Below are 72,089 nucleotides of genomic sequence, written 5' to 3' on the forward strand. Positions count from 1 at the left end.
CCACCATGACATGGAGGTCATCATGTCTTCCGACAGCGACCACAACCCCCTCTCCCTAACCTTGTCTTCCCCGTGGCAGATGAAGAACCAGGTCAAGCCTTCCCACATCTGGAAATCATCCCATAACATTGTACCAACGAACTGTGGCAGACGATTGAAGTGGGCCAAAGTTAAAGAAGACGAGGCTAGACTGATGCAAGCTGGGACCATCTTGTCTGTGGTGGCATCCCGGCTTGACACTTTATGCCCACCGAACACTAAAGTGCTACCATTATTTATAGAGACCGTAGTATCCTTGAGTGATCTGTTTGTTATTCCTCAACCCAAGGGCAGGTCTGTAGCTATTGGTGCCAACAAAGCTAGAGCTAAATGGTATTCCGCCAAATGTAGAGCTGCTAGGGGGGATCTCATCACTGCAGTAAAGAATAGGGATCCAGTCATTATCAAATCCGCAAGGAAATTCTATAAAAAGACGGTGACTGAGGCCAAGGAGAATTATGAATATCATTTTTGGTGTGAGTTAACTGAGGCAAGTAAAAGGAAGGAGTCAAAGGGGTTTTGGGATCTTTTAAGAGCAAGGGACAAGCCCATTGACCAGCAGATAACCTGCAACATTCCCGGTGACGTTTGGTTTGCTCACTTCTCCAAACTATACTCTGAGACTCAGGGGATATCCCTTGCATGCCCGGGCCCAGGCCTCTTGATTAGCCCAACAGTCTTCCCCCCTGTCATCGTCGACCCCTTCACTAACCAGGAAGTTGAAAGGGCAATCGGTGGTATTGTTTCTAACAAGGCACCGGGCCCCGATGGAATCCCAGGCGACCTATTGAAGTCCCATCCAGCAGTATGGAGCAGATTAATTGCTTCACTGCTAAACGAGGTCTTGATGGGAGGCTCCTTTCCTGACTCTTGGAGGGGCGCTGAAGTTGTGCCAATATTTAAGAAAGGCAGCAGGGACGATCCAGCCAACTACCGTCCCATCAGTTTGCTGGATTCAACCCAAAAGGTGGCATGCAAGGTGGTTCTGGGTAGGATTCTGCAGTGGGTTGACGAGGGAAAAATTCTGTCTGATTTTCAGGCAGGATTTAGATCAGGGACAGGCACCATCGAGCAGACATTCCGTCTCCTAATGATATATTGGAAGGTGGTGGTACTGGGAGGGGGCAGTTTGTACCTAGTCTTTATAGACTTGCGTACTGCCTTCGACCTGGTCCCACGGGCACTACTTTGGAATGTCCTCGATGGACTAGGTCTACCACCCTACTTGCTGCTTTTGCTTAGAAAATTCCATGAAGACAATTTCGCCCAGATCAGATGGGGTGTCCAGGGAGAAAAAACATCTCGTATCCCAGTAGACAGGGGCGTCCGCCAGGGGTGTGTGCTTGCCCCCACTCTGTTTTCTCTTTATGTAAACGGAGTGGTGGAGCATCTCTTGGAACATCCAGCAGATGCACCCACCCTGGCGGGCAGAAAAGTTCCAACTCTCCTGTTTGCGGACCCTCCTGATATCCAAAACACCTGCGGGCATTCAGAAATTGCTCGCAAGCTTTAAATCTTTTTGTGACTCCAGGGGATTGGCAATAAATATAGGCAAGACTAAATTCCTTGTCCTTAACCCTCCTAAGAAATCCGTTACCCCTCCTGCCTTAGACTCTATCCCCCTTGAAAGAGTCAAGGAATTTGATTACCTCGGAATACGGCTCTGTGATACCATGAGCTGGAAGGCACACCACCAAAAGGAATTCCTGACTCACAAAAGGGCCACAGGAGCCTTGCTTAAGGAACAGCGAGCCTCATCCTTAAAACCAATCGGGGCATTGATAGATATCTACAGAGCGAGGGTTGTGAGTGCCGCCCTGTATGGGGCTGAACTGTGGGGCTTACAGAAAGTTGATACCCTCGCCCACCTTGAAAATAATTTTCACAAGGATTTGATGAGGTTGCCCCATAGTACTCCTACAATCCCACTACTGTTAGATACAGGCACTCGCCCAATCTGTGAGCAAGCTAATTTACGACCTTTGCTTCTCTGGTCCCGGATCTGGAACGTCCCCGAATTGTGCAGCTACGCTGACGCCTTAAAAGAACTTCTGTCGCTTCCAGGTTGCAGTAAGATACCCTGGTTTAGGGAAGTCAAACGCCTGCTTTATGAGCTGGATTTGGGTGACGCCTGGGTCAACAAAACCGCACCCCCTAAGCAGTTCCTGAAGAAGGTGTATTGGCTTTGGGTAGACAATAAGAGAATACACAATTCCAACCACTGCAAATCTGTTGCCAAGTTCTTGTTAGTCAAGGAGTTCCCCTATAGGGAACCCTATCTGGACCTGATTCATAATTCTGGAGACAGATCCCTGTATTTTAAATTTAGGGTGGGTGTGCTCCCCCTAGGCTCGTTTACCTCTACCTGGAAACCTCCACTTCAAACACTTCCACATTGCCCGTTCTGTGCTTCAAGGGTTGAGTCCATCGCCCACCTACTGTTTGAGTGTAAGGCCTATGCAGCACCTAGATCGAAATGGCTAAAACCATTGTGTAGGAGTCTAGGAACAAGATCACACTCAGAAGCCCTACGCATACTATGCTCAGATGCCCGCCCATTTTTTGCATGTTGTATGGCAAAATTTTTAGGTTGGGCCTGGCGTATAAGAACCTCAAGGAAGCTGCTACTCCAGTAAAGTGCCCCTTGATGAACTATATTCCGTATGGGTGTTCAAATGTTAATGTTATCCTTATTTGCACATCTCGCTCTTATTGCTCTTATTGCTTTTATTATCAAACCTGAAGGTATTTTATATTATGTAAATTGTATTGTTTTACTTGATGCTTTGTATTGCTTTTATGATATGTAATGTATCGAAATAAAGCTTACTTACTTATTACATTTTGAATGCGTGCTTCCAGAGGAAGATGTATAAAGGGAGCATGTCCAAAATACGATGAAGGCCTCTGTCCTTCTTCGGCACCAGAAATTAGCGGGAATAGCAACCACGGCAAACTTCTGGGTGGAGGCAACTTCTTAATAGCCTCTTTCACTAAAAGGGCTTGCACCTCCTGCAGTAAGATGATCAGATGGCACAGAAATATTAAGGTGTACCCCTTCCAGACAATTTATATTACAGGATCCACATGTCTGATATTATGACCTTTATATCACAATCAAGAGGATGGAGAGAATTATTTTTACATGATCCAGCATATACTCTCTCCAGTTCAACTTTCGTTTACAAACAAAATAGGGTGCTCTTCCGCTATGTGACCACAGAATTAGGTTAGTTCATGGTCCACTCAAACTTCATACATACCGGGGTCCCTATTCCAAGTATACAATTGCCCTCACCCACTTAAGTGGCATGCTTCATCATTGGGTTTGCTCTTTGTTGGATGGGTGCTGCAGTACCCAGCGGGCTCCCAAGTAAGTAGGACTCTTTGATGGAGATCTTTTCAAAGTCCTGGCCCAGTGGCGCAGGGTAATGCTGAATGATTTGATGATTATAGTAGGTAAATAGAGTATGGGAGTGAATTAAAATTGGCTATAGGTACTCCCTCTAGATTTTTATTCGGGGTGGGTACTCATGTCAGGATTAAAAATAAAATGAACCAAGACAGGCGATAATGAGATCTTGGTTGTGTTCCGAAGGATTAACATGTTTCATGTCCATAAGTGCCAAAAGGTCTAGGCAGTTCGTCAGGACCAAAATAGACCCTAATCTGTGTAATCTGCTGGGCACTTTGCTGAAGCTGGATTGGCTGGTGGTATGGGGTGCCTCTGCTGAAACGGTGACAGGAATGGCAGGGTCGATGAGGCAGGCCAGGGACATGCCACGGCCCTGCTATGTTTGGCCCGGCTCTCTTGGAAATATCTCTGGGACTCAGAAGAGGTTTGATCCAGATGGAGGGCTTCAGGTTGTACATTCATTTTAATGTCTAATGGGGGGGTGGAGGTCAAGACCTTCAGCTGTTCTTTGCATGACAACTGCAAAGGACGCACTTTTCTCAGTATGATGGCCGGAGGATGAGAAAAGGCCAGAACCAGGAGAGTTGTCAAGGCTACTGGCTTCCTGAGGGGGTCATCAAACCAATTTTGCTCGCGGTACCCTTGGCCAATTTCATGACCTACATTATAGTCATTATCTGTATCTGTTTTAAATAAGGAATGCAGGGTGTGGGATCTGTTTTGTTGAGATTGAAGTTGAACAGTAAGCGGGTCAGGTTGTGGTTCGATAGAAAGCAAGCGCGGCCTCAGTCGAGGTCGTTGTGCCGTGGATTCAGAGTCAGAGAGATAATAGGCACCTCTTCCTCCAGTGTTGATGGAGTTGGTGTCAATACTCTGGGAACTGGTGTCAGGGAGGCCCTATCGTGAGTTCAGACCGTTCAATTGGTGCCGAGGGCAAACCCACTGGGAGTAGCCAAGATACAGGGCCTCTCGGTTCGTTTGGGAATGCGGGAGCACTAGAGGGAATCAGCAGGCATTGGATGAGCCGGAGCATGGCTTCAAGAAAGTCTTGGATGTGCTTCAGTGTCACAGACGGTCCCGATAACTCTGGTTGCAGGGGCGTAACACAGGCCCCTGCAGCCCCTGCATTGCGGGGGGTGGGGGGCAGCGCTCCAGGGCCTCCCTCATTCAGCAAGCAGCAAGCCTTTTCACCCTGATGGTGCGCACGCGGGCCCTGGCAATTAAAAGTGCGCGTGCAGTGACTGTGAGGTGAGGCATCCTAGGACCCAGCCACAGACTAAGAAGGACCATCCGGTGCAGATGCCATGGCGCCCTTTGTAAAAAAAAAAATGTCTAGGTGACAATCGGCCCCTGATTATAACGGATGCTCTAAACTGTGGACAATACTCTGGCCTCACCATAAACTGGGGCACATTCTACCTATCCACAAACACAAAATGCCAACCCAGCGGTTCAAGAATACCAGCTGCTGTGGAGTGACCCTCAGTCTAATGTCTGGGGATTCATATAAACTACAAGAACATGGACAGACCCATTACAGAAACGGCAAATCGCACATAGAGCCCTGGACTAAACTCCCTCCTAAACTCCCTCTCAGTAACAGGCAGAATTGGATTAGTGAAAATGGTGATCCTACAAATGTCTTTACCTGTTTGTAAATATGCACATATTTCCCACATGACGGTGTGTTAATGCCTTGCAATCGACTGGTGCGCGTTCGGAAGAACCCCAGAGTGAAAGAAACACTCAGACCAGACTATTCTGAGGGGAGCCCTGGAGGTTCCTGATTTTGAATTTTCTTATTACAGCCATCATGCCCAGTTCTCCCACGTTTGGTGCCATTCCGACAAATGAAACCCCACATTGTGGTTGAAAAAGACATGGGCACTGACCCCCCTTCGCAGGGCCTAACACATACATACAGGCATCTTGCCTAACACCATGGATCCAGTTGTGTGGCAAAACGAAGTAAAATGAGACAGGGCAAGGTCGTATATACTCACCGCATACACCAGTCACAGATACCCCAGCCTTCACCGGCAGTGGTGCCCAAGGCAAGCAGGCAGCTACACAGACTCCAGAACACAACAAGCCTTTGCAATGCAATAGGTCTTATATTTACGCGAGTTTAAGCTATTATCAATGTGTTTTATTTATGTTTCAAAAACCAAAACATAAATAAAAAGCACTTTCATTTACAATGACAATAGCTCAAACTCACATAAATGCGAGACCTTTTGCAATGCAGATGCTTGTTGTGAAATAACAATTTGCCCTCCCCTCCTTGTCCAGTTGATCCACTCCCTCACTTTACCAACCAGAGGCCAACGGGAATACGTTTTAGGCCATGAAGTGCAATAGGAGGAAGTGTTAGGGGTTGTCCACAATTGCATTTTTACAAAACCGTGGAACAGTGTGCCCACCAATGCCAGGAAAACTTCTGTGCGACAGTGTGCCTTGTCTGATGCAACTGACCATTCCGTACAGTGTCTAATGGCTCCCGAGACGTGCACAATGAACCCTTGACAACCGATGATTGGCAGCACTAAAAAGTCAACTCTTAGTTGCGAATGCCACCCGATATGTTTCTGACACTTCTGCTTGTGTCTTGCTTTATGGGTGATATCTCTTAGGAAGAGGCTGCGGGGACAATGTGGGGTCTGCAAGAGGCGTGTTTTCTTCCACGTGCCAGTTACAATGGGCATGTGTTGCACATGTATTTTCTCGCCGAATTGCTGCCATTTGCAGAGTTGGCCACCGTGCCAGAAATACAAGCTCCAGGGCCATATTTGCATATCTCTATGTGGAGAGTTAATCTGCTTGAGTTCTCAAGCCTGATAGCAATGGTGGCTCGTGATACTTCGGGAACACGTATGAATGTGCACAACGTTAATACTTCCTGACTAATTGATGTAATTAAGATAGGGCTCTTTTGCTAAATACCGCACCATCAGTGGGGATGTATTTATTAAAAAACGTGCACTTGGGAGGGAGAGAGGAAGGCAAGCACTACCGACTACCATTTTGTGTGTGTAAAAGGCCGCTTTATTGAAACAGGTGCACATCACATTATTTCCCAAAACTGGCAAACAGCCTTACAAAACTATAACCTCTCTAAACATCGAGTTACCTGACCCCCCTTTTTGTTTTTCTCCCTCCACCCCTACGATCCCACATGATAATATCCCTCCACCCGCAACATAACAATATATATAACAGCATTACATCCTATGAATATCCAAATTTCTCCCCTACCTATTAACTCCAAGCCCTCACAATAGCAACATTCCTGTCTGTCCTCTTGCAACTGTAACCAAACTACCCTCTAATGTAACCCCCAACTATTTACCCCTTTCCCCGCTCGCGGTCCCCAAGTCCCCAAACTTAACGCCAAAATACCGAACTCCAGCCAAACTTGGCCAACATCCCAACCAAACTCCGCCACCCAGGGAAAGGTGGAGAGCAGGTGAATACACGCCTCCCCCTTTCCCTGCCCCCCCAAAACCCCCACTCCGACCCGCGCCACGCATCAGCACAAAAACATTACAACCAGCTCTAATCCCGGCGCACACCTAACAGGCGAGCCAACACCTCCCGTAGCTCCAACAGGTACAAGTCCATCCCCATCCTCAAGAGGTGCACCCCGTCACCCCAGAACATTTTCATTGCGTCATAATGGATATCTCTGTGCCAAATCCTCGCAAACCCCAAATGTCGACAGAAACGTACCATTTCGACGTTGATCTTTTTCCGTGCCTTGTCCACCGCCTGCGGCCGGCTCGCCCCGCGCCAAACCCTCCGCGAAACCAGCTCCGTCCACACCACCGAACACCCGGCCCACCTTCTCCGCAATTCTGCCAGATCCTGCCGCATCGCCCTCATCAAAACCAGACCAGTCTCCCGAACCATGTCGTTCTCCCCCAAGTGGAGAACCAAAACATCTGGGCACCGCCCCCCTTCCACCATGCCGTTCAACGTGGACATCAGTTCTTTCCAACGCATGCCCCCCCTCCCCAGCCACACCACCTGAAACAGTGCCGGGTTAAAGCCTAAGTTCTCCCCGAAATAGCTATCCTGGGCCTGTAACTTCGCCCTCTTCACAAAAGAATGGCCCACAATCCAAATCAACATCCCCTGTGCCGCAGGGCCCGCCACCGAACCTGAAAGAAAAAAAATATGTAAGTCACATTGTCCCCCCCAAAATCCAGTGCGCATTTACGCTAACTCAGAGCTACTCACATACCGCCTGTAGCAAGCCGAGGACCACCTCCCCAAGCGCATGATGGCCCCTCTCCTGCACCCTCGCCTATGCGCTTCCGTCGCCGCTCCAATTCTGAACAATGGAGTGCCATACTGTCCGCCATCGACCCCCAGCCTGTCCAGAGCCTTCCTCAACACCCCCAGCTACTGCGACCCCGTCGCCCGAGTGCCATCCGCATGCTGAAAGACCAACCTGTCCCCCAGCCGAAAGCCGTTCCAGGTCCACCCCCAGTGCACCGGACACGCCAATCCACACCCCTCCTGCAACGTCACCCAGGCGCCCACCCCACGCTGGCCCGTTTTCGACCGCCTCAGACAAATGCGCACGTCCCGGTGCCCCAAACGCACCTCTGCCCAACCCAGTCCCTGGCCCCTTCCACCCCCTACCAGCTCCGACACCCAAAAAGCTCCCGCAAACATCCACACCATCAGGGTCGCAAACAAGCACTTCTCCCGTTTGTCCAAACACACCCAATGTAACACCTCCAGCACTCTCCCCTACAGGTCCTCCGACAACGGCCGCCGCAACGCCCCTGCCCACCCGCATTCCCGGGACCAACCTTCCAACATCCTTGACCCGAGCTCTCCCACGGATGGTGCGTAGCCCCAGTACAGCTTCCCCATGAATGCTATTCCTGCCAACTTTGCCCACTATGGTCACCCTCCTGAGGCCCTTATCTATCAATGAGAGCATAAATCGAACTACATCTTCACGCCTCGCAGCTCCTGGCGGCCTCCAGCGTGCCCCGGACGCCAGAAACTCCCCCCAAGCCGCCACATACAGTGCCCTGGTCGAGTCCGCCAATGATCTTAGAACCAGCTGTAACATCCGGTGTTGCCCACTTGCCACAGCTGCGCCGGCATGGGCGTCGGGTCCTGTTCCGCGTCCTCGGCCAACCCACAGAATCTCCCCCACTGCGAACGAGGCAATGAATGAATGAATGAATGAAGCCTGATTTATATAGCGCTACTTAGCCCAACGGGCGTCAAGGTGCCTAACCAAAAGGAGTATAAGCTCCGAAAGCATGCTTACTGATAGGCCTTAGTGAAACACCATGTTTTTAGGGCTTTTTTGAAGAGGGCCATAGAGGGTTGGGATTTAATCTCAAGAGGCAGGGCATTCCACAGTTTAGGGGCCACAGATGAAAAAGCCCTTCCGCCACATCTGACCTTGTTTGTCCGAGGGACGGAAAGAAGGTTCTTACTAGCAGAACGAAGGCATCTGCTGTGAGAGTAGAGATTCAAGAGAGAGCTTATGGCATCAGAGCAACCAGCGGATAGAGCACTGAATACCAGGCATAGTATTTTAAAGGCGATCCTTGACTGGATCGGGAGCCAGTGGAGACTCTTCCTAGCAAGAGTGGCAGAAGCGGTGTTGGGGACGTCCAATACAAATCTAGCAGCCGCGTTCTGGACGGTCTGCAGGCGTTGGATAAAGCCTTTATTGATGTCAGCATATAATGCGTTACAATAATCAAGCCGAGATGCCACTAGGGCGACCACTGTCTGCTTGCGAGCTTGAGGGGAGAGATAGTGAGAGATCTTCCTGAGCACCCTAATAACTCCCCAACAGGTGGACAGAGTCCTATTGACCTGTTGAGTCATATCCAATGACGTGTCAATGATCACGCCGAGATTCCGGGCGGAGTTTGATGGCACAGGGCAGGCACCCAGAGAAGGAGGCCACCAGTCATTAGACCATATGCCTTGGTCTTTACCGAAGATCAAGACCTCGGTTTTCTCTCCGTTCAGCTTCGGGGCGTTGGAGATCATCCATTCGGAGACTGCTTGCATGCAGTTCCTGAAGCTGAGCGCGGAGGTACTCACCGGATGGGAGAGGGACACCATGATCTGGGTGTCATCGGCGTATGACACCACCTCCATCCCCTGTGATCTTACCAACCTGGCAAGTGGGGCCACGTAAATGTTAAAGAGGGTCGGACTCAAGGCCGACCCCTGTGAAACCCCACACTGCACAGGTTTAGCAGGGGAGAGGAACTCTCCCATCTTGACCCTCTGCTCTCTCTGATCTAGGAAAGAGGACAGGAGACTCAGTGCTGGCCTTCTACCCCCATCTCCCTCAGACGAGCTGTTAAAGTCGAGGGAGACAGGGTATCAAAGGCTGCGGTCAGATCTAGTAAGACCAAGAGGGTGGTCTGGCCTCGATCAACCTTTGAACAAATATTATCTAACACTACAGTGAGCGCCGACTTGGTGCTGTGGTATTTTCGGAAGCCATGCTGGGACTGGTCCAGGAACCCAGAGGCATCAAGGAAAGCAGTCAAGTGCTGATTGAGATGTGTTTCTAGCATTTTAGCGGGGGCAGGCAATAAGGAAATCGGTCGGAAGTTTTTAAGGGTCTCTGGATCTAGAGTAGGTTTTTTAAGTAATGGCTTAACTATGGCCTTTTCCCAAGGTGCTGGGAATAGGCCCTGAGTTAGCACCTGGTTCATCACCTCCAAGAGGGGGGGCAACAGAGTTTCCCTACAATCCTTCAGGACTTTCAGAGGGCAGGGGTCCAGAGGTGAACCTGATTTCGTCCTATTTAAAAGAGGAGTCTAATTGGTCGAGGTGAGTAGCGGGAAGTTGGTCAGGGTCTTGGCAGGGTCTTTAATCCAGCACTCTAAAACAGGTTGAGTCAGGGAAGGGTGGGGACAGATTAAGTCTTTCTGTGCTTCCAAGGAGAGAGAGATGTCAGCGATATTGGTATGGAAGAACTGTGCGATCTTGTCGCACAGATCTTGGGAACCTATAATAGGGTCAGGAATTTGAAGGGAGCACAGAGAGTCAACAATCTTAAATAGTTCCCTAGAAGAAGTAAAGGACACCGTGAGCCTGGAGAAATAGTCCTGCTTCTCTTTAACAACCCTAGACTTGTATTCTCCAAGCAGAGACTTATGAATTTGTCTATTAATGGGGTTCCAAGTTTACCGCCATTTCCTCTCTTCTCTCCTACATCTCTGCCTCAGAAGTCTGAGCGGCTCCTTAAACCAAGGAGCGGAGGGTTTCCGCCTTGCTGAATAGCGCAGGGAGGCAGGAGCCAGAAGATCTCCAGCTTTCAAAATAGAGATGGCGAGCTCCTGTGCAGCATCACTGGCATCCTTCAGAGGGGAGATAGGGGTCTGTACAATGAGGGGGGCAAGAGATTCATTAGTAATACTCTTATAATTCCGTTTAGAGATCATGTTACTGGAACTCTGATGAGATAGAGCGGAGGAAGGGATTTAAGTTCCAAAGGAACTGCCAGATGGTCTGACCAAACTAGGGGGATAGGAGGGCCCACAGAGAGTCGGGGGTCATTGGAGAACTCCCCATCAAGGATATGGCCGGCCAGGTGGGCATCCGCAATGTCATTGTCGACTCCCGGGACGTGCACAGCGCGAAAAGCAATGTCATGACGCAAGCAGCCAAGCACAAACACACACAACAGCTTCAACACTTGCTCGTCCCTGGCCGACTGACGGTTCACTACCTGTACCACAGCCATATTGTCCACATGAAACGTCACCCGCCGGTGTGCGAGCACCTCTCCCCACAACCAAATTGCCACCACCAGCGGGAAAAGCTCCAGAAAAGCGATGCTCCGTACCACTCCTCGCCACTCTACGGGCCAACTCTCCGCACACCATTTTCCGTTCCAGTACAAACCGAAACCGTCGCTGCCCGCCGCATCCGAGAAGATCTGTACTTCCCAAACCATGTCCACGTCCCGCTGTAAGGGCACACCGTTGAACTGGTTCAAGAAAAACCGCCACATCCGCAAATCCTCCCACACACCCGCCGACAAACGCACGCGGTGGTGTGGCGGCCTATTGCCCGCCAGCACCCTACCCAACCGCCTAAAGAATGTCCTCCCCACGCGCACCACTCTGCATGCAAAATTCAAGTGCCCAACAGCACCTGAATGTCCAGTACTGCCACCTTGTTCTTGGCCACCATCACTTCCAGCAACCCCAACATATGCCTCTTTTTGTCCTCTGGCAACCGTGCCTCCATCCGCACTGAGTCGAGCTCAATGCCCAAAAATGACAGCGCCGTGCCTGGTCCCACTGTCTTTTCCGGCGCCAAAGGCACCCCTAGGTCCTCCATGAGCTCCTGAAACCTGTCCAGCGCCACCTAGCAGTCCATGGAGTCTGGGGCCCGACCAAGAAAAAGTCATCCAGGTAGTGAGTCACTCCCTGGTGACCCGTGCGTTCCGTAAAAAACCATTGGAGGAACGTGCTAAAACACTCAAAAAGGGCACAAGACATTGAGCAGCCCATCGGCAGCGCCTTGTCCACATACCAGCGGCCGCAAAACTGGATCCGCAGTAGGCACCAGTCGTCTGGGTGAACCGGCAACAGCCGGAAAGCCGATTTGATATCGCACTTAGCCATTTTCGCGCCGGGGCCTGCCTGCACCACCAAATCCATCGCCGCCTCCACCGAGGAGTGCGACACCGTGGCCTCCTCTTCAGCAATGTAGTCGTTCACCGACCCCACCTCCGGCCACTACAAATGTTGTATGAGGCGAAACTGCCCTACCTCTTTCTTGGGCACCACCCCGATGGGGGACACTATCAAGTGTTCCAACGGCCACTCCGAAAACAGACCTGCCATGCGGCCCTCCTGCACTTCCCTGTCCAACTTGCCTTGCACCACCTCCGGGTGTTTCCTTGCTGAAGGCAGATTGTCCGCCCAACGCCTCATAACCTAATCGAAACCCCACCCGGAAACCGTCTCGCAAGCACTCAGCGGCCCCCCCGTCCGGGTAGGTACTCAGGGCCGCCGTCAGTTGTTCCAACTTAACCGGAGTACGAGCCCTGGGTCCCAGAGCCCCTACCCCCTCGCCTGCCGCCCGTCTGTGGGGCGGTTCCCGGACGCGCGTCTCCTCCTGGCGCCTGGGCTACCCCACGTGTGGGGCCCCAGCAACGCACCACTGGGTGTCCGTACCGGCCACAACCCGAGCATTTGTGCTTAAAGCGGCAATGCTCCCTGGCACACGCCCCCCGGTTAAAGTCCCAGCAGGCGCCTGCCGCTCCGGGTTGGCTCTTGACCCCTGCCCCCACCTCCCCACGGGTGGGGAGCCCATGAAAGGGCTGGTACACTATTGGCAAACCGCTGGCGGTGAAGATAGCCTTCCCCAACCCCGCCAGCCCCATCGTGTGCTGCCAGAGGTCGCAGTCCAGCTCACCCCACTTTGCCTCTGGATCCCACGCCATCCGAGCCCGAAACTCCTCGTTGTACTGAGCCCACGCAAACTCCCCCCCCCGTGATCTGCTACTTCTGTACAACGTCCATGTATTTAAACATGGACACCGACCGCTCCGGGAACTTCTCGCAATAGACACTCACGAAAATCAGAAACGCCGCCGTCCAATTCTCAATGGTCAAGGGAACCCTTGGTCGCTTCTGCAGCTCATATTCCTCCTCCTTTGACCCTTCGTTCGACCTGACCTCACGGTGCAGCAATTTCAACAGCTCCACATATTCCCCTTTCCAAATCCTTTCCTTAGTGGACGCCATTAAGTGTGCCCCCAGCGGCTTCGTGACCCCATATAAGGGAGCCGCTTTATCTTCAGCTCCTTAGTCTCTACCTTTTCTCCGCTGCCAACTGCCCCTGAGTCTCCCGCCGCACTTCCCGACGTCCCTGGCGTTTCCCCGGCCGCCGGCCCCGCCGCCCCCGGCGTAGTGTTCCCCGCCGGGGCCAACAACAGTTCCTCGGAACCCACCCCTTTATCTGTCACATACTTGCCTTTGCACAACCGGTCTCCTCCCTCCAAACCCCCCAACCCCCACCCCCACTGACACCGTGCGCGCTGCACTGCTTTTACCTGGCACCAACACCTCCCCGTGTCGCTCCACACCTCTCCGCTCCATCGCTGACCCGTCCCTGGTTTGTGTCCAGCCGCTGTCGCACCCAGGCCCCGTGACACCTGTAAAAAAGAGCTCAAACCCTTAACGGACCCCCGTCCGTCCTCGCCCTCCCGTAACTCTCCTTCCTCCAAACTCTCATCATCACCCTCACGTAACTCTACCCCACCCCATCTATACACTTGGCGAGCCAGCGGAGGCGCTGACTGCACCCTATTAACAACCCGCTCTCCTCCGCCACCACCAGACCACACAAAACAGTCCTCCTCCATGCTGCTCTCTGTCCGCCGCTGGACCCCAAGCCGTGGGGGCCCTGTGGGGTGATGGGCCAGCGAGCCCGCCAGGGGCCTTCGTGTGCCAGCCATGTCGAGTTCCCTCGCAGTCTCCGGGCCTGTTGCAAGAAACACGGCCCTCCCTTCACCTTGGCGCCGATCCGCCGCACCAAGCCTGACAAAGTCTGCAACCCCGCGCTGACCATCCCTCTGCAATAAAAATGGAACTGCTGATGTGCTGGGTCCCTGCCACTGCACGGCCCCCCCAACGTCCTGCTGCCTGTCTCGCCACCCCCGGGCCTCACCCTCCACCTCCTCGTCGCTCCATGCCAGTCCCCCCACCCCGGCCCCCCCTGCCTTCGGGGATACCCCCCACCCCCTCCCCTGCACCCCGCTCCTCCGCCTGCCCAACCCAGGGTGCCCCTGTCCTGCCCCCTGCCGCCCCCTGGCCCTCCTGCAACCCCTCCTCCCAGGACTCGAACACATCCAAGCCCTCCCAGTCCTGCTCTCCCTCCCCCGCTTCTATCAGTAGTGGGGAAACCCAACCGCTCCCACTCAGCTCCTCCCTCCACCCCCCTGTCCCCCCTCTCCCCTACCTGCTGCCTGCCTGCCCCCCCCTGCCTCACACCCACAGGTCCCACCCTTCTGGTCTCCGTCCTTGCCCCCTGCCTACCCCTGCCACCCACTGTTCTTCCCCCGTGTCTGGCTGGTGAAGGGCTCCCCCTCCTCCCCCCCCCCGATGGGGTTCCCCTACCTGCCCCCTGTCGGGAGGGCCTGCTCTCTTCTGGGCCTTCTTCCCTCCTCGCCCTGTGCCTGCCAAGCCCGTCGGAACGCCCTCCCTCCCTTTACCCCACCCCCCCTGCCTTCTTCCCCTGTCTAGCCCCTCTCCCGGGTCCGATTCTGACTGGATCTCCCCGCCGCCAGCCGACGTGCTGGGGAGATCCGCGTGCAGTCCTATCTGCTTGCTCGGGGGTTTCTTCCCTCTTGGCCCGTCCCCCTGGCCCGCCCCTCCCGTCCCGGCACTCCCGCAGCGGCGCGCCCTTAGCCGCACGCTTTACACACGTTGGCTGCCCCGCCCCCCCCCTGACACCACGCGTGCCGCGCTCCTGACATCGGCGCGGCCCCCAGCACCCACCTATAATTTAGGGGACTTTCGCGGCGGCGAGCAAGCAAGGATCGCCGCCGCCACTCCCGCCGCGAAGCGCCTCAGCGGGCACGCCGACGGCGCCGTGCCCACCAGGAGGTCCATCCGCCCTGCCTCGCCCAGCAGGCGGATGGCCTCCAGCACTCTGAAATCACCGTTGTCAGCCATGCTCGCTTCCTGCAATCCCGCACCGCAAGTCAGTGACGAAAAAGCCGCCCTAATCGAACCGCCACAGACACAGTAAAAAAAAACTCGCTCCGCTCCCAGCCACCAGGTTCAGATGCCTAAAATGGTGGCTGGGTCACGTGAGGAGCCCTATGTATCCTTGGGCTGTGAAACATTGGGCTTGGGCTGCTTTTGGGCTATAAACGAAAGCAGCCCAAACGGCAAAATGGCCGCGCCCATGCTCCGCTGCCTCCCCCTCCCAAAACTGCCCGGGGGGCAGACCTCGCGGCTCGCCTGCCCCCCAAACCCCTCTTCATATACCATACCACATAAATATTTAACAGCATATCGGGGGATAAAAGGCTGCCAAATAGTTTGTCATCATACAACATGCTCTTTTCCATGTAAAATTCATTCATATTGAAATATTTTAAAACAAAAAAATGAATGGTCTATTTTTTAGCACGGATTGACTGTTATATGTTCATCTCACATAGTCTACTATACTTTTGAACTGCAGTGCTTTGCCAGGGCGTTAACTAGTACCGCAGGAGCAGTTATGCCCGCATGTGTTAGACCTGTGTTATTTTCACCATTCCTTTTCAGGTCAGGGACGTAACACAGGCCCCCGCAGCCCTCGCTGTGGGGGGTCAACCTCCAGGGGACTCCCTCGGCACCACACTTTAGCCGAGAGCTCCAGATTGAAACGGGAGGGGGCCCTTCCACGTATCCTGCAGGGGGGGCCCTCAAGTTTTGTTACGCCACTGTCGGGTTGTGCCAGGACAAGCTGCAGGATTGGCTCTGGAGTGAGATTGTGAGGCATAGTGACGCCTTTGCACCTCTTCAGGAGTATGAGAGTGGCAGAAAGGGGACAAGTCCTGCTTGGATTTTTTATGTTTTTTCTTTGACTTATCCAATGATTGTGAGCACACCAATGACCAACCTCTAGAGTTGGTCCTGCAACTTCTGTACCAGGAGCGGCACCTTTGTACTGGTGCAAACAAGGAACCTTCCGGTGTTTGGCAACATAGAGTTTTGCTTCGCTGTCCTGTATGGTCTTCTGGTTCATCGATGTTGAATCGTTACAGGTTGTGACTCAACCCCAGGTACCACAGGAAAACCTGATGGGAATCTGTCACAGACATTTGCGTGCGGCAGTCCTTACAGGGTTTAAAACCTGTAATTTGGGGAGGTGGTATTTCCCTTGAACACTGTTAAGGAGAAAGGTTTCAAAGAGACAAGAGGATGCTCAGGATGCACATTTGGTGGCACGGAATGAAATTAACAGATGTCAGCGCACAGGAGTGGCACTTATATAGGCTCTGAATATCATTTCAATGGTGTCAGTGTGGAGCTGCACAGTGCCATCTACCGGCATGCAGAGGTACTGCTGAAAAAGTTTCCAGATCTAGTCTGACGCCTGGGGAATATTTAAAAGGTGAGGAATCGCTGGTTAGAATTCTCTATCAGAAATAAGGATGTCTACAGATGAGTGTTGCTACTTAGCAATAATTGGGTGGTTTATGGCAGTAAATGACTGTTAAGATATTTAAGAGATTTTGAGTAAGAGCCCCCGGTTGGGAATTCTTGATTAATTTTGATTTTATAAAATGTACCTAAACACTGATCATAACATTGTTTATCAACAAAGCCCAAACAGTGACATTCTAGAATGTAGGGTTCATAGCCTGCCATGGAACCCTTGTCTCTAGGAAGTTGTAATATATAAATGTCCAAAATTGATCGACCATCTCTCCATTTGACTTGTGGCACATAGAACTAATAGATGCACCTACGGTTCTTGAATCCGTAAAGTTTTCTTTTTTCTTTCTTTCTTTCTTTAGTTATTTGAACAGTACGCACATTTTTAATAAGGCTAACTCTATTAGAACAGTTGAAGTATTCAGATCTATGTGGAATGCAATGTTAAAATGAGGAGTAAGCTAACATATAATGTAAGGTCTCCAAAGTTTACAGTCTAGGTTATTGCTGGAACAACTTTTCACTTCCAGTTTATAAGCTGTCAGAACAGGCTTTTGTCACTGGATGTTTGTACTGGTCTAGTGACTATTCTCTATACATTGCGGCTGTCCACGGCCCCCACAGGGCACCATTCCAATGGGCGGCCCTTTAGTGTCATTTGGCACAAACGCCACCCACTGGCCAAGGGTTGGACTCAGGAATGAGTCCTTTGACTTAGCGCGCCAGGCACGTCACTTCTGGCGGACAGTGGTCGGGGAGGGTACTTATACCTCTGGCATCCTCTTTGCGCCGGACACGCCATCTCTGGTCAGCCCCTTGTCGCTGCTTCAGATTGCCCGGGAGTAGACTACGCTGTCTTTGGTCTGCCCCTTGTATCCGCTCAGACTGCCTGGGAGCCGACTACATGCAGAGAGTGCAAACACAACACCCCCCCCCCCTCCCCCCCCCCCCATCCACCACCCGTTGGTTGGATGCCCGACCGGCTCTGGCTTGGTCAGCCCGCCAGTGGGAGAGGGGATTGTCAGCTCTGCAAGGGTCATGTCTGCGGCGCCCTTCCCTGACCGGGGCCAGCGTTGTTCTGACCCTAGAGGGGGGCATAGCTGTAAGGCATGCAAATGCCCCTCGGGGGCAGTGCGGGGCTTGGCTGTGCCGGAGCAAATGGGGCTTAGGGGTAGTGCGGGTTGAGATGGTTTGCTCCGCGTTCTGCCCCTGGTGTCCAAGCGGTGGTGGGGGGTTGTCCTCCGGCGTGAGCCGGGAGAGCAGGCCGTGCTGCGGTAGGCCCCACTACTCCATACCACCCCCGTCCACCCAGGCCTCTAACTATCTGGGGGGGGGGCGTTACAGGGTCCCTGGGGGGCGCCTTTCACTCACCTGGCGTCCGCAGTTGCTGCAGCCACCATGGCTCCGGGTGCACTTCCCTGTGCCGGTGGTGATTGAATTTTGCAGCCCGCAGGGCATGATTGGGCAGCCGCAATGGGCACCGGATGGGAGGCGGGATTTGTGGCGGACTCCGGAGGCGCCGCTTGTGGTGCTGTTGGGCCTTTTTTGCTTCCCCCGGTTTCGGGTGGGGGAGGTACTGTAATGATAGATGTTATGGGCCCTGGGCCCTCATGTTAGGCGCAGCAAGGATGGACACGGACACCAGGAATGAGTGGTAGGAAAGGTCCTGAGCACGTGCGCTCAGCCTCTTTTATTGGCAGCGTCATGTGACACCATGACGTCTGTGGTGGGTGGGTGTAGAGTGTGTTACATTACATAGGAACACTAGAACGTGTCCACGCTAAGACACCACATCACTCCCACTTTTAATCTATGAAAAGACTCAACCTCAGAATTTACATTTGGAGAAAATAACATATCTCAGGAGGCAGTGAAGTGTTCAGTTCCGCCAAGCTTTTCTATCCGCCGCTGCTTGGAAATGGGCAGATGGAGTTCAGTCTGTTTCGGAGAACATTTGTCCGCTTTGGCACCGGTTGGTGGTGCTCGATGGAACAGTCTGTAAACGACTGGGTAGCCCCTTTGTCCTCACAGTCCTTCTGTTGTTGGCTTCCGTGGTAACGGGTGCGGTTGGAGTTCTTGTAGTTCGCCGTGGAATGATGGTTACGTACCCTATTTGGCCTTGGACTCACTGTGGGGACCTATTTTGCACTGACATCTTCTTCACTCTTAACTGTGGCAACGGCCACGTGGATTTACTTCCTTCCTTTCTTAACTGTGGCAACGGCCACGAGGATATACTTCCTTGCGCTCTAGCAGTGGCAGAGGTGCCACATGTCTCTCCTTTCCTTCCTTTCTTTTCACAGTGGCAAACGTGCCACGCAGATCTCTCCTTTTCTTCCTTTCTTTTCACAGTGGCAAACGTGCCACGCAGATCTCTCCTTTTCTTCCTTTCTTTTCACAGTGGCAAACGTGCCACGCAGATCTCTCCTTTTCTTCCTTTCTTTTCACAGTGGCAAACGTGCCACGGGTACGAGCTGCGTTGGAGAGCATTGGGTTAACCGCAATCACTGCACCCCCACCGTACTTTGTATGGCAGCGCACGCCGCACATTAGGGCGTTACGAGGATATGCTGGGTTGGTTGCTGAGGATTGCTCTCCTTCAAGAGCTGGGGGCAGGGTCACCCGTTCCTCATGGGGCTCCATGCGCAGTACACAGTAACTTGCGAGCGTGCAGTGGCCTCCTTTGCTCGTCTGTGCCTCCTTTGCTCCTCGATACCCTGGGCTAGCGCTTTGGCTCGTGGCGAAGGGGAATCACCCGTCCGGGGGTTCCGGTTGCGCGGTGTCAGGGACACAAACCAGTGTAAGGCGGGTATCGATAAGGTCGTGAGTTTTACCCCTGCCTCCCTCTCACTCTACCACTGCATTCCGGAGGTAGAACTAGCGGTATACCGCATGCACCTGAACTGTGATCCAGAGTGCATTGGAAGGTACAGGGAGTGCTTTTACCAGCATTTTCATTGTGGGGGGATCACCTGCCGCAACGAAACAATTCACTGGGAGCGCAACATGTTTCTCTGCTGTGTCCCGCCTGTGGTGTCTGAGCAGTGCTGGGCACGTGAGGGAAGGGTGGTATCAGGCGCGAGGCATGGGTGGCAAGCGGGCAGCCTGCCGTGTTCTTACTGCACCCCCACCCCGGTCACTGCCCACGCAAGTCAGCCGTCCTGATGTTGGACCTCCCATGCAAACTGGAAAGCCACTATGTGAACGTAGTCTTTCTCCTCAGTAAAGACGTTCGTGCTCCATAAATTTACATGAGGACCTAAACTTTATTCCTCAGTCCTGGCCAGACAAGCAGCATCTCCGAGTTTTACATTTTGAGTGCTGTTTCTAGGTGTGGTTTGGCCTGGTCCGTTTTACTCTCGCTGAACATCTTGTCCATTTCTCTTTCAAACCCATAAAAGCATGGACTTGAATTACCCAAATTGTCTTGTGGTTTCGCTCTGGTTTCCCAATGAGATCTGCAATGTCAGGGAATTCACAGGGGCGGGTAACCTTTTGCTTGGTTGCTGCGCTGCATTCCACGCCTCTCGCAGCCAGGAACACAACTCTCGGATGTTGGAAAGGTGCCAAGACTATGGCAGAAAGGGGGGTTGGGGGGGGCAGCCGACTGCAGGGAGGCCCCCCCCCCCCGGGCGATTTGGGAGGGGCTGTGTGGGGGGTTGGAAGCTGGAGCATCGGTCATTTTGGGCTTTGGGCTGTTTTTAGTAGGTAGCCCAAGCATAAGTGCTTTGGGCTCGCGTTCCCAGCCACCATTTTAGGTTTAGTGACCTGGTGCCTGGGAACTTAGGCAGGAATTTTTTCGGGGTGTTAATTAGCTTGTGCGTTAGTATAATAATATCGCTAGAAATAATTTAATTTAGGCACATTAATTGGTGGCATATTTACCTCGGAATGAAAGAAATCAGGGTCTTTGAGGCGCTTCACTTATTGAGCGAGGCCGGAAGGATGGACCTCGTCTTTGGGACGGGGTTAGCGCGCCCTTTGCGACAGGCCTCGGCCGGGGTCGCAGCTGCTGTGGCAGCGTGCTCATCCCCGAAGCGGTGGCGGTCATCCCCGGTAAGTGAGCGGGCCGGTCCCGTACGATGAAGTCGGCCCCGCTGGGTACAGGTCGCAGTGGGGGAGGGGGAAGCATCTGTTACGCTGGGCGGGCCTGCGCGGGTGGAAACTGAGGGAATGTCGCAGCACTTTTCTGGTGTAAGGAATGCCTCCGATGCAGCCCGGCCCCGGGAGCAAAGTGAGGGGGCAGGCGCATCTCGTAGTGATGTCGGAAAGTGTGGGGGCCGGCAGAGGAGTAAGTAACGCTCCTCCTCCGTGTCTTCCTCGAAGCGTGTGGTGGAGACTGAAGCCAGCGCTGGGCACACAAACAAGCGGGAGGCTTTTGCGGCACTGGGGGAGGGGCAAAATGGTTGGGAGGAAAATGAAATGAATGAAATGAAAAAAGATTTCTAAAGCGCATGGCTGCCCCGAAGCGTCCCAGCGCTGAGGATGCAGTGGAAATCTGAGGGGAAGCTCAGGGGGGGATGACGGGTGAACTTATGGCTATTGTGGGAAGAGATGTGTCTTCAGGAGTTTACGGAACTTCATGTAGGTCAGTTCGGATCGGAGACAGATTGGCAAAGAATTCCATAAGGAAGCAGCGGTGACCGAAAAACGTCGGCCTCCAGTGCGGGCCTTCCTAACTCTGTGAACAGTACCCAGGTTACCTTGGGATGAACGCAGGGACCTGGTAGTTTTGTAGGGGTAGAGCATTTTCCCAAGCATAGGGGGCCCTTTGCCATGAAGAGATCTGTGGGTGATACACAGGGCCTTAAATTTTATCCTTTCCCGGATAGGCAACCAATGAAGGGCTCTGAGTGCTGGTTTAGCCGATGTTCTCCGGGAGGTGCCTGTCAATAGCCTAGCTGCAGCATTCTGGATGCGCTGAAGGATATTAATGGTGGATTCTGGCGCGGCCAAAAAAAGGGCGTTACTGTAGTCTAATCTAGATAAGATAAGACCCTGAATGAGCAGCTTTTGGGATTGTGCCGGAAGTAGGGGGAGAATCTTCCGGGCTGAGCGAAGTAGGCCCACACAGGTGCTAGCCGTCTTTTTAGCCTGTGTTTTCAGAGAAAGGTCTTGCTCTAGCCAGAACCCTAGGCTTTTAAGTTCTTTCTTTGGTTGCGGGAGATTCCCTAGACACGGGGGCCATATGGAGGTGGGAAGGGATGTAATTCGCTGGCCCAGCAGCATGAGCTCTGTTTTTGTGCCATTAAGTTAAAGTCGCGAGTCACACATCCAATTATAGATTCCTGAAAGGCAGTTATGCAACTCTTTAAAGTTGTCCTTTTCTAGGGAGAGTGAGGTGACCATTTGGGTGTAGTCGCCATATGTGACAACTTTAATCCCAAAGGGGGTGACGACATCCTCCATGGGGGCCATATAAATGTTAAATAGGGTAGGGCTCAATGAAGAGCCCTGAGGTACCCCACACTGGAGGGGGAAAGGCTTGGAGCGCACATTCCCTTCACACACCTGAAAGGATCTGTCCTTCAGAAAGGATGTGAGGCATTGCAGTGCGGTGCTTCTTACCCTTAAGTTGAGAAGGCCCTGAATCAGGATCTTATGATCTATAGTATCAAATGCAGCGCTTAGATCCAGGAGGATCAGCAAAGCCGATCCTCCTGAATCCAAGATGCACCTTGCTTCCTCGACCACTGTTAGAAGGGCGGTCTCAGTCCCCTGGCCCGGGCGAAACCCGGTTTGAGAGGGGCAGAGCAGATTGTTGGTTTCTAAAAAGGCAGACAGTTGTTGGTTAACAGTTTTCTCTGTAATCTTACTCAGCCCTGGCAAGAGAGAGATTGGTCGGAGGTTAGCAAAGTCATGGGGGTCAAGTCCTGATTTCTTCAGTAGTGCTTTTACTACTGTCCGTTTCCAGCTTGGGGGTACCACTCCTTGGTCAAGTGATGCATTAATAAGATCTGTGGCCAGAGGCGAGATGGTAGGTCCCACATGCCGAAGAATGTTCATAGGAGCCGGATCATTCGGGGATCCACTTTTCATGGCGGTCAGAGCGGTTAGAAAGCCTTCTTTGGTTATCTGGTTAAAGGAGTCCAGAGTGGGGCCTGTGTTTGCGTCGGTAGGATCCGCAGGGGCATAACTATCTGACTTAGGCGGTAGGGATTGTAAGATGTTTTTAATTTTGTTCTCAAAGAAGGCTGCTAATTCGTTACATCTGATGTCCGAGGTGTCCTGCACAACGGGGGGTTAGGTACTTTGAGTAGCTCTTTTACTATTTTGTATGTCTCTGGAGACGAGTTGGAGGCTGTTCTAATTTTCTCTTCGAAGAAAGAAGCTTGGGCTGTTTTCCGGGCTGATTTATAGGTCCTCATGGCTGCTTTATATTTCTCTTTATTGAGGGGGGCCCAGTCTTTTCTCCATCTACGCTCCAGGTTCTTACGAATTTTTCTAAGGTCTCTAAGTTCTTGGGAGTACCATGGAGATTTACAGATTGTGCTTTTTTTCTTCAAATATTTCTTGGGTGCAACCAAATCAAGGGTGTTAGTCAGCCACTTGGTGAAGTTCGCATCAGCTTTCGGAGGGTCGGGATCAGCAAAGGGGGCAGTGTGTTCTAATTCCCGAGTCCAATTCTCAAAAGAGAGTTTGGACCATATTCTCTCCTGAGTACGAAGTACCTGCGCCTGAGGGATGTCCAAATTGGTCTGCCAAGAGAAGGGAATGAGGAAGTGGTCTGACCAAGGTAGTGGGAGGGGGGGCGATATTTCTATTTTGGGGATGTTAGAAAAGATCGGATCGAGAAGATGTCCTTTTGCGTGTGTAGCCTCAGAGTTTTTAAGGAGGAGGCCGAACGCATTCATCTCTGATTTAAGATCGCCTGCAATGTTATCGGAGAGATCGTCGAAGTGAATATTCAGGTCTCGGGGGAGGAGCCGAGGGAGGATTTTTCTCTGGTTCCGCTGGGGAACGAGCAGGGCGCCTTGTTAGAGGTTTCGGAGGCCTTGAATAGTGGTCCGCAGAGGAGTGTTTGCAATGTGGTTCCGGCCCCTCCGGCTTGTGGTATTGATGTGGAGCAGCATTTTGAGGAAATGGAAGAAGGGGAGTTAGGTGATGAGGGGAATTTTGGCAGTCTCCTGCTATTTTCTTCCCCGGCATCTTTATGGGGGGTGTTTTATCAGTGAAGGGGAGCTCTAAGGGGGATTGGGAATGGGCTCAAGTGGAGGGAGGGTGAGTAGAAAGGGGGAAGTTTCTGGTTTTGGTGCAGGGCAGGTTGGAAGGAGCTTGTCAGGTGGTGGTTGTGCTTTTGTGTCTACACGAGCTGGAGCTATGGGATATGTCCCCTGGGGAGAGTGCTGGAGGTTTTGTTCCAAGTTCATTGGTATAGGTGCAAAGGGATCTGGAGTCGGCAAGCGGTGGTCAGGCTTGGGAGGGTCTAGACATTTTTCCCTTAGTCAGCAGGATGGCGGGGTCGTGGTGTGGTTGAGCGGTCAGATCGCCAGGTGCACCTGGGGGGTTTTAAGGATGTCAGGGGTCCTGTAGGGAGGCTACATGGGGAGAGTGACGTTGTTAGAGGGGGAAAGAGTTGAGGCCAAGCTTCGGCGGCGGTAGCGGCTATGTTGGAATGTAGTGATGACGAGGATAGGGGTGGTTATCTTCCGGTGGTATGTACTGGCAGAGCTGAGCAGTCTGGTCTGGTGAGGAGGCGGTCAGCAGGTACGGTAATTTCTAGTTGGCAGGGGTCAGAGTCGGCTTTTGCTATTAGGGATCCCAGCACATCAGTCCAAACTTTTTCTTTTCAGGATACAGATCGTCGTGGAGTACCAGACTCTGTAGGGCGTGGAACGGCTAAATTGCGCTGAGGTGAAGCGAGGGTAGAGCCTTGTGTGGCACTTTCCATAACAACGAGGGATCCCGTCGCGGTCAGCACACGAAGGTCCGGCACGACCTCGCTGGCCCCAGCGACTAGCAGGTCTAGGTGGTCTACCTTACCGACGGCTATGGAGCTTTAGAGTCAACGCATGGGGAAGTACTGGCGGATACAGTCGTCGGCTCCCCCGCCAGGAGGATGCTCAGAGGCCATGAGGGCCAGTGTTATTAATGCTGGGTCTGGTAGGTGGATTTTGATAATGATGGGCTTCAGGTGGAGGAGCCGATTTTGCTTGATTATGACGAGGACAGCCCAGATGAAGGGGAATTGCAGGATATGGAGGGGGAGGGCCCTCTCATTTGTCTCATAGTGTCTTACAGGTTTCAGGAGTGGTACAGCAGACAGGAAACAGAAGAGAGCGCGGCCCCTCGGTGAAGGCTCCTTGAACAAGGGATATATTGGATTTCTCAGCACGGCGGTCGGAGTCCGCTAGAGCAGCTTCTTTAGAGCCAGGTGAGGCTGCAGGTACACAGGCCAAACCAAAAATGGTGTCTGTGGGGACAGGGCTGGAGGGGGTCGGGTAGTGTCGGAAGGGAGACTGCTCAAAGGTAAATATGTTAAGGACACGGGAGTGGGCACTGACGACGGAGGGGTGGCATTGGGTACTAAGGTGGAGAGTGGGACTAATACAGATGCCACTGGGGGAGTTAAAGAGCTGCTCGACAGTAAGGAATTGAAAATTAAGAAGCTGTCTTACATGGGGGTAACCAAGCCTTTGGGTGCTCATTTAATGCTGGCAACAAAAGAGCACATTTGGAAGGGTGAGTATGTTGAGATACTGAAACTCTTGCAAAGGGAGGCCAGGTCTAAAGAGGGCTCTAAGGAGGAGGAGTATGAGTTGGCTAAGCGCCCTAAAGTGCCATTGACCATTGAGGACTGGACGGCAGCATTTCTAATTTATGCAAGCGTATATTGTGAGAAATTCCCTGAGCGCAGCGTGTCTATATTTAAGCTGGCCCAATGGAACATTAACCCGGGGCTGCTAAGAGCGATACAGTCCCTGTATCAAAAAACTTGGGCGCGCATCAAACTCTCAAGGGACCACGCTTCTGCTAAGATCAACACAGATAGAGGCCTAAAACAAGGGTGTGTGCTAGCCCCATTACTATTCAACCTATACACTGCGGACATGGAGAGGGCCTTGACTGGCGCTGCCCTAGCCACCCCAAAGATTGGCGGGCGAAAAATACACTTTATGCAATATGCTGATGACCTGGTCCTATTGGACCATACGAGAATAGGGCTGCAAAAGGTGTTGACGGCACTTGCCGTATACAACGACAAAAACAGGCTTGTAGCTAATCTAACAAAATCAAAGGTAATTATATTCGGGCATTACCCAAGGAAAAAATCTTTAAAATGGAGGCTAGGCAATCTTGTGCTGGAAACTACACAGCGTTACATCTATTTGGGCATCTGTTTTCAGGAATCAGGGCTCCCAAGTGCTCATCTTAAGTCAATCCAGGCCAAAGGTAAATCCATCACCTATGCCATCTGCAAGCTGCAAGCCTCCTTATACAGTCCGTCTACCACGGCCATCAATAGAGTACTTAAAGCTAAGCTCATGCCGGCACTCAACTACGCCCTCCAGGCATTCCCGGGTAAACTGAGCCATGAATTAGAAAAAATTCATTGCAGGGCATACAAGAGACTTTTCCATCTCCCAAGCTGCACTAGAAACATCCTCGTTCGCTTGGAGTTCTCACTCAACCAGCAAAATCTGGAAGAACTGGCCGCCTTAAGCAAATATTACTTTCTAACAACGGCGGCTCAGGAGAACACACTGAAGGCAGTCCTGAAATGCATTTTCAGAGAGCCAGGGAATCCTTGGTCGGCCGCCCTTGAAGTGGCCAAGGCCCATCTCAATCTCGCCACGGACTCCTGGAACCCTGAATATGTTACATACTCTGCCATCAAAAACGTGATTAAAAAACAAGTGCGTGCACGGTCACGGGAATTGGACCTGGAATCCCTGAGGAGAAGAAAAGACCTGCATGAGACCCTGTGTTTCCATCAAAAACGTGATTAAAAAACAAGTGCGTGCACGGTCACGGGAATTGGACCTGGAATCCCTGAGGAGAAGAAAAGACCTGCATGAGACCCTGTGTTTCCCGCACATCCTGCATACTCCTAAACAGCATCTGACGCAGGCAGTGGGAATTGCAGCCCTTCACAAAATCTTGGCTTACAGATTACATCCTTTGCCCCTTAAAGAATTGTACCCGTGTGGCAAGGCCAGCCCAGGTGCACATGAATGCAGGCTCTGCAGCTATAAACGGGAGTCATTGGCACATCTTCTCTTCTGTTGCCCAGCCCTGCGGTTGCCCCGTAGTCTCTATCTTAGGCCGCTACTTAGATTTTCTGGGTTACGCTCTGCAAAGGATGGGATCTTTCACCTTTATTCCCTGTCCACGGTAATGCACATGGCCACCTTTGGGAAATTTATCTTCCAAGCACGGGCAATGCTGATGTCTTCTACTGGTCGGACTAAAGAGTCTTTAGCCGGCTCATGAACCCTTTCCTTGGCATCTTGGCATTCTTGGAGTAACTATACAACTTGATTTGTTTGAAATTTTCTTGATTTTAACTTTCGTAATGTGATGACTTTTGTATTTTTGGCTTTATGTAATGGTTTTCAGTAACCAACAATAAATATCATTCATATATTTAAATATATGGATGTGATTCGGAAAGCGCAGAGTACTGGGGGAGGTTATGCATGGCTCAATACGATGAGGAGTTTCGGGCTCGGATGGCTTGGGACCCAGAAGCAAAGTGGGGGGAGTTAGATACAGATTTATGGCAGCATACAATGGAGACGGCTGCAGGCAGCAAGACCATTTTTACAGCTAGTGGACTGTCGTTAATATATCGGCCCTTTCAGGGGAAGCCCACCCGGGGTGGGGTGGGGAGCGCACCGGCTACACAGACTGGAATGGGGGCATGCTGGGATTTCAATAAAGGATTATACACAAGGGAGTACTGCAAGTACAGACACGAATGCTCTAACTGCGGTAAGCGCCCTCCCCTTGTTAGATGTTGGGGAGCTAAATCGCAAGGAAGTCAGCAAGGGAATCAGACAGGTGCAGGTACATCTGGCACCCCACAGCAATTTCAAGGGGGCAGGAGGGGGGTAGAGGGGCGCAGGGCACTGGGCCAAAGGGCTCCTACGCCAGTTAAGCTGTCAAAGCTAGAACATGCACTACGGAGGTATGAGGATGTAGGGGGGAGGGGGGCGTGGCTTAGCAAGCCACGATGGTGGCTGCAGTCTATTAAGGCTCCGCAAACGGGCGGCCAAATAGCTCGGTTATCCTCGTCACCTCGGGGAGACGAACACCCTCCCGGACGGCGGATCTCCGGTGGCACTGGGGGAAGTCCAAAAACTGCGGTGCCCCACGCTGCAAGGGCAGCAAAAAGCGCCGACTCCAGCCCACGGACCCGGGCTCAAAATGGCGGCAACCTGCCTCTGACCGGGACGGGGGTTAGAAATAAGGTCCGCCCGGACCTGCACAAACTGCGGGCGCACCCGGCGGGTGAACGAGACCGGGACCGGTCATATGACGGTGCCCCCTACCCTCCACTGACGAGACCGGCGACGTCGCCCTGTGCCGGCGGGCGGCCGGTACCGCTCCGGAAACGGTGGAGGCAGCCAGACAGCTGCAGACATAGCCGCGAAGTCGCAGATCATCGAGGGAGTCAGACTCGGCCCCCACCCTGGCACAGACATCGGCCCCAGAATCAGCGCGCAACTCACTCCCGGAGATCCGACAATCGGCGGGGGCTCCCGCGCCAGAACCAGCCTGACCCCAACATGGCGCCCATGGAACGACAATGCCGGTGCGGCCTGCTTTCCCGGCGGACCTGAGGGACAATGTTTGGGGGTGAGTGCCGCACATCGTTGGCTTCCCCGCAGCCCCCCCCCAAGAGACCCCACAGGCTCGAACGCAACACAAGTGGGCCGTGCTTCGGGTTGCCACTGCCTGACCTTAAGATGGCGGCCATAGCCCAATGATCGGGACAGAGCCTGAGCTTCCCCCCGGTTGCACCACAGCGAGTGGATACCCCAGGTGCTCGAAGGACTTCCATAGCCAGACTGGGACTGGTTTGCTCTTGGGGTATGATCTTCTTTGTGGGCGGGTGCGCTAGGGGGACCAGCGGAGGACTGGCGACACGCAGTGGGCCTCACCCGATTGGCACGGCTGGCGACACAGCGGGGAGGCCCCCGCTGGGGCGCTGGAGAGGTCAGGGCGCATTACGCCCCCTACCACAAGAAGGCGGCGTGTCACACGGTCGCTACTCAGGGGTGCAGCACCTCGACCTCACTCACACGCCCGAAGCAACAGAACGCGGGAAAGACACCTGGGGACGGCGCCATGGGGAAGCCAATGGCCACACAGTAGACGTCGGTCCCTGAAACGGCGCCGGAAAACCAACCCCGCACCAGCGCCTTTTCCAAAACGCCATTGCTGCTACCGGACCCAACTATCTCCGACAAGCTGGACCGGGTCCTGGCAGCCATAGAACTTTCCAGGGCCTCCATGGAAGAGCGCCTGGGCACCCTCACTACGGACATCACCCTCATCCGTGACGATCAACGGAAGCTGGCCGATAGGGTGCGGGAGGGATAGAGGTCTCTTGCGGAGGTGCAGCCAACCCTGAAGACGCAGCAACAAACACTTCGGACAGCCATGGATCGCTTGACCACAATGGAGGAATGGGTGCACGATTTGGAGGGACACTCTTGGCGCTGCAACATATGCATGCTGGGGCTACTGTAGGGGAGCGAGGGAGCACACCCCATCGAATATGTGGAGGCCTGGGTAAAGTCCTTCACTCCAACCAAGGACCGCACTGCCTTCTTATCCTTAGAACAAGCTCACCAGGTCTCAACCGGGAAACCGACACCCGGCAACGCCCCTCGCCACCTTCTTGCGAAATTCCTTCACTTTCAGGATCAAGACGCTGTGTTGCGAATGGCTAGACAATTGGGCCCCCTGCAGGTAGAAAACCAACACGCCATGATCATCCCGGACTACGCCAAGGCGGTGCAAAAACTCAGGGTGTCCTTCCTGGAGGTGAAACGACGCCTACAGGCAAATGACATTCAGTACTCTCTGCTATATCCCGCCCGCCTGTAAGTCATCTATGCTGGCTCCACACACTTTTTTTCCACAGCGGAGGAGGCCTGTGACTGGGCAGATTGCCACTGCACGCAGGGATCGGCCACGGGCCAGCCAGCAAACGTAGCCATAGGTCACCACGTAACAGGAGACGAGCCCCGCAGCAGACGCATCCGCAGGGACAACAGAACTGGAGAGACCCTGCTAGGCGTCAGGAAGTCGAATTCCCGGACCTGGAACAGCTCATGCAGGAGCGTCGTAAAGCCCTTCAGGCCGATCTTGGGGCTCCCCAATCGGAGGAGGACGTCGAGGGAATCCCTCATCTCTTTTCCTCGAGCAGTGAAGAGAACACTAACTCGGCCCATCTTACCACTGACTCTATTACCATACCTCCGGTCACGCCGCTGATCGATGCCGCCGCCCAATAGGGGTGGTACCAGTAATAACCCGACAGCACGCTTCGCAGAAGAACTCCTGTGAGGGGGGGCTCCCGGCTGGGGGCCACCCACCATCCGCGTCAAGACACACTGGACACACTACACCCTGCACTGATGATCACTTCTCCTGCTAACGCCCCGAAAGGAACACGCCTCACAGGCTCGGCCCGCCACCCCTATGACTGTTCGCTCCCTGGTTCTAGGAGCAGTAGTTTCGACGTATAGAGATTGCCAATGTGCCCAGGTATTGGGACAGTTTTCCCATTCAGTTACATGTTCAGTTTAACCTGTTATCTCACCCCTTATACCCAATAGTAGACACGAGCACCCGGGCAGTTGACACATATGGAGGGGGGCACACGAGGGCTCTTTCCCCACGCGGCACCACCACTCTACCCTTTGCACCTGTGCATCTCATGTTCGGGAACATGAGCCCTGGCGCAGGTAGCCCTTCACCCACCTACCCATGCAGCAGGCAGACATTAGTATACTCACCCTAAACGCGCGGGGCCTACACACGACGCGCAAGAGATACATGACGTATGCATACATAAAACGCCAACATGCCCACATTGCATTCCTGCAAGAAACGCATCTCACAGCGCCAGAGACAGATAAATTGAGATCCTGCTGGCGGGGCATCCTATGCGCCACATCATATTCTGCGTTCGCACGCGGTGCGCTTATTTGGATTCGCCCAGGCACTCCCTTTCAGGAAACGCGCAGAGTAATGGATAAGGAGGGGAGGTACGCCCTGATGGAAGGTATATTGGACGGACAGCCTGTCCTGTTAGGCAGCATTTACGCACCCAATGTCGAGCAGGATAGATTCTGGGACTCCCTCTCGGGTGTGCTGGCCCAATTCGCTTCTCTCCCATGGATATTAGGGGCCAACTATAACTGTGAACTTGATGTTACACTCGACAGGTCCCACCCACTTCCACAACATTCTCCCGCCCTTGCACGGTCAGAAAGATTCCACCACTGGGTCAGTCACTGGACGTTGGTTGACGCGTGGAGAGCACACCATCCCCACACACGGTTATACTCATTTCACTCCGTCCCACACAACCTGCGAACCAGGTTAGACAAATTTTTATGCACCCCAGCACTAATACCGAAGGTCCAACACACTGACTACCTAGGCCGTGTAGTCTCAGATCACGATGCACATATACTTTATGTCCGTTGGAGACCAACCCACCCACCGGTGCCCACATGGCGCCTCCCGAAGGATTGCCTCACAGACCAAGTATTTAGGCACGATCACGCGCAGACAGTCCAAGATTACTTCACTCATAACACCGGGTCTGCCTCCTCCAGGTTAGTGGAATGGGACGAGTTCAAGGTGGTTGCACGGGGCGCTTGCATCAAACAGATAGTGAGGGCCCACTGTACACTCGAACACATGCTCATCGTCACAGAATGCACACTAGCGACACTCACCAAGAAGGAGGATGCCCGGTCGGCTCAGGTGGCCGAGGCAAAAACGAAATACGTTACTGCCCTAGTGGACTTGCGGAAATTCCATTTCCGAGCTTATGCTGCTCGGGTACACAGAGAGCGAGACGAACAGGCACACTACTGCCATGGTTGGCGCGCCAAGATGCAGACGCCGCACCCATTACTGAGATCCGGACACCCGCAGGGACTTTGGTGCGCTCCCAACAAGACATTCTAGACGCGTTTCGGCAATACTACGCCACGGTGTACAGCACCCAGACGCACTATCGGCAGGCAGAGGTAACCCATTTCCTGCTCCCCCATATTGCAGTGGGGATACGAAAATAACAGTGACTGATGTCTCCTGCGCGATACGCTCCCTGGCGCGGAATAAAGCTCCGGGTCTCGACGGGCTGCCCCTTGATTTCTACAGTACCTTCTCCACCCTGTTGATCCCCCGGTTGACCTCCATGTTGGCGGACGCCCTCGATCGGAGGGAACTCCCAAAATCGCTGCGGGAATCGGTCATTGCGTCCTTTCTTAAACCGCATAGAGACTCGCAACAACTATCCTCATACCGCCCCATTACGCTCCTCTCGGCAGATTGCAAATTCCTGGGAAAAATTATTGCCGCCCGGTACAAGCAGATACTACGCCCCCTGGTTCACCCAGACTAAAATGGCTTTGTCCCAGGCAGGAACACATCTCAGAACATTAGACGGGTCTTTCAAGTCCAAGATCATGTAGTAGACACCTTCACCCTTGCGGCCTGCATCATATTAGATCTCGAAAAAGCTTTCGATACTGTGACCTAGCCATACCTCTTTGAGGTCCTTTGCCGGACGGGAATAGGCCCAACCCTGTTACAATATGCTCGGCTTCTATGCACCAATCTCACGTCTCGGGTCAGGCTGGGTAGATACATCTTGTCCCCACTGCGAGTTGAGAGGGGTACCAGGTAGGGCTGCCCCTTTTTGCCCCTGATCTTCGCCTTGGCGGTGGAGCTGCTGGCGATCCACCTGTGCCAGGAGGGAACTGCCTGGGGCATTCCCATAGCGGATACAGTCCACTGCGTCTCCATGTACGCGGACGACCTCCTGCTGTACATCCGGGATATCACCGCGGACCTGACCCCCATATGGACGGTCCTGTCCGAATTCGCGGAGGCATCCGGCCTCCAAGTGAACAGGGAGAAATCTGTGGTGTACCCCATGTATCATTCCCTCGATCCTCAGGAGGTCTGAATCGTCACTCAGAGCCTACCTTGGAACACGGGCGCTCCCCGTTATCTGGGTATCCGTCTTTACCGTTCCCCCACCGACATCTATGAGGGCAATGACTACAAGGTTCTCGCCAGCATCCGCGCCTCGGTGGGCTTCTGGAAAAACCTCCCACAGGCCCCCATTGGTCGGGTAGCTCTGGCAAAAATGGTCATCGGCCCCCGACTCTTGTATTATTTCACCAACCTGTCGTTCGAACCACCTGGACGTTTCTTCCGCGAACTGGACTCGCTCCTTCGTTCACTCGTGGGGGAAATGGTCGGCATCGAATAGCCCTCACCAAACTCCAGCTACCCAGCACACAGGGGGGTCTGGGTTCCCCCGCATTCGAGTTGTACTTTCTCGCAGCACAACTCCAGTGGCTCTCGTACTGGACGGCGGGCAGACACTCCGGGGAGACCTGCACAATGCACGGCCATGTCCCCATACCAGAGCTCTGTCGCCTGTTGCTCCCGGGCGCTAAACCCCTCCGAACCTACCCCCTGCAAGTGTCGGTGGCCCGCCAGTGCATGCAACGAATTCATCGTATGGCAGCGGGGACCCCATGCTATTCCCCACAGCTACCGCTGGTTGGGTGGCCGCGAGGGGACGTATATTTCACAAGTGCCATGTTGCGTGTGTGGACAGAATCTGAGGTCACAGAGGCAGAGGCTCTGTTCGCGGAGGGACAGCTTCGCCCATATGAGCAACTTATGGAGGATCACGGCCTCCCCCGGGGCAGTTCCTGACACATCGCCAACTTATCGACTGCTTTCGCCCACACAGCGACCTTACAACCAGCGAGCCCGCAACGCATCCTGTAGTCCACACTATCCTTTACATGGGCATTGGCAGACACCTTGTCACTTGGCTATATAAGTCAATCAGAGAACTCACATACAAGCCCATGCTCACCTTGAGAGCTACTTGGGAGGACGAGTTTGGGCGGCAACTACATGACTGAGAGTGGGACAGAACGCTAGAATTCCCAAAGAAAGTGTCGAGAAATGCGCAGTTCAAAAATATACAGTACTACATCTTACACAGGGCCTATCAAACCCCGGCGCGTCTCCAGCGGTTCTACCCTGACACACTGTTCTTATGCCCCAGATGTCACTCCCCTGATGCACACTTCCAACACATGTTCTGGAGCTGCCCGGCCCTTCAGACCTACTGGTCAGCCATACTCGACTCCATCTACACTCTCACAGGTCTCACAGGGCTACATTCCTGGGAGGCGGCTGCTTTGGATATCTTTCATAGGCCAAAAACACACAAGGTACAGGTCTGATACGCTGCTCTGTCCCTGCTTCTAGCCAAAAGGAACATAGCCATGCAATGGCGAACGACCACTGGTCCCTCATTTGAGACATGGGTGGGAGCGGTGAAAAAATGGGCGGCAGCAGAGGAGGACGCCCTGAGGGAAGAGGAAGCGAAGTGACAGCGCAAACACCCCATATCCCCAGAATGGGCCACGCTGTCTCACCAGTTTGTGCTAGCCCACAAGCCGATACCCCTAATACTTCTTAATGTGCCGCCACAGCCCCGGCTGCATCAACGCCCCATTAGGGTGTACATGACTTGACTCCCCCCTGCCTCTCCAGTCTCTCCCCCCTCCTCCCCCCACCTTCTTGTAGATGTGTCCTGAACAATGTGTCCACTCCTGCTCCCCCGGCTCGGTCTTCACCCCTCTCCCCCCACTCCCCCTGGGTTTTTCTCCTTCCCTTCTCAGTTTCACTGCTTTAGTTACCTGTTTCACTCTTCCCACACACGGTTCCCCGTTCCCTTCCCCCTAATTCCCCCCCCCCGCGACCACGATGCGTCAGACTCTAACGGACCCATGCCCCTGATATGCTCAACGTTTAAATACTGTATACATCCTGATGGCATGTTTGTACCAATGTAACATCTTCAAACGCATTCTGATGTACCGTGAACGCTTTTTGGTAAACAGCTAATAAAAATATTTTAAAAAATAAATAAATGAGGATGTAGGGGTGAAACAAAAGTTTTTGGAAGGTTTTCAATATGGATTTCATTTGGGTTATTTAGGACCAAGGCAGAGAAGGTGGGCAGGTAACTTGAAGTCAGCGACAGAGCATGCCGGGGTGGTGTGAGAAAAACTGAGCAAAGAAGTGCATGAAGGGAGGATGGCAGGCCCTTTTGATGATTGGCCTATTGAGAACTTGATAATATCATCTATTGGAGTTGTGCCCAAAAAGAGAGCAAGGGCAGTACAGGCTAATTCAGCATTTGTCATGGCCTGAGGGGTCTTCGATGAATGATTTTATTGATGAGGAGGCTGCCTCGGTTTCATATTCCTCAGCAATTTAATTAAAAAAACGAATTTCGTAGCACGCCCTGCATCGCAAAATGCGATGCAGGGTGCGCTACGAAATTCGTTTTATTAATGAAATTGTTTACTTACCTTCAATTATCCATACTCCAGTTTTTAGTACCCCCACCCTGCCCCTCCCCCGCCCCGCCTCTCCGCCCCACCGAAACTCCCTCCATGGGCCATGGCTGTTCCTCAGTTGACGTGGCCATGTCACTGCAGAGATGGCAAAATGTGATATTAAGTCTGCGTTTCGGTTGCTTCCAGGCCATCCAGATGATTGGGATCTTCTGGGTATCCATTTCGAGGGTAAATGGTACGTGGACAAAGCATTACCAATGGGTTGCTCCATGTCATGTGCTCTATTTGAATGTTTCAGCACCTTTTTGCAATAGCATTTCACGCACCACACAGCTCATTTGTTGGTAACACACTATTTGGATGATTTTTTCTTTGTTGGTTCCCCGGGCTCCCCGGAGTGCCAGACAGCTCTGGACTCTTTCAATGAGCTCATGGAGGACCTAGGAGTGCCCTTTGTTCTTGAAAAAACAATGGGACCTGCTACAATTTTATTCTTCTTAGGTATTGAAATTGATTTAGTGGCAATGCGGGTTCGCTGGCCAGATGATAAAAAGTTGAGAATGCTACACTTGTTGGACACTATGTTGTTAAAACAGAAGGTGAAGGTGACGGAGGTTCAGGTGCTGTTGGGACATCTTAACTTTGCTTGGAGGGTAGTCAGGGCAGGGAGGACTTTCAGTATAAACTTAGGTAGAGCTTTAGCTGGTCAACATCTGCCTCACCACCATGTCCGTTTGTCAGCAGGAGTGAAGGAGGATCTGCGTATGTGGTCCTTTTTTCTTACTTCATTTAATGGAGTGCCACTGGTCAGGGAAGAGGATGTACAGTTGGAGGTTCAAATGTTTTCGGATGCAGCAGGCAGTGACGGCTTTGGCTTATACTGGCAGGGCAGGTGGTATGCAGAAAAGTGGACAAAAGATTGGAGGAATGGAGGAAGGAGAATCACATTTCTGGAACTTTTCCCTTTGCTAGTTGCATTGACCCTTTGGGGGAAGGAAATAGCACACAAGAAGGTTCTTTCCCGCATGGACAGCATGGCAGTGGTCGAGATCGTCAACAGGTAGTCGGCGAGAGATGAACAGGTTTTGAAGTTGATGAGGGTGTTTGTGTTAGACTGCCTGAAACATGACATTACATTTCGAGCTTTGCACATTCCTGGTGTGGACAATGACATAGCTGATGCTTTGTCTCGTTCGCAGTGGGGGAGATTCTGTGGGCTGGCCAAGGAGGCGGAAAGGACACCGATCCCAATGCCGCTAATCTTTGGTATGTAGCCAACGTAGGGTTTTACAACTGGTGGTAGGCTCTTTGTCTGCGTCCACTTAAACTGCATATTCACTTGCATGGAAGTCATTTTTGACTTCTGGGGCATGTAGGCGGGAGGTGGCATGGCGTAGTTCAGAACATGTAGTACAGTTCATCCTGGATCTTATTGAGAGAGGCCTCTCCCGGGTTACCATCGCCAGGAAATTAGCAGGTATTTCTTTTATGGGAAACTCTTTTGGGGTTATTCTCCTTCTGCTGGCGAATTAGGGAAGAGAATGCTCGAAGGTTGGGCTAGGGAGTGGGGAGGTGTTCAATTTCTCGTTCTCCTCTCTCGTGGCAGAATTTGGCTCGTTTGTTGGAAGTTTTACCTTTGGTGTGCAGGATGACTTTGAGGTTTGTTTGTTTGCCGCTCTGATGGCCTTCATGTTTTTCGGGGCCTTTTCGAGTCTCAGAGTTATTGAGTACCAAATTGAAGAAGGGAATCACTTGGCAGGAAGTCTTTTTATCGGAAGAAGATCTGCACATTTGGCTGTCTAGTTCTAAAACCGATCAGAGAAAAACCGGTAAAAGGGTTTGGTTGGAAGCGAGGACTCCCAAAGCTAATTGCCCTTTGCGTTTTGGCCCGTCGTTGGAAGACCTTGTCAGGGGTGTCAGAGTGCGATTTTGTTTTTCAACATATCAATGGGGCACGAGTAACTGCATATCAATTGTGCATGGTTTTGCGTAAAGCTTTGCGGAAAATTGGGTTGGACGGGGAGCAGTATGGAACTCACTCTTTTAGGATTGGTACTGCGACTGAAGCGCATAACAGGGGCTGGTCTCAGGGAGAAATTATGCGGTTGGGGCGCTGGTCATCAAACTGTTTTCAACGCTATGTGAGGGGAAACGCGGGGAAGGCGCATGCGTCATCCTCCTTGCTATGAGACTCATTGTATTTTTCTCTTTACAGGTTCTGTGGCTGGGCCCCAGTCTAAGGAATTGACGGTTTGGATAGTGGGGCATTCATTCATCAAATGGGCACAGGTTCAGGCAGCCCAGAGTTATTTTGGAAAAATGTTAGGTTTTAATGACCAAATGTTTAACATTGTGTGGAAGGGAAAGGGGGGTATGCTCTGGAGGGAACTCATACCTTGTTTGAATAAGGTGATGGTGAAGGGCCTATTCCCGGATGTTTTATTGTTACACCTGGGAGAGAATGATCTTTGTGGGGTAAAGGGCGTGGTCTGCTGAGGGCAATGAAGAGGGATTTGTCTTTAATAAAGGAACAATGGTCTGGTTGTCATGTGTTGTGGACGGAATTGGTTCCGTGGAGGATCTGGAGAGGGGCAGTGAACCCCAGAGCTATTGACAGGGCAAGGAAGAAGGTGAATTCGGAAATTTCTAGGTTTTGCCGGCAATTGGGTTTCGAGAGAGTGTCACACAGGGAGATCCGTTTTGAGTCAGTAGTTTTTCGGGATGATGGAGTGCATTTATCCAGGCTGGCTATGGACCTCTATTTGCTGGAGATCAGAGAAGTTTTGTCCAGGTGCTTGAATCTACAGAAGTCAGGAGTGTGAGGGTTTTTTCCTACTTCGGGGGCAGAAACGGGGGTCAGTTCTTTTTCCTCCGTCTTTCTGGGTGGCGAGGACTATTTGTTTTTGGGCAGTTTTGGCAGAGGTTTGTTGATTAACGGTTAAGTTGTGTTATTGACAGGGAAAGGATAGGTTGGTTGTTTTTAATTCAGATGCACATTTTGGGGGATTGACATATGTGAAGGGGCAGGCATGGGAGTTGGTTAATGGAGGGCTTGTATTTATAGGTTTATACTGGTTCATATGGTGATGTAATGTTTTTGTAATGTTTGAAATGTTGTATTGTATGGGTGGGGGCGGGGTCATAAAATGTTAGGGGAGTGGGCGGGGTGCGGGGTTAGGTATGTTATGTATTTAGTGAGGCGTAGTTTTGGAAGGCTTTTTGCCAAGGTTTATTTAATATGTGAAGTGCACCTGTTCCAATAAAAGCGGCCTTTTCCACACATTTCTTTATCCATGGTCTGCTTCACCCCCCCTCACCCCTCACTCCCAAGGGGGGGCTTGAGGGGACCAGCCGACCGCAAGGAGATCCCCCCCGGGCCATTTGTGAAGGGCTATGTTGGGGGGTCGGAAGCTGGAGCGTCGGCCATTTGGGGCTTTGGGCTGTTTTTATTAGGTAGCCCAATAGGAGCCCAAGCATAAATGCTTTGGGCTCCTGCTCCCAGCCACCATTTTAGGTTTGGTTACCTGGTGGCTGGGAGCTTAGGCAGGAATTTTTTCCCCTCCCATATATTTTAGGGTTTTTGTTTTTTTCTCCCTCTTTTTAGTTAAGGTAGGGTTTTTTCGTTAAATTTTTACTTTTGTTGGCCTTGTTGGAACAGGTGAACAGGGGTTGTTGCTTTATTCTGTCGCTTGGAGCAGGTGCTATGCGGGGACTATTTGTTTTTGGGCAGTTTTGGCAGAGGTTTGTTGATTAATGGTTAAGTTGTGTTATTGACAGGGAAAGGATAGGTTGGTCGTTTTTAGTTCGGTTGCACGTTTTGGGGGATTGACAGATGTGAAGGGGTAGGCATGGGAGTTGGTTAACGGAGGGCTTGTATTTATAGGTTTATACTGGTTCATATGGTGATGTAATGTTTTTGTAATGTTTGAAATGTTGTATTGTATGGGTGGGGGCAGGGTCATAACATTTTAGGGGAGGGGGCGGGGTTAGGTATGTTATGTATTTATTGAGGCATAGTTTTGGAAGGCTTTTTGCCAAGGTTTATTTAATATGTGATGTGCACCTGTTCCAATAAAAGCACCTTTTCCACACATTTCTTTGTCCATGGTCTGCTTCACCCCCCCCCCCCCCCCCCCACTCTCCCCTCCCTCCCAAACCAAGGCATCCCGAGCGCGTTTACGGCCAGGAGAGAGGCACGTCCAGCAGCCTCAGTCACATTAATTTACTTTGGGAAATCACGCTTTTCTTGTAAACATGAGCGCTACTTTGGCATTCCCCAATTAAAGTATTTTAACAATGGAATCCGAACATGGGCCAGAATATGGAAGCGCCCATGAGGCACTTCCATATTGAAGAGAGGGCCAAATATCTGTGCAGTAATCCTGAGGCAGGCTCAGGGACTAACAAGCTCCAGAGAGGCATACTGACGGTGCACAACATTAGAAGTGGGGCACAGTTACTGCGCCATCTGAGGTTGCAAGGGACCGCCCAGGAAACCCCTAAAAGCTGGTAAAATCAGACTCTGCACAACATGAGCTCATATGGGAGTCCGCATCACCAACCAGAAGGGTGCCAAGTGAAATAACGCAGTAAATAGGTTTAATATATTTGGGTATCTGGCCTTACAGCTGTGTGGAGCGTTGTTCATTTGAGGTACATCCAGGTGAAAATCGTGTAACTTAAGGTTCGCATGACGGATGCGGTTTTTCGTATCTCCTAGCGGATCCACTGAAGGTGTACTGCAGCTAAACAGGGAACTGGAATATCGGTTCATGACACTTTGGCAGGTTTAAAGCATACAGTGTCGGAGATGGACAGTAGGTACTGGGCATCTGTATCCTAACAGCAGTTTATCAAGGGGGATGCGCGGTGTAAATTGTAATTGCACGAAAGACATATTCACCCGCGCTTTAGCAAGGGCAGCAGGCAGGTGGTGGTAGTTGTCATCTAACAAGTGTGCGGCGGTGCAAAAAAGTTTGGTAAACACTACATTAGAGACATATGGCGACAGGGTATTATAGACCATTCAGCATTCTCAATATTCAGGAAAAGGCAGGATTTTGCACAGAATGTTCCCCTCTGGTTCCCACAGACGTGTCTGCCCCCTGGGTTATCCTTCTATCGGCCAGAACCTGAGACTTGAAGGGGCATCTTTCGCTACCGGTGTCCCAAATATGTTGATAGTCAACACTGGGGTAGATGTACCATGAAGGACCTGGTTACTACTTGGGTTTTCCCTAAGTTTTGGGGTCAAACTAGGTGGGAGAATTAAGTCTCCAGTCCTTAGGAAGCATCCAGCATTCCTTCTATCGAAGTAAGGGCAGTTAGCCATAGATAAGTATCAGCGAGTGGGTAACAGACACCGGCTGTTCAGTGACATCGTGTCCCAGGGGCACGTGCGCTTCACAAACACAGAGGTTCAACCAAAAGGGTGCCAAGTAGCAAAAACCAGTAAATAGGTTTAATATGTGTGTCTCTGGCTTTACAGCTGTGTGAAGCCAGTATAATTTAGAGGTACGCCCAGGTGAAAATTGGGTGCTTCTTTAAGGTTCTCATGGCCAATGTGGTTGTGGTATCTCCCAGCGGATCCACTGGAAGTGTACTGTAGCTAATATGAAACTGGGAACCTAAGATTCCGACACTTTTGCGAGTTTTTGCATCCAGGGTCCGAGATGGTTAGCAGGTATCGGCATCTGTGATACAACGGCAGTTAAGCAAGCGAGGTGCACTGCGTAAGTTGTCACTATATGAAAGGGTGAGGTGTCGCCAATAGCGGGACAATATATATATGGTTCGAACCAGATTTGACACCAATAAGGTGTTCACCCGGGTTTAGTAGTCATAAGGGTCTGTGAAATTGGCTGGTCAACGGGGGGAAGTGCATCCGAGAACCAACCTTAGGTGACCTGTTGCCCCAGTTAAGCTCAAAAGCCCTGCACGGTCAGCTATATTAGCCCCGCTTGGTGGGGACGCAGTCAGCCAACATAGTGTGCTGCCGTTCCAATAAATGGGGTAACAATGTGTCCAGCACAATGGACTACTATGTCAATAGAACATTTGGCACGTCCAGTGTTCAACAAAAACTAAACTTTAACGGAGCAGGTCATTTTTCACCGCTGGTGATGCTCCGGGTTGGCAGTGGGTACTCCCCTTCCACCCCCTATTTGGGAATATTCTAAGATGGGGGTAAAGTAGGACTTAGTCAATCTTGAATGTCAGGCACCATATTGCAGACAGTACGCACTGTGCAAATCACACAGATTCTATAAGCGGGTATTCAGAGTGGGCAAAATTCCCATAAGGAATAAGGGATGCAGGGGAAGTGCTGGAGGGCAGCCTTGCTCATTGTCGCATTCGCCAGCTATGAACATCCCTGTGCGTCATGATTTAGCGAGCAAAGGGACGGTACATGTTAAGTATAATCCTTCTCGCCCGAACAGCCAAAGCAGGCAGGTGTGTGAAGGAGCGGTCTCCTAACAAGTGGGCTGCTGTCCCAGAGATGGAAGACACAGGTGTCCAGGAACACACAGTGCTAGAAGGACGTAAGAGAGGTGAGATCAGCAGATAGATGGGGCAAGGTGTGCCATAGTGTCTGAATTTGTTCCGACCAGAGTTGGCACAGGGAGGAGTCATGTGAGGCAGTGGAAATTTCAGGCGGAAGGGTGAATAGTTAATTGCACAAGACACAGGCCAAAGAGGCTTTGGTTTCATCAGACACTAGCTGATCCAGGCTAACGTCAAGGGCCACTGTGATGTAGATGGGGTTCATCTATCACCAGTAGGAAGGGATCTCTTCCCTTAGATTTGCAGGAGGCCTGGAAATGAGCGGTCGCATGTGTGAAATGTGCTATTTAGGTGAGATCAGCAACTTCATGGGTCAATGTGAGCTCTGGTGGTCTGAGTTGCTCCCCCGCAGAGGTGGCACGGACTGAAGTCAGAGGAGGCCGTTAAACATCCTGTAAGATGGCGCTGTTAATGGCCTAAGTTCGCAGACCAGTGGGGCCAGGGTTTTATCAGACACGAGCTGATCTGGGCTAATGTTAAAGGCTACGTTGCTGAAGATGGGGTCCATTGTCACCATTGCCATCCAGGCACACGCCTAGGTTAGGTTGACAAACATGGGGTGCATTTGTCACAGGTGGGCATGGACACTTTCCACTGGACATGCACGAGGCCCTAGAAAGCAGGTTGCAGGTCAGAAATTAGCTGTTTTGGTGGGGGGGCTCTGGCAGCAACAAAGGCCGCCTCCAGAGCTGTGGTGGAGTTCCAAGGCGATCTAGAAGCAGACGGGTACAGTAAGGGTACCTCTGTGTGGCACAGTAAGTGTGCCAGAGGCAAAGAACAGGAGCCTCAGGGCAAGTTACTGGAAAACCGCAATAGCGCCCCATTAGTCCTTCGGGCGGTTGGGTATCTACCCAACCGGGGGTTTGCCCTGCTCCGCACCGCTCCGAAAAGGGCCTGACTAATAAAAGACCAACGTGTCACGTGATCAAGAAGAGGATCACAAAAGGTTTTGCACTGTCTGGGTGTCCAACAGTGCTGGCTCATCAGGTAGGCAGGGGCAACATAGGTTGGTACAGCTGCCGGACTTGGATCGCCCGTAAGATAACCCACCATATTGCATACTTTGTATGTAATAAACCTGCAGCAATATTTTCCCAGAACAAAAGTTGTCTTGTGTATTTATTTATTCATGCATGCTCAGATGGTGAGTGGGGGTAAGTTGCCAATAATGGCACTATGTCTAGGGCATGTCATCATGTTGAGGCAGGCTAAAGTTTCTTTGAGTGAAGAAATGGTCTGCTGCTTCTTGCTCCATATTCAGAAAGGCATGACAGGAGCATACACAGAATGGCTGATGAATACTTCAGTTCCTCAGAGGAAAAAAACGTAATCAATGAAAAAATCCTCTTAAGGAAACATTCAAATCAAGAAACACAGAACCAGAACCTGGTAGCTGAAGAATACTGGAAATAGGTTGATTCTCTGGAACAAGTAAGAAGCTGGAACATGTAACACACCACAAGAATAACCAGTCTCCTTATACCATTAACAAACTAAAAATAGGAAATAACAGATGCAGGAAGAATTCCTTCATACTGGATTGAGAGAAACAGGCAAAGATATATATAACTAATATCTCTTCCCCGAAGGAATGTGTGAAATTGTTTATAAGCTAGGGATTTAAAGTCAGGCAATACAGTAAATATGTCTGCCCGATTTAGTTTTGAACTCTGTAATGCGATCAATTCTCCAGGTTGGCTAGAGAAGGAGACGTGGGCTTAGGAGGACAGGAGAGAGCAACAATTATGTTGCATGCGGCAGGACTTTCCTGGTTATAAATATATGTTTCATCCAAGCCAGACCTGATTTCATGCCAACATGAATACATTAATTCCTGAGAGTGTGCCGGAGACAGCCTCAGGGCCTAGATAGCTAATTAACTGGCGGAATGGCAATGCTAACAAATGTGTGCTTGCTTACCAAATTATATTCAAAACTGCTATTGACATAGTCACAATAACAAAACAGACAAAAATGTGCAATGCAATAGCTCTTGCATTTGCGAGAGTTTGAGCTATTGGCATTGCACATAACAATGCCTTTTATTTATGTGTTTTGAAAATCTGCAAGTGGTGCGTAAACACGCACTTTGTACTTGCTTACGAGGCAGTAACTGTGCCTCTTTTCTGACAGCCTGTAGTGAGGTCATGAGATTAACTGCAGACATTGCTAAGTTAGCATTAGCTAGTATATGCTTGGCAGCCATTTTGCCACTTTTGCACCCGTTACTATATGGCTTAATTCTCGTGGATAGACTGCTGGTGCATTTTCGCATGAGAACTGTCTGCCTTTCACACATTTAGCTGTACACTGTACTCCTCGTCTGCACAGCGTGTTCAAGGTCGAAAAACAATGTATGCTGGCGATTCACTTTGGTCAGTCCCACGGCCATAGACACAACATAGGACAGAGCTGCACTACTGAAAGTCGGGTGTTTTTAATATGGCATTTCATGCATGAAAAGGCACTTGGAGAGATTCATTCCAATGAAGAAGAGCTGTGCTTGTCCTGAGATGTGATTCCTTGCATCTAAACTTGAGGTATGGGGTCCCCCTGAGAAAGCTCAGAGGTCTTCTATAATTATAATAAACTAGCTTATAGCACAGGGAGGGTGGTAAGGCGCTCTAGCCCTGTTTGCACTGTCATTATAAGATGGTTTCCCCTTTTGTGCTTTATGGAATTGTAACCATGCTGATTATATTGTTCTTATGCATTTTTCTGCTAGTATTGGCTGTGTACTGCATTTTAGAGCATGTTAGTTAAAATAAACATTTTAAACTATATCGTGTCTCTGTTTACTCACGTTATGGACAAGTATGAGTGTTTAAATGAAAGAGTGTTCTTCTTCCCTCGATTCCTGAGAGGGATGGGGTGACATGTTCTAGGATGTCTAATCATTGGTAGCTACGCTGTAGTACGGAGAACGAATGAGACACTATAGCTAGTCGGATTGGGGTTCTGGGCATCAAGGTGGGTTTTCTGGTACATCACTGCACACAGAGGTCCTGGTTTTCTGCGCATAGTTCTGTGTATGTGCAGAATCCCTGCAACATGACGCACCTAACGTTTGGTCTGGTTCCTATTTACGAGGCACTCGAGTAGTACTGATGCTTGTCCACAATACCCTCGCATCTGTTTTCCGGCAAACAGTTGTGACGGCATAACCTACCTATATTGATGTTTTTATAGGTTTTTTCAAGCTCGATATAATTAAAATGTTTATTTTGAATTACTACCCTATATTGCGCTGCCATACGTTTAGTTGTTCTTCCTTCTTATTCCTTATGGCTAATGTTGATATTGCGGCACATAGTCGCGCACCGCTCCATCGTCATTTGCATGCATATGGAGTGCTGGGCACGGTTATCTAACTTATTTTTGTGGTTGGTGCTGATCCAGTTTTCCACTTTGAGGTGTTTTATTCTTGGGTAACCTTTCCAGCAGTGAATGGAGATGATAACTTGTTCCATGTATACCCTCCCACTGCAACACCTAATGTATATCGGCCTTATAGAACTCTTGTAGTTCAGATTTCGGCATGGCAACACCATATTTGGTTTAAGGGCGCCCTACCCCACACAGTGACTCTGGTCTGTTAAGGCCCTTTATCAATTCCAGGGGCCACTTGGCCTGTTTTGGTCGGCTACACACCACATCCACGTTATTTGGCAGTAACAGTAGCAGAATTGTGTGTCGTGCACGCCTCCTTAATTGAGATGCACAGGGCTCTAGCACAATACGTCTCATGCAATCTCCAGGTGGGAGCACCTGGGGTTGCTGCGGAACCAGCTGGAACTTGCGGACTGACTATTAGTCCTGTCATGGTTAATTCGGTTATAGGCAAGCGTCCTCTGAATAAGGAGGATTTACCTTACTGGCTTGCAGAGAAATTTGACCAGCTGGAAGTGGTATTTCCGAATACCACCTCTGTGGAAAAACACAGGATATTAACTATTAGTTTGCAGAAAGACTTAATACCATAAGTAACCGATTGTTGAAATTGGGGTAAGGTGTTCACGGCGGTGTATGCAAAATGTTTTGGCACACCTTCTATGACAGTGCTCCCCTCCATAATTAAGCATATTTAAGATGAGCACAAGACCAGAGGCGGCTGTGTAGTTGGCGATGAGGTTGGTTGGAGTGTTCGACATAGTTGCTGATCTGATCCTTGCTAATGTCAAGGGAGATGCAGTTATCTTTCAAGTGTCTAATGCCTTGCGCCTTGTCCCTAAAGATGAGAAGCCCTGCGAATTACCAAAAAATATTCTAGATGCCTATAAGACTATTGGCCGCAATAGTTTGGGTGTTAAACCTTTTGCTAGAATACCAGCACAACAGCAAACACAGACGGCACAGTCTGCTAAAGACTACCGTCCAATATTTCCTAAGAAGAATTGGAAAAATAAAAAGCAGGGGAAGCAACAACAGAAACAAGGGTTGCGTGCAGCGTCACCGGTACCCGAGTCTTCTGAGCGCACTTATGATTTGCGCGACTGCGCAAGAAGTAGGTCACCTGGCAGATTTCAGGTTCCTGATCAGCGTTCTCCTCGTTCTTTGCAGGACACATCAGGCTCACAGGCTGGTGGCAGGGAACGCCAGGAACGCGGAAGAGGCGGAGGTGCCCTGCAAGGACGTGAGCAACCTCGTCATACTGACAGAAAAGGCAAACAGGGCAATTTTCCTCGTCAGCACCCACAGTTTCAGAAAAAGAAAGTTGCTGCTTTAACAGCGAGATATGCCACAGACAGTGAGGATGCGTCTCCGGAACCTAACATGGGCAGTAACGCTGCTAGACAGCGCAGCAGAGATTACCATAGTGCGGCAAGCACTGCGTCCATTTCTGGAGGCGACAGCAACTGAAACGTTCATCACAGTTGAAACGACTGACACCCGAGTGGCTCCCCCTGCCAGATTATATGTTATGTTATGTTAAGCGTGCTTATATAGCGCATGGCTGAAACCAGGAGGGTGAGGGAGGGCAGAAAAGACAGGCAGGTATAGTCGCTTTTAAGAGCACAGCAAGCGCATATGACATAGTCCTAATGATTGAAGGTGACATACAGCTTGTAATTAAAGGAATTTTTGGGGAAAATCTGGCTTCTTCTTATGACATTTTGTTGGCAGAGGTAGATTGACCCCTGCATTTTGCTCTTGCCGCTCCGAGGGGGGTGGAAGTAATACTACAGAGTTTTTCACATAACATCTCCAAGGAGTATGCGAAGGCTTTTGCAGAAGAGTGGGCTTTGGTGCTTGCACCAGCACTATACCATACTCAGGTGGGCTGGGATAAAGATTCTTCCCTGCTTGAGATACCGTTATGGTCTATGCCACAACCACAACCCCAGTATCATGTTTCTGAGATTCTAGATCAATTAGAATATCAAGGGGTTATTGAGACATGTGTGTTACCGATGAATAACCCTCTGTTTACCATAACCAAACCTAATGGGTCAGACCACCTAGTTTTGGATTACCGTCATTTGAATTCTCATTGTCGCACCAGTGAGGTTCAGAATACCCATCGTTCTGCTCAAGTGGACAGTATTGTTCGTAAAAAATATGAAACTACCCTTGATATTCCCAACAGCTTTTTCAGTCACAAGCTGTCACCTGAAAGCAGTCAATGGACCGCTTTTACCGCCGGCAGAAAACAGAATCAATTCCGGCGTTTGCCCATGCGCTTTGAGACCAGCCCAGGTGTATTCGCCGCCTGTGTCATCTCTTTGTTAGACATATGCAAAAGAATCAATTGATGGACGGAATGCTGGACAATGCAAACATTCACCCCCAGTCACAAAGATCTGGGTTTAATCCATCATTCTTTTGCCCACAACACCACCCCAGTTTGGACCCAGCCATATGCAAATCAGTCTTGACCCTGTTCCTTGTGGGAACAGTCCAGCCTGAACTGCCAAGCCAGGTACTCCCTGGACAGGAAACAAGTATCCTGGGACCGGTTTCAAGGCATCACCTTTCATCATCCAGGCTAGCTTGAATCCAGTGGTATAGTGAGTATGGGACTCACGTCTGGGCATACCCTTCCCACTTAGGGCGACATATGCAAAAGAAACAATTGATGGACGGAATGCTGGACAGTTGAAACATTCATCCCCAGTCACAAAGATCTGGGTTTAACCCATCATTATTTTGCTCACCAGACCACCCCAGTTTGGATCCATCCATATGCAAATCAGTCTTCACCCTGTTCCTTGGGGAACAGTCCAACCCGAACTGCCAAGCCAGGTCCTCCCTGGACCGGATAAACAAGCATCCTGGGACAGGTTTCAGGGCATCACCCTTCAACAGCCAGGCTGGCTTGAATCCAGTGGTGTAGTGAGCACAGGACCCACGTCTGGGCATTCCCTTCCCACTTAGGGCGACATATGCAAAATAAACAATTGATGGGTGGAATGCTGAACAATGCAAACATTCACCCCCTGTCACAAATATCTGTGTTTAATCCATATTTTTTTTGCTCACCACACCACCCCAGTTTGGACCCAGTCATATGCAAATCAGTCTTTACCCTGTTACTTGTGGTAACAGTCCAGCCCGAACTGCCAAGCCAGGTCCTCCTTGGACCAGAAACAAGCATCCTGGGACCGGTTTCTGGGCATCACCCTTCATCAGCCAGGCAAGCTTGAATCCAGTGGTGTTGTGAGCACGTGACCCACGTCTGGGCATACCATTCTCACTTAGGGTGCTATATGCAAAAGAAACAATTGATGAACGGAATGCTGGACAATGCAAACATTCACCCCTAGTCACAAAGGTCTGGGTTTAATCCATCATTCTTTTGCTCACCACCCCAGTTTGGACTCAGCCATATGCAAATCAGTCTTGCCCTTGTTTCTTGTGGGAACAGTCCAGCCCAAACTGCCAAGCAAGGTCCTCCCTGGACCGGAAACAAGCATCCTGGGACCACTTTCAGGGCATCATCCTTCATCAGTCAGGCTAGCTTGAATCCAGTGGTGTAGTGAGCACAGGACCCAAGTCTGGGCATAGCCTTTTCACATAGGACGACATATGCAAAAGAAACAATTGATGGACGGAATGCTGGACAATGCAAACATTCACCACAAGTCACAAAGATCTGGGTTTAATCAATCATTATTTTGCTCACCACAGATCTCTGTACTGGGGTGAATGTATGACATTGTTCTGCAGTCTGTCCATCAATTGTTCTTTTTGCATTTGTCATCCCGAGTAGGACGGGAATGCTCAAACGTGAGTCCCATGCTCTCCATTCCACTGGAGTCAAGCTATCCTGGCTGATGAGGGCTGAAAGCCCGAAACCGGTCCTAGGATGCTTGTTTCCAGTCCAGGGAGGACTGGCCTGGCAGTTCGGGCTGGACTGGTTCCATTGGGTGCAGGGTCAAGACTGATTTACATATGGCTGGGTCCAAACTGGAATGGCATGGTGAGCAAAAAAAAGATGGATTTAGGCTCAGATCTCTGTACTGGGGTGAATGAATGACATTGTTCTGCATTCTGTCCATCAATTGTTCTTTTTGCATTTGTCTCTTTGTTAGACGGCATAAACCCTGATGCTTACTCGTACGTTCATGATATTTATATCACAGATGATGAATTATGGCTGCATCTTTGTCGAGTGGACCACATCAAGGTTTTGTTTGCGGACTAAGGCTATAAGTTTAACTTTGCAAAATCACACATTACAGAGTACACAGTGTTGTTCTTGGGCTACGAGCTCAATAATGAAGGTAGAGGCTTGGCCCCTCACTTCTTGGAGAAATGTGCACGTTTGTGACCTCCTACAACCCTGAAAAAACTAGAGTCTTTGCTGGCATTTTTAAACTTCCGTTGACCTATATTCCCGAGTATGCCCAGCATATCAAACCATTGTATGCTTTGATACAACCTACTTTTTCTAAAGCCTGCTGGTTTCCAGAAAATTCAGCTATCCTGCAATCTTTACAGTCTGGAACATATCGTGCCAGGCATAGTGGGTTTCACATACTGGACGTTTAATGAAAGCGACACAGTGCCTATTGCTTAAAAATCACATTTGTACACCCGGCTGAACTGCGGTTTTCCACTGTTGAGAAGATCTTGACAGCTGTGCAGGTGGCGATCCTGAAGGAGCACGCACTGGCACAGGGGAAGCGCATTTTGGTTTTGACACCATACCCTGCTCTAGAAGCAGTGACAAATGCGAGTGTACCAAACTCAATAGCTTTGCATCCGTGTTGGATACAATGGGCTACTTCATTGACATCTTCGGATGTCACCTTCATCTTTGACAGAAAAGTTATGAGTAGGGAGCTACCCTTTCTGTCAGGAAAAGGACTGGGTCAACAATTATACAGAAACAGGGTGCCTTTTCCTGATTGTTATGCCTTATGCGGTGTGCCTCTCCCCCTGGGGGTGGCCACCTCTGTGTGTACAAGATTGTGCAGTGTTATTTAGGTTACCAAATTTACAACATAAACTAACAACCCTTCAGTGTCATGGGGGACCATATATGAAGCAAAAACTTGTTTAAAAGTTGTCATACATTTATTCAAAAAAAAAATTCTTTAAAAAGTCATAGTGCTACAAAACTGTTACATTAAAAACCGTTACACGATATATATTCAATTTATACAAACAATATTAATAACACATTTCTAAAAACAATCATAGATTTTTAAAAAAATTTTCGCTTATGAAGCATTATTTGCCAAAAAACATATTTGTACAAAGATAATAGAACACAAATTATAGGAACAAACTGTCGACGCGGCGTTTCGGTGCCTCTTAAATTCTTGCACCTTCTTCAGGACTCGTTCCCTGATTGGTCACATCCAGGTAGTATTCCCTGGATCTTTTTGATCATATGAGTCCGTTTAACATCTGCCCATATTTTTCGTTCCCTTCATTTATATGGGATTTCTTCACAATCGGTATTCTTGCTCTTTCCTCAGAGTCTTTGGAATTTAACCACTTCAGTACGGTTTTGTTTCCACTTATATTTTGGTTGTCAGGAGGACGCCTCTGGGAGCTCCCTTTTTTTTGTTGTTGGATACTTCTCACCCCTGCTCCGTCTCCCTGGATGTTTAGAGTTACTTTTAATTTACTTCACTCTTGGGGATGGTGGTCTTTAAGTTGAAGCCTTTTGACTTGGCTTATACTTTTGGTAATGGGAGCTGAACTGCGTGGCTTCCTCCTTGCCTTGAAGACTCAAGAGGCAAGGAGGACGCCACGCAGTTCAGCTCCCATTACCAAAAGTATAAGCCAAGTCAAAAGGCTTCAACTTAAAGACCACCATCCCCAAGAGTGAAGTAAATTAAAAGTAACTCTAAACATCCAGTGAGACGGAGCAGGGGTGAGAAGTATCCAACAACAAAAAAAAGGGAGCTCCCAGAGGCGTCCTCCTGACAACCAAAATATAAGTGGAAACAAAACCGTACTGAAGTGGTTAAATTCCATAGACTCTGAGGAAAGAGCAAGAATACCGATTGTGAAGAAATCCCATATAAATGAAGGGAACGAAAAATATGGGCAGATGTTAAACGGACTCATATGATCAAAAAGATCCAGGGAATACTACCTGGATGTGACCAATCAGGGAACGAGTCCTGAAGAAGGTGCAAGAATTTAAGAGGCACCGAAACGCCGCGTCGACAGTTTGTTCCTATAATTTGTGTTCTATTATCTTTGTACAAATATGTTTTTTGGCAAATAATGCTTCATAAGCAAAAATGTTTTTAAAAATCTATGATTGTTTTTAGAAATGTGTTATTAATATTGTTTGTATAAATTGAATATATATCGTGTAACGGTTTTTAATGTAACAGTTTTGTAGCACTATGACTTTTTAAAGAAATTTTTTTTGAATAAATGTATGACGACTTTTAAACAAGTTTTTGCTTCATATATGGTCCCCCATGACACTGAAGGGTTGTTAGTTTATGTTGTAAATTTGGTAACCTAAATAACACTGCACAATCTTGTACACACAGAGGTGGCCACCCCCAGGGGGAGAGGCACACCGCATAAGGCATAACAATCAGGAAAAGGCACCTTCATCTTTGACTCCTTCCTGCAAACACAGGAGCTTTTACAGTATGAATTTGTCCATCCTGCTCCTCTTTCTATGCGTCCGTTGGAGGATTACCATTGTATCATTTACACTGACGGTTCAGCGCAGCCGGCGACAGGGTCAAAGCATTCTTATTTGGCAGCAGTCGCAATTATTGCAGGTGCATTTGTGAACGGAGATTTCAATTCATGTGTTGTACACACTCAGGCACTAGGAGACTGTGACTGTGCTGCCCAATCAGCTGAGCTGCACGCCCTGATGCTCGCACTTGAGTTTGCAGATCCGAATGTGACTACTCTCATTGTAAGTGATTCCTACTACTGTGTTCCGTCTTTCAATGACAACTTACTCTTTGGTCTCAAAATAGCTATTGTGCTTCTAAAGGCAGCGCGATTAAGCATAAATGCTTTGGGTTCGAGTCGCAGATCTTAAAGAACGTCTGCCTCTCATACATGTAATTCATACTCTTAGCCACTAGCGCGTAGGAGTACACGCGGTTGGCAATAGTTTGGTTGATGAAGCAGATAAATCAGCAGTAGGCACGTTTTCAGCGGTTATAAGATCCATGAATATGATTGATAATGACATGTTGGCAGCATTTGCTGCTACAGAGAAGGGTGGCAATTTCCCACAGTGTTCCCCTTTGAAATACTCTAATCACTTAAGTCCCGATAAAGTTCCTTATGTGAGGATTAATGACGTTGGTGACAGGTTGATTCCCAACGTGGACTGCAGACTTTCACTGATAACAGCCCCACACAAAGGCTTGGTTTTGTTCCATGCTGAAGTGTCTTTGACTGTTTCAATCTTACAGCAGTGTTACTGGTGGCGTGGTTTATATAAACAAACCCATAATTATTTGCTTTTGTGTAACATTTGCCAACAGATTATGCCATCTACGGTAACGCGTCCACCACAAACACCAAAGTGATTATCTAATAGACCTTTAGGATGTGTTTATTTGGATCACTGCGGTCCATTTTCTTTAGTTACTGCCTACAAATTCATCTTAGTTGCAGTTGATTCATGCACATGTTTTCTTTGGGTGTGGCCACAACGCAGTGCTGACACTCGACCTGTCGTCAGGAATTTGCGTGTCTTTGTGAGAATATTTGCATGTGGCACTTTCCATTCAGACCGGGGTCCAGCGTTCACCTCTAAGGCATACAAAGAGGCTATGCGTTCTTTGGGAGTGCAAGTCAAATTTTCACCTCCATACAGACCTGAGGGTAATTCAGTTGTGGAGCGAATGAACCGTGACTTAAAGCAATCCTGACAGCTAGGGTCTTAGGTACTAGCAGGTTTGCCCAATTTTACAGCATACTACGTGCACTACAAAATCTCCCGAGAAGATTTCTGGGTGGGCAGACCCCGTACAAAATGCTCTTTGGCATGAAAATGTTTGTACCAGACCTTGATGGTCTAGACATAGCGGGGGCTGCCGCAACCTTTGAAAATCATTCTGCTATGTTACAGAAACTACAAAACACTCAAGACAGTCTTTCAAAGGAACATTTACCATCTGCCACAGATGCAGCCCTGCAGATTCGGGCAGTCAGCTGACTACCCAATGTCGGAGACCTGTTCCGAGTGAAGGTGGAGACTTAAAAAGAGTTTGGCCCCTCTTATAGTGAACCTGTCCCAGTGCTTGGCGTGAAGGGAATTCGTACAGTCATTTTACCACCACTGTCTGGTCGGAAAGACAACAGAAAAGTCTCCGATCCTGAATAGCATAACACCAGCGCCTTCTTGTCCAGAAATTTCCAGGAATCCAGTGTTGGGCGCTCCTGACGCCATGCAGCCTGACACTGCCAAAGAAATGGACTCTGTCATTTTATTAATCCTTTGCTAAACCTCCCTACTTCCAGTCTTAATGAAGAAACTGAGTATGCTTATCCCACTACTGAGTCATTGCCTGGTTTGCAACCGGATACCCTTATCTAGTCAAGTTTCTCTTTTGACTCGAACTCTACATTATCATTGACTCCTACCAAATTCTCTAATTTTGCGGCCTGGTTTAAATAGACTTATTTGGTTCCGCCTTGGACATACATCTGGATGGTCCTCTTTGCCATGTTTAGGTCTCGCCTATGCAGCGTGCATGCGCAGCATAGGAAAAGACCTTTAGAAATTGATTCAGTTTTGCTGCCAAAAACGTGCACGTATTGCATTGCTTTGAATGGCAACACATGCACGTTTAGCAATTCCCTTGCGGAGCGAGCTCTCAATCCTTCTGTGAATTACAGGCAGATGGTTCCTGCTCACTCCCGTAAGGGAAACAGGCGCAGGCCCCTTCCTCTCTCCCCTCCCCTTGCTGCCTCCGCCTCTCCTGGTCTTTATTTTATCCTTCAGCGCGAGGCGCAAGCGCTTGTTTTCATTGTTTTGCTGTAAACTGCATTAATTACTGTTAATAAAAAAGGATGGATTGCTTAATCCTCGCCCCATTCGTGGAATCCTATTTCTGTGCTGTCACTATAGCCCTTCATCTTTAGCTGACAATGTGTTATGGTAAACGGGACCAGCCATTATACATAGACAAACATTACATCATTACATCCTTCTTGAAAAGTGGACGAGCCAAACATATCTCAGTATCACGAGACGAAAGAAAATCTCTCAGCACAGTCCCGCTCTATCTTTTTAAAAGGAGCGTGATTCTAAATCCCAAATATGGCGGCAGCCTCCGAGGGCCACGCCTGTGCCATTGCTTTAAGGACTACTCGCTCTAGTGTTTAACTCACTGCCACCTCTCCTGTGATTGGTCAACACTTGAAAGAAGGGCTGGACTTTAGCTGTCACACGCCTTCCCACCAGAGGTCACGCATGCACCCTGATAGCAGTGTAATGATTGGTGGCGCAAGTCGAATCTAACTTTTGCGTGGTCTGGGCGCGAGCAGAGGTGGTGGAGCTCGAGGCACTTCTTTGTTTGTTATATTATCTTTACTGTCCTCTCTCTGGAGAGACATATTTATCACTATTTTCAGGGCAAGCAAAGACGACACAAGCTGTCTGGTTGAAAATTACCAGTTGTAAGCTAACCAAGAATTGACATTGGACTTAAATCACACCCATTGGTTGGCTTTGACACTCATTTGCTAGCTCTTTTTTTCAATGGCTTACCTTGTTTGTCCTTCCCTGGAGTATAGCCTAATTTCTTGTGTCCTTCCACTGTTCACTTTTAGGGAGATGCTTTTTTTCTTTAAGCATTACATGAGAATGCTTAAACAAAACAAGCATTGGCATAGCCAATAGGTCTCGCCTTTGGGACCTTATAAGTATTTAGTTATGCAGCACAATATTCTTGGTGCAACAACATCAACTGTTGCATGGCTAAACACTTATAAGGTCCCAAAGACAAGGCCTATTTGCTATGCCAATGCTCGTTATATTTATGTCAATTGCATTTGTGACATTATTTTCCCTTCGCATAAATGGTTACTACATACCTGAACGCTCTACTGTGAAACTGGTCGATGGAACTTTGGCCCCGCATTCGTCTTCTCACATCATGAAAAGGGACCTGACTTTTGTCAATCTCCGCCTGGCCAGTTGCTTATGGGATAGTTTGGAATGCAGTGGAGTACCAAATTCATGGCCCTACAGAGATAATTAACTTATCAAATGTACTTTGTGTTTCCATGGGTAGTTAAACACAATATACGGTATAATGATTGGGAATACCATGCCATACAATCTTTGTTTTCAGATTTGAAGTATTATGCTGCATTTGATGCTGAAGATTTGTATTTGAATACTGCAAATTATGCTGGTTTGTTTTGCTATCAGCATTACGGCCATCATTACCTGCATAACGCTAATACATTTAGAAATGTTTTTAATTACTCGCAGTGGGACCATTGCCTGGCTCCATTGGAAGGTAGTTCAAAAATGTTTTTGAAAAATGTTACATATTTTACAGATTTTGATAAATCCAAACCGGAATATTTTGTTTTTTAATGAAATGTTTCGCCCAATCCTAAAGTGATGCTCACCCACACCAAATTAATGTATCCCAATACTTTATTAATGAATTGTCAGTGGGTGGCTACAATCTGTGGAAGGCCACAGTAGATCTTAAATCTGTGTGGGGTTCTAGATCCTGGCAGGTGCGGAGCACTGAAGCTTTACAGCACGCGTGCCTCCTCCGACTCAAATTTTATTTTTCAATGATTTGGTCTATCAGACTCCATGTTTTGGATTGGCTACTTCAAAGCAAATGAATGCCCCTGCCATTACTGCTCTGGCTAGGTATCTGAACTGGACCAATCATACTGATTAGTCCATTGACAACTTGCAATCCATGTTTCAAAATGTTACTTTGACTATTTCTGCTTTAGACCCCCTAGGTTGGTTGGTACACTTTTTTACATATTGAAAAATTAGAACCTCTGCCTTTTTCTGTGGCTGAAACTGAAGCTGCTGTCTGGCTCACCCATGGGGTAATACCCTCACCATTTCCTTTGTTTAAATGTAGCTCCTGCATAAAGCATTACCCCCCAGGCCGCTATGAACCCTTAGGTAATGCTTTCCTTCATGAGGTGTGGTCATTACCATTCACTTACAGATGCTTGCGGGATGACAAAGAAGTTTACCTAACTGGGGAATCATGCAATTCAACCATAGGTCATTCTCTGGTTTGCAAAAATATACAGTTGCACGGAACCTGTAACCTCACTGCCCCGAATCTCACAAGCATTCTGAAAGGTATTCCAGTGCCAGTTATTACACCTACTTTCACTCTGCTTGCAAACAGTAGTTATCTGCTTTTGAATAATGAGGAATGCTGTGGTTTGCTTACCGGCATCCCTTATATTGTGACAGTCTTGCAACGTGTGGTTTGCTGTAAAAATGTACTGATTCCGCCCCCACACGGGAGACTCGCTAACTCGGTCTGGCCTTCCATTCCGACCTTGAGGGCAGAAGTTGAGCAGAATTAGAGCATTCTTATCCCAAAAAGAAGTTTTTCTCACATCTGCACATGAAACATTCATTCTTCATGTGGCCAATACCCGATCAGAGGTGCAAGCCCTTCTTAATACTTTCCTCTCACTGCATTTCAGTGCTTTAATTCATACCATTTTCAATGCCTCTCATACTACAGGCTTAGCCCACTTTTTTTTAATGTGTGGTCTCTGGCCTTGTGACTTCTTTCCAAATTATATTTGGTGTGATACCAGCATTTATTCATTCTATTTTTTCCAGCGTCTTCGGTAGTTTCCCACTATCACTTGCCTTAGCTGCTGGAGTACTGCTATTAATTTGCCTGCTGCGCAATGGCTGCTCTTCCTGTGGCCCCACACAGCCAAGGCCGGCTGCAGAAGCTTCGTAACCGTATGCTTGATTGCTATGGTACTCTGCCCCTGGCCACACTCAGCGTGACTTACGGATTGTCCTTTCGTTTTGCATACTACACTTGAGTGCAACCTGTCTTCACCTGCTTGGAATGTTCATTTGAATGGGCATTGGACCTTTGCCTCTTGAATATGGTGTCTCCTGCACCGGATTTTGATCTGCTGATGAGTCCCTTAGTGTCCCATGAGCGAGAGTGTTCCGGTGTTGAGATTATGGCCTGCGCAGCTGCGCTTGGACTTTTGGCACAGTGAGATATCTGTGCAGCAGCACAGGATTTTCTACAACGAAGTTACATCGAGTATCACACAAGATGTCCTCTGATGGTGCTGGAGGCACCACTTATTGAGGAACATGCTTATTCTTTCAGTTTGCTTGAGTGGATGGTGTCTCTTTTTTTTTGACGATAACAATGCCTTCCTCTTTGATGGATTAACCTGACTGACACCGATTGTGAGAAGTTGGCCCGATATGCAACGTTCGCTATTCTAGCGACCGCTATGTATCGTTCCAACGACCCTTATGGTGTTTGGTTGTAAGTCAACCTATAGACCAGCTATCCTAGTAGCGTGGATACGAGCAGTCTAAGGCTAAAGACTCGAGAGGGCGTGTTAAGCCAGCTGTTATACCACATATACCCCTTGAACACCAAGTGAAAGGACACCACACAAGTGTTATGAAAATAAACAGTTATTTATTAAGAATCACAACAGCCCTGTACTCTTTATGAGGACAGGGTACTAAGCACAAACCAAATCTCTTAGGAAAATACTTCAAGTGCACAATTAAAACAAGTGTCCGAGGACACGGAAAGTTTAGTGGTCTCGGGCGGACCCGATAAGGCAAGTCGGAAGCGAGGGACTCGGGACCCTAGAGTAAAGAGGCTATGCAGGCACCGAAATGCCGAGTTACCTAGCCACGAGGGCTGCGGCTGCACAAGTCTTACAGGCGTCGGGGTCTTCGCTGACGAGCCAGGAGCCGGAAGAAAAGGAGTTGCTGGCCGGCGACCAGTGATGAATAGTTCGTAGGGATCCAAGCCTGGATCAGAGATCGTTGATACCTGAAAGCAGAGGGGACCAAGTTCGTACTACTAGCCAGTAGTCAGAGGGTACCAGGAGGGCACCGGTTGGCCGTCACCTCGGCTAGGTGAGTGGGCGACGCTAGGCTCTGCAGTCTCACGGACCAGGAGGCGTTGTCGGCGACCAGGATGGAGGTGCGAGCTGTCCCACGAAGGATGATGCTGTCGGCGTCGCTGGGCCCAGGATTGGGGCAACAAGCCTTGGCAGATCTCAGGGCCACGTGGTAGGCCTAAGATGGCGTCTTGAATGGACCAGGAGGGTCCGGGGTGCTCCTCTCGGAAAAGGGGGCAAGGGCCGGTCTGGAGCAACCAGACCAGCAGCGTTGATTGTCGGATGTCGTCACAGAAGGGCACAAGCCAGCGGCTAGTGACCAGACAACGTGCTGAGCAGCGAGCAGAAGGGCCCCACGCAGATCGTGGAGATGCTGGGAGACTGCACTTCGGTGCTGGAGCGGCTCAGGGTCGGGGCTTCTCGGACCCCAGAGCACTCACCAGAGAATGGCTTCGATGGTCGTGCTGGTTAAGAAAGCGTGCAGGTTTTGATGATGGCCGGTCCCTCGAGGTCTCGTCGCACCCACAGATCACAGCTGAGCTGATGACGTGGGTAGAGGTCAGAGGTGCCAGGGAAGCCGGTTCTCGTCGAGCTGGGCCGTCGGATCCTTGAGGAAGGACTTGCAGCAAACCGCAGAGTTCTTAGATGGTGCCCGCTGATGCAGGGTGACTACTCCTTAGTCACAAGGGAGAAATCTTGAGAAGAGTCTCGAATGTCCTTTCGTAGAAAGTAGTTCTTGATTCAAAGATGATCTAATTTGGAAGGGTCCCCGCTCCGGCCTTTATTCTAAAGAAAGGGGTGGGTACATGACTAGGTCCTGCCCTAAGGGTGGGACCAGGAAGGGGGGTAGTTACACCCCTCTCCCCTGCCGGACTTTCCCCAGGCCAGGGCTGGCGCCCCTGGAACTGGTTCTGACCGGCAGATGCGTAGTGAGCACCGGGGTGCCACTCCGCAGTCACCTTCTCGCAGAAGCCCTACCTACCCAGAATACACAAACCCTGTCTGGGACGGTGCGAACACCGCCCTCGACAGGAAACCCTTTGTCCAAGCGCCCCTCGCTGGAAGGACTCCCAGCAGCAGGAGGTCAGACTCGTGTCTGTGGTGGCAGCATCCATTTGGTGGAGCTGAGGCTTTAGTTAACTTTAACCGGGGTTCACAGTTACGTACATGTCGTGTCCCTCTAGAAGGGCGGAATGCTAACCTCGTCGCCAGAATTGGTGAGAGGGCAGCATCCTGATTCGTATGACACCTTACTCGACATGCCTTGATAACGCGATACCGAAGTTACCGATGTGGTACGCGTTATCATGGAACAGCCATTGGGTCTTGATTCCGCAAGCTGCAACCAGGCTCGGCTCGGGCCAGAACCTAGTTCACACGAGCCCACGCACTCTGCCTTCAGGATTGTCAAGGCCTGCCATAGGAGTGACTGATAGGAACTCGGGTGTCCATTGTATGGTTAGATATAGAGCTACTATACCTACAGCAAAGGGTGCTTACACGACTTTGCCCCAGCTGTCATGCAGCCAGTTGTGTCAAATTTAGGAGGCCAACCAGGGGTGGCATAATACATGCTGCAGCCCCTGGCGGCCCTGGGTACACCTATGCCCTGCGTTACGGGGTCTGATAAGGTGGCCCAGTACCAATTGGTAAATGCACCTAGGGTACATGTTGTAATTTAGAAAGAGAACAGCCAGGCTGTGGGTCTGATTAGCAGGCCCACAGCCAGAGAAAGTCGTAAACCAGTGAAACAAAAGCAAAAAATCCGGGTGATCATGGGATTGCAGACCCTACTCTCCTACATGACCCCCCCCCCCAAACGTCGGAACAATAAGCTAACCTTGACCAGGTGAGTCTTCTTGTTCTAAGTGGAAATATCTGGAGAGCCCATCGGCATTGCCATGATCAGTACCAGGTCTATGTTCCACTGTAAAGTCCATCCTCTGTAGGGAAATGGACCACCTAAGCAGTTTGGGGTTTTCACCCTTCATCTGATTTAGCCACAAGAGGGGCTTATGGTCGGTCTGAATCTTGAAGTGAGTGCCAAACAAGTATGGCCTCAGCTTCTTCAGGGCCCAAACCACAGCAAAGGCCTCCCTCTCAATAGCTGACCAATTCTTCTCTCTAGGGGTCAGCCTTCTGCTTATAAAAGCAATGGGCTGGTCTTGACCATCAAAATTCAGTTGAGAAAGAACAGCTCCCACACCCAACTCAGAAGCGTCTGTTTGGACAATGAATGGTTTGGAGTAGTCTGGACTCTTAAGGATAGGCGCCGTGCACATGGCCTGCTTTAGGTCATCGAATGCTTTTTGACAGCTCGCTGTCCACTGAACCTTTTTTGGCATTTTCTTACTTGTCAGTTCATTTAATGGTGTCACGATGGAACCATAGTTCCTGACAAACTTTCGGTAGTATCCAGTCAGGCCCAAGAAAGCTCGAACCTGAGTCTGGGTGGTTGGAGGAGCCCAGTCCCTGATTGACTGTATTTTGCTCTCCAGTGGCTGAACCTGGCCTCCACCTACAAGGTGGCCCAGGTATACAACCTGTGTCTGCCCTATCTGGCACTTGGTGGCCTTGATAGTGAGGCCTGCGGCTTGCAGGGCCTCTAACACTTTCCGCAGGTGGACCAGGTGATCCTCCCAGGTGGAGCTAAAGACAGCAATATCGTCTAGATATGCCGCACAGAAGTCATCCAGCCCAGTAAGGACTTGATTACCAACCTTTGGAAGGTGGCAGGTGCATTTTTCAGACCAAAGGGCATCACCACGAACTGATAATGCCCACCAGGGGTAGAAAATGCGGTCTTAGGCTTGGCGTCCTCAGCTAACCTGATTTGCCAATACCCAGCTGTCAGGTCAAACGTACTTAAGTAGTTGGCCGAAGCCAGTCTATCGATAAGCTCGTCTGCCCTTGGTATTGGGTGGGCGTCAGTCTTAGTGACTGCATTGAGACCCCTGTAGTCTACGCAGAACCTCATCTCTTTCTTACCGCCCGGGGTGTGAGGTTTCGGCACTAGAACTACGGGACTAGCCCAAGGGCTATCCGAGGGTTCAATGACTCCCAGCTCCAACATTTTCTGCACTTCACTCTTGATGCAGTCTCTAACGTGATCAGGCTGCCGGTAGATTTTACTCTTGACGGGCAAGCTGTCACCAGTGTCAACCTCATGGGTGCACCAATTGGTCTGACTGGGTGTTAGAGAGAACATATGTCTGAAAGACTGAAGAACCTGTTTACAGTCTTTCTGTTGATGTTCGGAGAGGCTGCCACAAAAGACAACACCATCTACCGATCCATCGTCAGGATTCTGAGTGAGCAGGTCGGGGAGAGGGTCACTCTCCTCCTCCTGTCCCTCATCTAGGGCCATGAGCAAACTCATGTCCTTCCTGTCGACATATGCCTTGAGCCTGTTGACATGAAGCACCCTGTGGGGGCTCCGGGGAGTTCCCAGGTCGACCAGGTAGGTGACCTCTCCCTTTTTCTCCAGGATGGTGTAGGGCCCGGACCATTTGTCCTTGAGTGCTGCTGGGGCCATTGGCTCCAACACCCACACCTTCTGTCCGGGCTGGTAAACAGTCAAGACAGCCTTTTGGTCATGCCAAGCTTTTTGGAGTTCTTGGCTGGCCTTAAGGTTTTCGGATGCCTTCTCCATGTATTCAGCCATCCGCGAGCGGAGGCCAAGCACATAGTCCACTATGTTGGTTGCAGGCTTTTTGAGAGGTCTCTCCCATCCTTCCTTCACCAAACACAGGGGTCCTCTTACAGGATGCCCGTACAAAAGTTCAAAAGGGCTGTAGCCAACCCCCTTCTGTGGGACCTCTTTGTAAGCGAATAAAAGGCAGGGGATCAGGACGTCCCATCTACGCCGAAGCTTTTCAGGTAGTCCATGAATCATCCCTTTCAGGGTCCTGTTGAATCTCTCAACAAGCCCATTGCATTGTGGATGATAGGTGTAGTGAACTTGTAGTTGACACCACATTCCTTCCACATAGCAGTTAAGTAGCTCGACATAAAGTTTGCACCTCTGTCGGAGACGACCTCCTTAGGAAAGCCCACTCTGGAGAATACTCCAACTAGGGCTCTTGCCACAACAGGTGCTGTAGTGGTCCTAAGGGGAATAGCTTCAGGATACCTGGTGGCATGATCCACTACCACCAGTATAAACTTGTGCCCTGATGCTGTTGGTGGTTCCATGGGACCGACGATGTCACTCCCCACCCGTTCAAAGGGCACCCCCACCACAGGCATTGGTATAAGGGGGGCCTTTGTCGTGCCACCTGACTTACCACTGGCTTGGCAAGTGACACAGGAGTGGCAAAACTCCTTTGTATCTTCGTTCATATGAGGCCAGTGAAAGTGCGAGACAAGCCTGTCCCACGTCTTCGTCTGGCCTAAGTGACCTGCTAAGGGAATCTCGTGGGCCAAGGTAAGTAGGAAACCTCGCTGAGACAAGGGTACAACCAGCCTCCTGGTCATGCCAGGCTTGGGGTCTCTTGACTCAGTGTACAGGAGTCCATCTTCCCAGTATACCTTGTGGGTACCTGTGGCGTTTCCAGCAGCCTCAGCAGCAGCCTGCTGTCTGAGGGGTTCAAGAGAAGGGCAGTCTAACTGGTCCTTCCCCAGGTCTTCCCTTGAGGGTCCCCCTGAACCCAAGAATTCAACTTGATCAAGTTCGAACTCTCTCGGCTCAGTTTCCCTCAATTCCTGTAGGTCAGCCTCCTCTGAGACTTGATCCACGACCTGGGGCAAGGGGGAAGGCGCAGCCTTAACCCTACCGCTCTTTTTCTTGGGAGGTGTCTGGTCCGTTGTTCCAGGATCCAGCACCTGTTCAGTGGGGCATTTCCTGACCTGTGACCTGGTCACAGCGAACACATGTGCTGGCAAACCTAACATTTCCATGTGAGTCCGGTGCTCCACTTCTGACCATTGTGATGACTCCAAATCATTGCCCAACAAACAATCCACTGGGAGGTCTGAACTAACTACAACCTTCTTTTGGCCAGTTACCCCTCCCCAGGAGAAAGCTACAATTGCCATACTGTGATTGGTAGTGACATTGCTTGCATTGGTCACCAGGAATTCTGTACCTGGCATGATCTGTCCAGGGTCCACAAAGTTAGGTGTCACCATGGTGACACTGGCACAAGTGTCCCTATAGGCCTGAGCCATTTTTCCATTTATGAAAGGTGTCTGTCGGTATTTGCCCAAAGTATTGGGACTTACGTCAGGGGACATATCCACATCCCCTGTACTGACAAGGACAGCCTGAGTGAGCGTACCAACTAAGTTGTCACGCCCCTCAGAACCCAGGGTTAACCCTACTAAACCCTTGGGAGGTGCACTACCACTGCTGGCTGTACTAGGGGGCACAGGTGCCTTAGGGGCTGCAGTGGCAGGAGTCTGCCCTCCTCCTTTCTTGGTGCACTCACTAAACCAGTGAGATTTACTTTTGCAGTACTGGCACCATCTTTTGGATTGGCCTTCTTTCTTCTTTTGGGGAGCCTGACCCCCACCCTCTTTGGGTTGTTGGGGACCTGTCGAAGACTTCTGGTCATTTTGTTCCCCCTTAGAATCTTTACCCTTCTGGTCTGCTTTCTTCTGACCACCTTGATTCTGGCCCTGGTTCTGTTTAACTCTTGTACGAACCCATCTGTCTGCCTTCTTTCCCAATTCTTGGGGAGAGGTCAGATCCGAGTCGACAAGATGCTGATGCAACAACTGGTTCTGACAATTGTTTAAAATTTGTTCTCTCATCATCAAATTATACAATCCTTGGTAATCAGTAACCTTACTGCCCAGCAACCAGCCCTCAAAAGCCTTAGTGGCACAATCGACAAAGTCAGACCAATCTTGAGACTGCGTTTTCTGGGTATCCCTGAACAGCACCCTGTACTGCTCAGTGGTTAGGCCAAACCCTTCAACGAGTGTATTCTTCAAGACGTGGTAATTATTAGCATCCTCTACCCTTGTGGTGAGGAGCTTGTCTCTTCCTTTACCTTCAAAGGAGAGCCACAAGATAGCTGCCCACTGACTCTGGGGAAAACCTTGCACCGTGCAGGCCCTCTCCAAAGCAGTAATCCATTTGTGGATGTCGTCCCCTTGTTTAAAGGGGGGCACTATCTTACCAAGGTGTTTCGTATCAAAACTCCTTTCCCTATTACTAGGTACAATGCTGCCACCAGTGGGGACTTCCCCACTTAACTGTTGCTCTCTAGCAAAGGCAAGCCTTTCTTTGGCCAGGGCAAGTTCTTCCCTTTCGATCCTTAGATTAGCTGCCCTTTCCTTAGCTTCGTACACTCTCCGCTGAGGGGACGTCATCCCTCTTTGCGAAGAGTTGTGAGAGCCATTGGTTTGAAGGGATCTGCCAGAGTCTCTTGACAGAGATCTGGCCCATCCATTCCCAATGTTAAGCTGACCTGATAGTGGCCCCGGGGGTCCCCCAGTACCACTGTCATGTTTGCTTATGTTGGACCTGCTTAGTCTAACAACTTCTACCTGTCCCTTATCTGCCTCATCCCCAGAGGGATCCTCATCCTCATCATCCTCCACATCTTCGTTCTCAGTTGAGAGGTGGATGAGGTCAGGATCGCCTCTGGTTCCCTCAAGGAGAGGCATGTCTCCTTCTGGATTAGAAGAGCTAAGAAGGGTCTCAGTTTTTCTGGCATCATAAGTCTCCAAGAGACCAATCAGAAAGGACGTTGTGGGGTTAGACCCCTGCTTGATCTTCCTGGGGTGACACACTTGTCTTAACTCCTTGAAGCTCAGCACAGTATATCTTGAAGGGATGACCTGTGGAGGGTCAACTGACACAAGGGGAGACTCAGAGTTTCCTCCTTTGTCCGACATACTGTTTCTAGTGTGGTGTAAGTGATGCACCTACCTACACTATGTGTTTACCTACTGTTCCCTTGCTAAGAGTTGCAGCCAAGGTGTGCTACGCCTTGAGGAGCTGCAACAGCTGGTTCAGTAGAACTCAGAGTATTCTAAGCTTTAGTTATATGTACTAACAGTACTTATGCGATCTTTCAACAAGATATTCTTAGGATACGTGTGGTAAAACAACAGCAAGCTCAAATCCCACCCGCTGCCCACCAATGTGAGAAGTTGGCCCGATATGCAACGTTCGCTATTCTAGCGACCGCTATGTATCGTTCCAACGACCCTTATGGTGTTTGGTTGTAAGTCAACCTATAGACCAGCTATCCTAGTAGCGTGGATACGAGCAGTCTAAGGCTAAAGACTCGAGAGGGCGTGTTAAGCCAGCTGTTATACCACATATACCCCTTGAACACCAAGTGAAAGGACACCACACAAGTGTTATGAAAATAAACAGTTATTTATTAAGAATCACAACAGCCCTGTACTCTTTATGAGGACAGGGTACTAAGCACAAACCAAATCTCTTAGGAAAATACTTCAAGTGCACAATTAAAACAAGTGTCCGAGGACACGGAAAGTTTAGTGGTCTCGGGCGGACCCGATAAGGCAAGTCGGAAGCGAGGGACTCGGGACCCTAGAGTAAAGAGGCTATGCTGGCACCGAAATGCCGAGTTACCTAGCCACGAGGGCTGCGGCTGCACAAGTCTTACAGGCGTCGGGGTCTTCGCTGACGAGCCAGGAGCCGGAAGAAAAGGAGTTGCTGGCCGGCGACCAGTGATGAATAGTTCGTAGGGATCCAAGCCTGGATCAGAGATCGTTGATACCTGAAAGCAGAGGGGACCAAGTTCGTACTACTGGCCAGTAGTCAGAGGGTACCAGGAGGGCACCGGTTGGCCGTCACCTCGGCTAGGTGAGTGGGCGACGCTAGGCTCTGCAGTCTCACGGACCAGGAGGCGTTGTCGGCGACCAGGATGGAGGTGCGAGCTGTCCCACGAAGGATGATGCTGTCGGCGTCGCTGGGCCCAGGATTGGGGCAACAAGCCTTGGCAGATCTCAGGGCCACGTGGTAGGCCTAAGATGGCGTCTTGAATGGACCAGGAGGGTCCGGGGTGCTCCTCCCGGAAAAGGGGGCAAGGGCCGGTCTGGAGCAACCAGACCAGCAGCGTTTATTGTCGGATGTCGTCACAGAAGGGCACAAGCCAGCGGCTAGTGACCAGACAACGTGCTGAGCAGCGAGCAGAAGGGCCCCACGCAGATCGTGGAGATGCTGGGAGACTGCACTTCGGTGCTGGAGCGGCTCAGGGTCGGGGCTTCTCGGACCCCAGAGCACTCACCAGAGAATGGCTTCGATGGTCGTGCTGGTTAAGAAAGCGTGCAGGTTTTGATGATGGCCGGTCCCTCGAGGTCTCGTCGCACCCACAGATCACAGCTGAGCTGATGACGTGGGTAGAGGTCAGAGGTGCCAGGGAAGCCGGTTCTCGTCGAGCTGGGCCGTCGGATCCTTGAGGAAGGACTTGCAGCAAACCGCAGAGTTCTTAGATGGTGCCCGCTGATGCAGGGTGACTACTCCTTAGTCACAAGGGAGAAATCTTGAGAAGAGTCTCGAATGTCCTTTCGTAGAAAGTAGTTCTTGATTCAAAGATGATCTAATTTGGAAGGGTCCCCGCTCCGGCCTTTATTCTAAAGAAAGGGGTGGGTACATGACTAGGTCCTGCCCTAAGGGTGGGACCAGGAAGGGGGGTAGTTACACCCCTCTCCCCTGCCGGACTTTCCCCAGGCCAGGGCTTGCGCCCCTGGAACTGGTTCTGACCGGCAGATGCGTAGTGAGCACCGGGGTGCCACTCCGCAGTCACCTTCTCGCAGAAGCCCTACCTACCCAGAATACACAAACCCTGTCTGGGACGGTGCGAACACCGCCCTCGACAGGAAACCCTTTGTCCAAGCGCCCCTCGCTGGAAGGACTCCCAGCAGCAGGAGGTCAGACTCGTGTCTGTGGTGGCAGCATCCATTTGGTGGAGCTGAGGCTTTAGTTAACTTTAACCGGGGTTCACAGTTACGTACATGTCGTGTCCCTCTAGAAGGGCGGAATGCTAACCTCGTCGCCAGAATTGGTGAGAGGGCAGCATCCCGATTCGTATGACACCTTACTCGACATGCCTTGATAACGCGATACCGAAGTTACCGATGTGGTACGCGTTATCATGGAACAGCCATTGGGTCTTGATTCCGCAAGCTGCAACCGGGCTCGGCTCGGGCCAGAACCTAGTTCACACGAGCCCACGCACTCTGCCTTCAGGATTGTCAAGGCCTGCCATAGGAGTAACTGATAGGAACTCGGGTGTCCATTGTATGGTTAGATATAGAGCTACTATACCTACAGCAAAGGGTGCTTACACGACTTTGCCCCAGCTGTCATGCAGCCAGTTGTGTCAAATTTAGGAGGCCAACCAGGGGTGGCATAATACATGCTGCAGCCCCTGGCGGCCCTGGGTACACCTATGCCCTGCGTTACGGGGTCTGATAAGGTGGCCCAGTACCAATTGGTAAATGCACCTAGGGTACATGTTGTAATTTAGAAAGAGAACAGCCAGGCTGTGGGTCTGATTAGCAGGCCCACAGCCAGAGAAAGTCGTAAACCAGTGAAACAAAAGCAAAAAATCCGGGTGATCATGGGATTGCAGACCCTACTCTCCTACACCGATCATATGCAGGATTTTTTTGTTTCTTTTCTCTCTTTCCTCTTTTGTTGATATTTTGTATATGTCAACCTTGTTGACTGACAAAAGATTTTTTTTTCCTTCCCAAAATTGTTATGCTGGAATCTCAAATCACTAAAAGATCGATGCTCTAACTTCTTGCTCAGACTTCTTGAACTCTGTGTTCTCCATAAACCTCGGTTTGATGGCCAGAACAGGGAGAGGGTGTAGTGAGGTCATGGGATTAACTGCAGACATTGCTAAGTTAGCATTAGTTAGTATATGCATGGCAGCCACTTTGTCGCTTTTGCAAGCATTACTATAAGGCTTTATTCTCGTGGATAGACTGCTGGTGCATTTTCGCATGAGAACTATCTGCCTTTCAAACATTTAGCTGTACACTGTGCTCCTCGTCTGCACAGCGTGTTCAAGGTCGAAAAACAATGTATGCTGTTGATTCACTTTCGTCAGTCCCACGCCCATAGACACAACACAAAACACAGCTGCACTACTGAAAGTTGGGAGCTTTTAATATGGCATTGCATGCATGAAAAGGCACTTGGAGAGATCCATTCCAACGAAGAAGAGCTGTGCTTGTCCTGAGATGTGATTCCTAGCATTTAAACTAGGAGGTATAGGGGCCCCCTGACGAAGCAGAGAGGTCTTCTATAATTATATTAAACTAGCTTATAGCACGGGGAGGGAGGGTGGTAAGGCACTGTAGCCCTGTTTCCACTGTCATTATAATATGGTTTCCCCTTTTGTGCTTTATGGAATTGTAACTATGCTGATTACATTGTTCTTATGCATTTTGTTGCTAGTATTGGCTCATATACTGCATTATAGAGCACATTAGTTAAAATAAACATTTTAAACTATACCATGTCTCTGTTTACTCACGTTGTGGACAAGTATGAGTGTTTGAATGAAAGAGTGTTCTTCTTCCCGCGATTCATGAGAGGGAAGGAGTGACATGTTCTAGGATGTCTAACCATTGGTAGCTTCGCTGTAGTACAGAGAATAAATGAAACACAATAGCTAGTCGGATTGGGGTTCTGGGTACCGCGGTGGGTTTTCTGGTACACCACTGCACACCGAGGTCCTGGTTTCCTGTACATAGTTCTGTGTATGTGCAGAATCCCTGCAACAAGCCTTGCTTTTAGTAAGCAAGAACTATGAGTACAAAGTGCATGTTTACGCATCACTTGCATGTTTTCAAAACACATAAATAAAAAGCTTTGTCATGTACAATGCCAATAGTTCAAACGCTCACAAATGCAACACCTATTGCATTGCAAATGCTTGTTACCTGCGAGGTCTCTGTGTTAGAGCCCACTAACAATCTGATTCTTGTGAGATGGTGGGTGGAACGGGTGATCGGTGGAAGGTTGTTTTTGGAACCAAATTTGATCGGGTGGTATAATGTGGTGAAGTTGCTTAGTGAATGCACGCACAAACCATTGTGAGTGAATGTGCACTCAGTACTGGGATCTGTGTGTATTATGCACTCTATAGTGGACTGTGTGTGCATTATGCGCTTTGTAGCAGGCATTGTGTGCATTATAAATGAGGTACTGGGCTGTGTGTGTATTCTGCTGTATGTGTAGTCGTCTGCATTCTATACTGGGGTGAGGATTCAGCCTGCACTTTGGAGCTGGCTAGACGAGAGCGGCTAGGGAGTTTTATTTATTTATTTATTTAAAGTTTTATATAGCGCTAACTCGACCTGTGGGTATCAGAGCACTTTACATACACACAGTACACAGCAGGAGGACATTACAATTACATAGTAGGCCTACAGTAAGGAAGCAAACCATAGGTCCAAATAAAACAAGGGAATTAATGAATATGCAGTACAGTGGAGGGGGAGAGAGCAAAAGAAAGGGCGAGAACAACATCGTCCGGTTACCCACTATCCATGAGAGTCCAGGGAGAGGGGAAACAACTTATATAAGGAAGGCTGGGTTAGTTGACGTTGGTCATGAAAGTATTTGTTTAGGAGAAGGAGTTTCAGGTCCCTTTTGAAACAGGAGAAGGAGGGGTTGCACCTGAGGACTCCAGGGAGAGCATTCCATATCCTGGGAGCGTTGCCAGAGAACGATCGGTATTGGGTACTTTTTTTTCACTTTTGGAGGAATAAGGAGGAGTGAGTTGGTGCTTCTTAGTGTTCTGGACTGACGTGCTCTAATCAGTTTGTTGTTTAAGTAGTTGGGGTAGGAGAGTGAAGGCTTTTGTGTGTGATGCAGGCCAATTTGTAGATACATCTCCCTTCCATGGGAAGCCAATTGAGGCAGTTGAGAGCTGGAGTGATGTGTTCAAATCTTTTAACTCCAGAAACTAGTCGAGCTGACATGTTCAGCACTGCTCTTAGAGGAGCTAGGTGTGCTTTAGGAGTCCCTGTAAGGATGGCGTTTCCGTAGTCGATTTTGGAGAGAACTAGGGATTGGACCACTGTCTTGAGGTCATCATGAGGTAGAAAAGGTTTCAGTTTCTTGAGGTGTTTTAGAGCGAAAAGAGCACTTTTTTCCGAGTTTTTGATGTGGGCTTCCATTGATAAGTTCTTGTCAAGGGTGATGCCTAGAGACTTGACTGAGTCGGATAGGGTAAGGAGGCAGTTTAGGGCAACCAGATTCTTGAGCCACTCTTGGATTGGGCGATGGTAACTTTTTGGAGAGAATAGGATTAGTTCCGTTTTGTCAGGGTTTTGCTTTAATTGGTTAATGTAGAACCAAGTTTGGATCTCGGTTAGGGTAGTATTAAGGAGTAGAATGTCGCTGGGAGACTTGATCCTGAAATAGATTTGGGTGTCGTCCGCATAAAGGTGGTAATTCACTCCGGCTTTTTTCAATATGATTGTGAGGGGTTTCAGGAAGAGATTGAAGAGGGACAGGGAGAGGATCGAGCCTTGCGGAACCCCCAGTGAAACTTTAGTTGGTTTTGAGAGACCGGAGTTAATTTTAATTTGTTGCGAGTGGTGTTGAAAGAAGGAGGTGAACCATTTAAGTGCTGTGCCATTGAAGCCAGACCGTTTCAACAGGGTTTTCAAGAGGGCTGGGTGGTTTGCAGTGTCAAATGCCGCAGAAAGGTCGATAAGGATGAGTAGGCAGGCATCCCCTTCGTCTAGGGCCTTGTGAATGTCGTCGGTGACGTTGAGCATAGCTGTTTCCGTGCTTCAGCCTTTTCTGAAACCAGAGAGAAAGGCATCAAGGAGGTTGAACTCATTAATGTGATTATTGAGTTGGAGGAGAACACATTTCTCTAATGTTTTTTGCAAGGAATGGGAGGTTAGAGATAGGTCTGAGGTTGTTAAGATCATTAGGGTCAGCCCCAGGTTTCTTGAGAATGGGTGTGATTTGTCCTAGTTGCAGGGAGTCTGGGACACAGCCTGAGGTGAGAGAGGCATTGATGATTTTTGTCCAGAAAGGAGAGATGGTGTGGTTGAGTTCTTTTATGATTGCAGAAAGGAGGGGGTCAATGGTTTTGGAGGAAGGTTTTAGATTGGAAATTATATTGAAGACCTCGTTTTCCGACATTAGCTCAAAGTCGGACCAGTGCGCATTGTTTTTGAGCTGGAGGTAGGTTTGATTGTCCTTGTAAAGAGCTCTCTCCGAGTGGTCCAGGGAGGTTGAAGGGGGGCCGGTTAAGGGGTAAGGGTGGTTAGCAGTTGGTAAGAAGGATTGATCAATTTTAGAGACTTTATTTGTGTAAAAGGTGGCAATTTCTTCACATCGCTCATTGGTGGCTTCGATTTCGTGAGAGTGAGTGCAATTAGTTTGGCTTTTAACAATGTTAAATAGTTCTCTTGGTCTGTTTTTTGTTATATCTAGTTGGCTGCGGAAAAAAAGATGCCTTTTCATCGAAGATGTGTTTTTTGTAAGATGTGTTAGGTTCAGGGAAGAGGGGTTTTGTCTCCAAGACCTTTCTGTTTGTCTGAGTTGGCGCTGTTCATCATTCAGCTCCACGTTAAACCAGGGTTTTGATTTTGTTCTCCTCAGTTGTTTGAGTTTGAGAGGAGCTACTTGGTCTAAGATCTCTGCCATTCTTGAGTTGAAGTGAGATGTGAGGTCATCAGCCGTCCATGATGAGGGATGGAGTTGAAGATGGAGAAGAATCTTGGCTTCAAGTTCAGATAGAGGTATTTCTTTGATGTTTCTGGTTAAGATTTTGGGTTTGACAACACGGGTAGGTTGGAGGTTTAAAG

Source organism: Lissotriton vulgaris, chromosome 4_1, assembly GCF_964263255.1.
Source record: "Lissotriton vulgaris chromosome 4_1, aLisVul1.2, whole genome shotgun sequence".
Classification (NCBI taxonomy): Eukaryota; Metazoa; Chordata; class Amphibia; order Caudata; family Salamandridae; genus Lissotriton; species Lissotriton vulgaris.